This window comes from Coffea eugenioides, chromosome 5 (genome assembly GCF_003713205.1).
Source record: "Coffea eugenioides isolate CCC68of chromosome 5, Ceug_1.0, whole genome shotgun sequence".
Taxonomy (NCBI): Eukaryota; Viridiplantae; Streptophyta; class Magnoliopsida; order Gentianales; family Rubiaceae; genus Coffea; species Coffea eugenioides.
This window is the reverse complement of record NC_040039.1, coordinates 2,525,686-2,588,906: the sequence shown is the minus strand read 5'-3', so window position 1 is coordinate 2,588,906 and position 63,221 is coordinate 2,525,686. Positions and strand designations below refer to the sequence as shown.

At 34.5% G+C, this 63,221-nt stretch overlaps 6 protein-coding genes across 7 annotated transcripts; 3 read left to right on the top strand and 3 right to left on the bottom strand.

Moving 5' to 3' along the window:
- Positions 1-2,923: 2,923 nt before the first annotated feature.
- Positions 2,924-4,250, bottom strand: LOC113770335. Its single transcript, XM_027314756.1, has 3 exons — positions 4,173-4,250; positions 3,962-4,054; positions 2,924-3,877 (listed from the first exon to the last, which is right to left on the bottom strand). The coding sequence occupies exons 1-3, from the start codon at positions 4,248-4,250 to the stop codon at positions 2,924-2,926; spliced, it is 1,125 nt and encodes a 374-aa protein (XP_027170557.1).
- Positions 4,251-14,928: 10,678 nt separating this feature from the next.
- LOC113770334 (glucuronoxylan 4-O-methyltransferase 3) lies at positions 14,929-15,873 on the top strand. The gene has a single exon (XM_027314755.1). The coding sequence runs from the start codon at positions 14,929-14,931 to the stop codon at positions 15,871-15,873; it is 945 nt and encodes a 314-aa protein (XP_027170556.1).
- A 3,602-nt stretch (positions 15,874-19,475) lies between these two features.
- On the top strand, positions 19,476-22,226 carry LOC113770494 (DNA-directed RNA polymerases I, II, and III subunit RPABC5). Its single transcript, XM_027314964.1, has 4 exons — positions 19,476-19,561; positions 19,676-19,734; positions 21,508-21,602; positions 21,912-22,226. Exons 1-4 carry the CDS (start codon positions 19,526-19,528, stop codon positions 21,935-21,937), a joined length of 216 nt encoding a protein of 71 aa, XP_027170765.1. The 5' UTR covers positions 19,476-19,525; the 3' UTR covers positions 21,938-22,226.
- A 785-nt stretch (positions 22,227-23,011) lies between these two features.
- On the bottom strand, positions 23,012-26,336 carry LOC113770492 (protein ROOT PRIMORDIUM DEFECTIVE 1). Of its 2 annotated transcripts, XM_027314961.1 has the most exons (3): positions 24,653-26,336; positions 24,032-24,138; positions 23,012-23,810 (listed from the first exon to the last, which is right to left on the bottom strand). In XM_027314961.1, exon 1 carries the CDS (start codon positions 26,261-26,263, stop codon positions 24,860-24,862), a length of 1,404 nt encoding a protein of 467 aa, XP_027170762.1. In that variant the 5' UTR covers positions 26,264-26,336; the 3' UTR covers positions 23,012-23,810; positions 24,032-24,138; positions 24,653-24,859. The 2 variants fall into 2 exon arrangements, with proteins under 2 accessions (XP_027170762.1, XP_027170763.1); XM_027314962.1 differs by lacking the exon at positions 24,032-24,138.
- Positions 26,337-27,361: 1,025 nt separating this feature from the next.
- LOC113770493 (membrane-associated progesterone-binding protein 4) lies at positions 27,362-34,926 on the bottom strand. The gene is made up of 8 exons (XM_027314963.1): positions 34,695-34,926; positions 34,514-34,590; positions 34,338-34,409; positions 34,046-34,083; positions 32,899-32,942; positions 32,437-32,483; positions 28,150-28,324; positions 27,362-27,740 (listed from the first exon to the last, which is right to left on the bottom strand). Exons 1-8 carry the CDS (start codon positions 34,806-34,808, stop codon positions 27,573-27,575), a joined length of 735 nt encoding a protein of 244 aa, XP_027170764.1. The 5' UTR covers positions 34,809-34,926; the 3' UTR covers positions 27,362-27,572.
- A 12,909-nt stretch (positions 34,927-47,835) lies between these two features.
- Positions 47,836-49,179, top strand: LOC113770333 (acylsugar acyltransferase 3-like). Its single transcript, XM_027314754.1, has one exon. It carries the CDS (start codon positions 47,836-47,838, stop codon positions 49,177-49,179), a length of 1,344 nt encoding a protein of 447 aa, XP_027170555.1.
- Positions 49,180-63,221: the final 14,042 nt, after the last annotated feature.

Here is a 63,221-nt window from a genome sequence, read left to right as displayed (position 1 = left end):
TTGACTTCCAAAATAACATCTTGATCAAAGTGTTGCTGTTAGTGTGCTGATGACTTCATATATAAGCATTTTCTCCTCATTTGGAAGAGACATTGTGTGTTTGATAAAACTGAAGTCTGAAAACTGAAATATGAAGTCTATATCTATTAATTTATTGAATTGTTAAGTATTAAATCTAATACATTTGAATACATATCATATTCAATGATAAATAAACAGCTTATCACTTAATTTTGAGAGCAAGTTTTGTCTAGGAAATTCAATGCCAGTTAATTAATTCAGATGCTCAATTTTTTATTATCAAATGGTCTGAATATATTAAGAAATCCATTAAATTTAAGTGCTGAATTAGGTTATCAAACAGGTACGGCATAGGTAAGGAAATTTCTCCCTGTTCTTCATTTGCGTTTAGCCCTCTACAGACAAGAGAAACGATCATGTGGAATCCAAGAATTATCATCTTTTTTTATTTTAGACATTGTTTTTGACTATCTACATATTTACCTGTTCTAAGGTGTCCTATTTCATCAAACATACAGCATGGCTGATGTGGAACTATTCAGATGGTCCTTTGCTAGCATGTTTTCTTTTTCTTTTATGGATCAACATAGTATTGTCTTTTTTTATTTTAGACATTGTTTTTGACTATCTACATATTTACCTGTTCTAAGGTGTCCTATTTCATCAAACATACAGCATGGCTGATGTGGAACTATTCAGATGGTCCTTTGCTAGCATGCTTTCTTTTTCTTTTATGGATCAACATAGTATTGTACAACCATATATATAAGCTTGTAATTTTCTGTACTCTGGAGCTCTCTTTTCTTCTTGTCAATAGCGTGTTAAATACGGTCCTGTTCTTATATGATTGCCTTGAGCCTTGACAAGTAAGTATGAAACAAGGTATCCTTGTGCTGTTTTATACAAATATTATACTTCGGAATCCAGTAAGATGCATCTTAGGCTAATCAGTGTTCACCCTTCAATAACCATTCCTCCTAATTTTCTTCAGTCAATGATCATTTGGCTTAGCCCTCAACTAACAAGGGAAACAATCTTGAAGGATGCAACAAGCAAGATAGATGAAGGAATTGGTTTTAGACGAGGATTTCCTAGACTCCAACAGTTTGATCAGTCAGGATGGTAATCTGCGACAATACCTTGTAGTTACAAAGCTTTGCACCTTAACTCTGCACTGTTCCTTAACGTATTCTCATGTGCTCAGATCAGCATGTCCATATTCACCACCCCTCTTTCTGACAATAAAAGAGAACTACAGTATGAATACGAGAAACATCAAAAAAGGGAATAGTCATGCTCTGACAAAGAATTCCTTACCTTTTATATCGAGAAAAGAAAAGAATACTCTACAGAAAGTAAGAAGCCAAAATGAAATTCCTAGATCTTGGAAGGTTGAAAAAAATTAATCTCATTTCTTAGCTGCTTTTATCTTTCTAATTCTTAATTGCTATAATGGGAAATTTAGTTGAACTCTAATCTAACAAATGAGACAAAGACATCGTTTTTGAATATATATATCTTACATGTTTAAAGATATGGCTTTCAACATTGTGAAATCACTGCATGCCTGATGTAGATCTATCCAGATGGTCATTTGCTAGCAATAGTTGTCTGCTGTGGCCTCAGGTTCTGACGTGAATTCTTTTTCTGTTACGGCTTGACATATAATTGAAGAACAGAACAAAGTTATTATTTACTCTATTCTGGAGCTTTCTTTTCTTCTCATGATCTTGTCCTTTTTCTGCTTGTAGGTTTGTAGTTTTAGCATTTTAGCAGTCATAAACTTCTAATAGCTGGTATGTCAGAATTTACATTCTTTAACTTCCGCAGTAGCCTGTTGGTAGCATGTTGAATGAGAGTGCTTGTCTTACTTACATGACTGCCTTCATAGAGGAGCATGGAAAAAAAATATTGTGGTCATGAATTTATAGAATCAATTATGCTTTAGAATTCAGCATGATGCATCTAGATAAATGTGTTCGTCGTTCAATAACCTTTCCTGTTTATTATCACTCAACCGCAGTCAATCCTCAGTTGGCTTATCCCACAACAAACAAGAGAAGCGTTCATGAAGGATTCAAGAAACTTGATTAGCATTTCCCCCAGGCGAAGGATTTGTTTTTACCAAAAGGGATTGAATTCCTATTTTTCAACAATTTGAGAAGGTTTCTTGATCTGTGAGGTTGGAAATGTGCAGCAATACTCTTGTAGTTAAGTAACTCTCTAACAACTGCAGACTGTTCCTAAATACTTTACTGTTAATTGAGAATTTCCATCTTCACCACCTCTTGTTCTTAGAATGAAAAAGAACTACTACATAAAAATAAGAAACATAAAAAATGAAATATTGTTCCACTGGTCAAGCACTCCTCACCTTTTATTTGAAGTAAAATAGTATATATGTATAGAAGGTAAGAAGCCAAAATGAAAATCCTAGTTTTGAAACTAATTAAACTTATGTAGCTTAAGCTTGAATAAAACTTTATTTATAAGTTGTTAGCAATAATTGACGAAAATTATTGAAAAGTACTCCAAATTTCATCTTAACTAGCTTTAGTTGCGACATTGGGAAATTCAGTTGATCCCTGATCAAACAATAGAGGCAAACAAAGGGGTTAGCAGAACAGAAAAGTCAGTCATTGTAAAATTCTTCTGCATTTCTCCCTTTTCCATCTTGTGGTTTCCTTGACAATTACACGAGAAATTTCATAACATTTAGTCATGAAAATAAGCCAACAATTTCTGGTAACTGTTGTGTACCATGGATGCTGAATTTGAAGATTTTTCTTGTAAGCTCGACAAATTAGTTAAGCATATATAAACAGGAAAAGTTTGTCTTGAAGTAAATATGTTACAGCATTGCGCAACTTTTTTAACGGTTCTTCTGTTCTAGCAAATACTATTATTTGAATGCTTGAGCTGGAGCTATGGACACATCAAACGATTTTCTCCTGACAAGCAGGCAGATGATTTTTGAAGGGTTGGCATGACCATTCTCAAGGCTGCAAAGAACAAAATCAGGCCTGTGAAGTGCAAGATTTAGCTTGTCTTGTCCTACCACGAGGGCTGTCGCATCAAGCAGAACATGCCATGAGTTCCGGTGAGCTTCAGAAACCCAGTGCATTGAGTATCGCATCCCATTGACCTCAGCTGGATAAGAAAACAGCCCCTTCGGGCTGTGCTTGCATTTTCTTCTGAAATACTGGCTGAGTTGTGATCCCTTAATCCTCAAATCCAGCCAGGACTCTGGTGCTAGGATGACTTTTGATTCCTTAAACATTGCAAATTCCCTTACATAATCTGATTCTTCGCCAATAATGCTTAAATAGAAGTTTCCCCTGAAAAATGGATAGCTCTCTCCAACCAACATCATGGCATCTTTGTACTGTTGGGTGAAAAGAACCAGATAGTCCTCTTCAGGTAATCCACAGTGGTTTAGAACTTTATTCCGCGCTTGAATTTCAGGGATTGAGATGAAGCTCCCTAAGAAAGATGATTTCTTGGTTAAGATATCAAGTAATCTTGATGGCTCCAATTGGATTTTGTCCATATCAGGAAGATTGCTGCCAAAAGAGGGTGTAGATGGTTCTCTGGATCCCACACTTGTCCTAGGTGACTTTCTCTTGTCATCAGGTGAGAGCTCTGAGAACTCTCCCTTGATGCAAAGATCATATAAATCCGTCTTGTCTCCACCTTCCACCAGCGCACTCGAATACTCGGGATACTTGGCTAGGACATATTGCTCAACATATTGCATTTCAGCCGGTGTAATTGGCCCTGACCATCGTAGATCGAGACCATGAAGTGTAGATATTGCTTCTGCTACTATATGAGCCGGAATGACTGTGTTCTTTTTCTGTATAATGCCAAATGTGCATCAGAAACTCAATTTTAGCTAAAATTACTGATTCATAAAGCATCAACTATTTTTCCAGCTTACCCTAATAATCATACTTCTTGGTCTTCCATCTTCAACAGGTGATCTCGCGACAGATTTGAATAAAGATTTTCTCAGATCATCTTCCTTTGTCCCCTGACCATTTTGTTGAAGTCAAAATATCAGACATTTGAGCATTTTCCGAGAAACAGTTATACATATGTGTTATGACTTACAACATAAATCATTAGCTTTTGAGTTAAGTTGATCATACCTTTCTTCCCACTGGTACAGCTCTTTTGTCATCATTGGTCCTCCCCATGATTGTTTCCTCAGTTGATGATAACTTCATATCTACCGTAAACAGATGGAAAAGTTCGTATTTCTTTGAACAGAAACCATCAGCTATAGCTAGAGTTCAATGTGGAAATAGTCTGAGATCAAGTAACTGAAAACTGAAGCCAACAAAGTCAATGTGTCTGATGACCTGATCTAAGCCTAGGCCAAAATCGGAAGATGAGTGAAACAATAAGGATATTGTAATGGTTTGGTGACTGTTGTCCTGCTCCATGTTATAAGCCTGATTGAGGGCGAAATCAAATATTCAATTATATAGGAAGTTTCCCAGAAGAAACAGAGGTAGAAACTAGCTTGGACTTGGCCAAACTTCACTAAAATACTAGTTATTCTTGATGGTCTCCAAACAATCTAAAAATGAAACAAACCTTGGCAGCTTTGGGGGTGAAGTGGGAATATAAATAAGGGTTTTTTTCTTTACATTTATTTTTTTAAAATTTAACAAAGTTTTTAGTATTTGGCTTCTGTGAATTAGAATACTACCTGAAATTGACTTGCAGGGACTTTCAATAGAAGGACTGGTTTTGTTTGAGCACTCATATTGTAGCTCACCATGACAGTTTTTGCAAGTGACTTAAAAAAGTAGTATTAGAGACTTGTAATAGAATGAAGAGCATTTCTGTTGAAGAATAAATAAGGCAGCTCACCAAAACTTGATTATTCCACAGTTCCATCCATTTGAATTATTCTAAACTAAGCAACAGATTAATCTTTATGTCCATTTAGCATATTACTTGGCTGAAAAGTTGAAAATTGAAAATTTTTGCACATTATTAAAAATGCTTCATCATGTCTGAAAAGGCTAAGCTGAGAAATTTGGCTCCCCAATCCTCTCCTAATAACAAAAAAGAAAGGAAAAAAGTCGTTATTTTCGTTATAATTAGTGAAATATAAGGGTAAACTACCTAGAGAACCGTTAAACTATTCCAATGGTCAAGATTTGGCACCTCATCTATTTCAAATCTCAAATTAACTCCTCAACAATAAAAACTATTAACTTTTGATCCTTCAGTCAATTTTCACACTTAGATTCATGAAATTTTGTATTAGAATATAGATCCATTAGCTTTAACGATGTAGATAGATTGAAAGATCAAAATTGACGCTTTCACTTGTTGAGGAGCCAATTTGATATAGATGAAAGGCCAAAAGTTAAATATTGAGAAAATCCTAAGTAGTAATTATAATCCTACTCACCATTATTTATAGTATGGTCTATATTGTTGCCTCGACCAATCAGATTAGATGGATTAACGGAATAACATAATCATGACCCTGTCGGTTGCTTGGTGGCAAATTATTTAATATGTATATTTGAGTGGACAAATATACATAAAAAACCTCGAATGGAAAGCGACTAAAGGGGAAATCGTTGTTGGATGAAGTTGAGATGGGTAACCTCTTGATTAGTTCTTCTAATGAAGTCATAGCCAACTAACTAGCAGCTAGCTGTTTCAAACATCTGTAGAACTCTTCTACATTAGTAATTACTTAGCTATTTAATTATTAATTAATTAGCAGCAGTGGTTTCTGATGATTAGGCAGTGACGCACAGTTTGATATCTGTGGTAATCTGAATACTTGTTTATTTATTTATTTACTTTTTTGTTCAATTGGAGAGTAGAGATGCAAATGAGTCGAACTCAGTCGAGTAGCTCACGAGTTTACTCAATCAAAACTCGAATTTGGACTCGTATTGACCAAATTTGAGTTTGAGTTCGAGCTGCTTAATGAATTCCAACCCGAATCTAATGTGTGAAGTTCAAAAGTCATTGACTTTAATCGAACTCAATCGAGTTTCACTTATATTTTTTAAAAAAAAATTATTTATTAGTATGAAATGTCTATTTTGTCCCTTGTTTAAAATTATACAAAATATAAATATAGATTTTTTAAACTCAATTAGGCCCGATTAAACTTGATTGAGTTCGAATTAAGCTTGATTGGGTTTGATTTGCACTAGCATGAGCTCAAGCTTGAGTAAGGTAAAACAAAATCGAGTTCAAACTCGAATTCAAACTTGACTTTCAAGAGCCCAACGACCGCAAGGTTGAGTTTGAGCAGAAGTTTTTTAACTTGAGTCAAGCTCGAGTAATATATTGTTTGACCTCAACTCGACTCGATTGCACCCTAATAGAGACTCCATGTGCATAAGATTATGAAGAAAAAGAAATGTTTTGGAAGCATATTTAGTGAAATGATTAAAGTGCATAGAGTCAATCAGTAAGAACTTGCAGATGCTTGACCTCGTCTATATTTAGGGGAAGTATCTAAAATTGAGGAAATTATGAATATAATCAACCATCTGGTGGTTCGTCAGAGTTAGGGGTGCGTTCAAATTAACTACTCGAGGTAAAATAACTAAGCTCGAGATCGAGCTCGAGCTCGTCGAACTTTTAGAATTTGAGCTCGAGTGCACTACTCGAATTCGACTCGAGGTAAAATAACTAAATTCAAGATCGAGCTCGAGCTCGTCGAACTTTTAGAATTTGAGCTCAAGCTCGAACTCGACGTCAATTTACGTTGCTCAAGATCGAGTTTAATTAAATATAATCAATTCAAATCAAGTTCAATCAAGCCTATTCGAGCTCAATCAAGCCTAATCAATCTCACGTAATAAAAATTAATATTTTACATATAATTTTGAATAAAGGATATTATTGAGATTTCACAATAATAAAAATTAAAATACATATTATAAAAAACTTGATTAGACTCGTCGAGCCTTCGAGTGCCAAATATTGAAGCTCGAGCTCGACTCGCTACTTCTATCAAGCAGCTCGAGCTCGGTCAAAACGAGCTCGAGCCAAGCTGCGGACCGAGTAGCTTGTGAGCTCGAATCAAGCTACTTGGTCCAGCATTAGCCCTAGTCAGAGTTGATTCCTTGCAGTAATTAATGTGGTGAAGGTGCAGCTGTTGCACATAATAAATTTCAAGTAAATAAAGAAATTGGCTTTCTCATTTAAGTTATTTTATAGAATTAATCTTCTATATATTGATAGTTTATACACTGTTGATGTTTGATGCTTGTCATATATGCAAAATTTAGATGTTAAACTCAAATTAAAATTAATTGTCACGCATTTAGTCCAACATATAATGACTATGTGTATCAAATGGGCTATCAAATCATTATACTTAAAATTAACATGTAATGACCATACTTAGTAAAAATCAGGACATGTATAATATGAAATATAATATTTACTTAGATCATATAGAACTTTTTTCAAAAGTACAATTTAAATTTTGGCTCAAAAATACGAGTTTGACAAAATTATACATATAAATTTATAAGTGAATAGTATGAATATATTTGAAAGTTACAGAATTGGAAATAAGAGTAAATTTATTATAATTTTCAAAGGTAATGCTACATGAATACCATTTTTAACGTTTATTCTTGTGTATCAAACATCACATTGATTAAAACTTTATCACATTAATACGTTTACATCTATAATTCTACTGAAATTAGGATATAAATAGATGCTATCTTATATATAAGTATCAAGATATGTCATTATTAAAATACAAATTTTAAATTTTCTCCAAAATGTAAAGCGTAATTCAGGAAGTAGGATAGCCAAAAATATATTATGTGTTTTATAAATTTACGTGAAGAGTACAAGTATTTTTCAAAATATTTTTGAAATATATAAAATACAGAAGTTTTTTAAATTATACATATGAATGTACATTAGACGGATATAATACAAGTACTTACTAACTAGGATAATGACTTATGAAATTCAGAAGATTTGATATTGTTTTGATAGTCTCTACGATGTTTGATTGACAAACTGGAATCCGAGAAAAAATTGTTGCAAGGTGAATATATGCATATCAAGATGAATCTTTTGGGATTCTAGAAAATATATAAGAATCCTGCATTAAACAATACAGTAAAATGTAAACAATTCATATATCTAGAAAATATATGCATATGTTTTGATAGTCTCTACGATGTTTGATTGACAAACTGGAATCCGAGAAGAAATTGTTGCAAGGTGAATATATGCATATCTAGATGAATCATTTGGAATTCTAGAAAATATATAAGAATCCTGCATTAAACAATACAGTAAAATGTAAATAATTCATAAGAATAAATTTTATATACACTGACATTGTGTACACTATCACCGACAAATCTATGATATATATGCAAAAGTTGAATTTTAAATTCAAATTTTACATAATTATCATTCATCCAACGCTAATACTATACACTACTATTAATGTAAAAAAGATTAATCTAATTCATAATGTTAGCTTATTAAACAAGGTTTGTTTTAAAAAAAAATCACAAAGTACAGCTGAATTGAATTCTTCTTGTCCATTATATGTCATTGATTTGCAGCATTAGCTTATTTGGCTTCATACTGGTTCAATCACAGAGTTTCCCGCGTCATTTTAGTCAGAAGATAACTGATGAAACTATATTAGAGAATATAGTTGCTATTTATTAACACTATATTCACAATCATATAACCCTTTAGATATTTTGCTGTTATTGGATCCCCTTCATTTTTAATTAGTATCGATATAATCAATGAATTTGTGTTTAAGTAGTGAGAATGAGATAGGGAAGAGAATATGCTCCTCACATATGCCCACAAGAAGAACTAACTTGAGTATAAAATTCTTGTAACAGCTGATTAAGGTCTTCGCAGACAGAAAATGACCCATGGATTTTAATATTGTCATTATAGCCACAAAAAATGTTAACAACACTTGAATATAACTCCCATGATTCTAGACTATATATAACATGGTTATATACCAAAGCCTAACCAATTTCGTCCCAGCTTCCTTTGAACTTGATATGGAAAAAATGCACTTTTCATCCTCAAAAGTTGGGTTGATAACCAATTTCGTCCTCAAAGTTTCACCAAAAATACTTTTCATCCTCAAAGTTCTTGAATTTTGGCCAATTAGGAACAATTGACAGAATAACACTCCATTTGGACGGAAAGCTGCACGTAAGAAGCATGACCCGTTAGTTCCAACTTTGCACCCAACAAAAAAAGGGGTAAAACCTGTTCTTGCTTCATTTCTGTCCTCTCCGCTCCTCTACTTGTTGTAGTCGTAAAAAAATTTCTAGCCACCCTCACCATTCTAAATCTAGTCATCTGCTGGCAAGAAGGTTGACATAAATGGTCGACATCCACTTATTTATGGGTTATAGATGACTTGGATTTGAGTATCTATCCAAATGCATTAAATTAGCCCAACCCATTTAATTTAATTTAATTTTTATTTTTTACCTATCAAAAAAATATATAATAGAGGAAACCCTATTTGCAAAAATAGAGGAAAGTCATAAAAAGCTGGTAGGTTGTTGTTTCTTTATCTTGTATAGAAACTACCAAATGTTTATAACTTTAATTTTAGGAATAATTTCAGAAACCTCAGAGAAGGTTTTTGACTATTGCAGGTAGGTCCCCTCTAATTTAAAAGATTACACCTACCTTCTCTACCATTAGCATTTCAGTAACAATATAAACCCACTATGCTAAATTTGTCCTAAAAACCCTAAACTACCCCTTTGCTAGTTAGAAAGGGGGAAAACTCACTCATGAATTTCTTCCACATTGTAACTATTGCAATCGGCATAACTACCACCCTAACGAAGTCAATAAGCCACTTACACTTAATCCTCATATTTTGATAATTTCGAAAGCCCAACTTTGCAGCTCTAAAGTTTCTTGTGCAAATCAATTATGACAATTAACATTTGCATTCAACCTAATCTTTATCTTCAATTTTTTTTTTGCCTGAATTTTGCATCTAAATTGACCAATGTCATTATTCAAATAATCAAAATGGATGCAACCTTGTTGATGCTAAAATAATCTAACCCACCAAGAATACCAACATGGAGCAACCAAAAGCAACATTAGAGACCACATTCTATGTTTTTAGGCAAATTTGATTATAGTTCTTATATACCAAAATTCTTTTTTTTTTTTTTTGCACAATTGGTATAATAGTGTAATCTTCCTCAATCTATGTTTCTTTTTTAGTTATCATTTTTATTTTCTTGTTTATACTCTGTATCACCACCATTCTTTTCATCTTCATTTAGTTTGACAATAAATATGCTTTGACAACTTGTCGTTTAGCAATTTCAATTCAATAATACTTACAAAAAAGGAAAGCAAAAAAAAGAGAGAGGATCTATTTCCATGATAATGAGGATTCGGGATATATTAGATTGTGTAGATGGCGACTATAGAAAAAAATTGGACTATGAAATACAGGAGAGAAAAGATAAGAGAAAGGATCGAAGAGAGAATAAGAGTTTGTTTTGTGTGGTAGCCGTTGTTTTAAAATGAAAGATTAGTCTTAGTTGTAGGCTTTTTAGAAATTATCTATAAGTGAAGGATATTATAGCCATTTTACTGCATGAATGGAGAATAGTGTAATTATTCAAAACTAAGGGAGGTGAGTGAAATTGTCAGAAACCTCAGGGGGAGGTTCCTGAAATTATCCCTTTCATTTATCTTGTCCAAAAATTATCACCTCTTTATAACTTCTTTTTTTACTTTTTCTAGAAATGAAAAAAATACTAGCTATGCATGGGATTCTTTATGGCCTTCTTTTATTTCCCATAAACTATCAGCTGTTTGTTGCTTTCGTCCATTTGAAAAAACTACCAGTTATTTATGGGTATGATTTTCAGTTCCAACCTAAAATAGGCATTATATAAAAAAACCACCAGCGATTTTTATCTTCATGTTGATTTACATGTCAATAAGGTAAGAAGGAAAATGTTGGTAGAGTTTTGCCTTAAATTTTAACAATCCGAAGTAGCAACCAAATTGGATATTGTAAACAAATTAATATAACCAACTAAAACGATCAAAAAAGAAGAGGCATAGGCTTGTCAAAAGTGCATTCGAAGTGGTCCTTAACATGGCTCCTACTGAATATGGACCATAAACAAAATAAAGCAATGGTACAAAATTTAGAATCCAAAAGTTATAACACTAGTGTCTGCACTTCTGAACGGGTTTTATCCCTTTTTTGTTGGTTCTAACATAGCATACTTCTCACATGCAACTTTCCGTCCAAATTGAGTGTTATTCTGTCAATTGTCCCTAATTGGCCAAAATTCAGGAACTTTGAGGATGAAATGTATTCTTGGTGAAACTTTGAGGACGAAATTGATCATCAACCCAACCTTTGAGGATGAAAAGTGCATTTTTCCCTAACCATTAGCATCTAACAACGTCCAAGACAAATAGATTGGCTTGATAGGGCTAGGCTGATCAGGGCTTTCAACAATTAAGTCGAAAATAAAATCAAGCAAATCAAAATAAAATGGTTTTCCTTTTTTTTTCCCCAAAATTGCCACGAGTTGAGCTCCTAATTTATAAGTGTATTAATAGTTTTCTACTTTTCTAGTCAGGAATTCACAATATCAATGGGTGACATCCTGCCTGGTAAAAAACTATCAATGTTTTTGGACAGAATTAAGTTACCTTTAACAATTTAGCTAATTCATAAATGTTATTTTTATTTTTTATTTTTATTTTTTTTTACCCTCCCTATGCCCTTTCTATCCCTAACTATCAAGTACAGAATTCAAATCTTGAATTTAGCAGTGAGGAGAACTCTAAGAATCCTTCTCTAAACACTAAGACCCTAGAAATAAGTCTATGTATATATGATATATCCCTTTCCTTTCAGGTCTTCCATAAGTAAATTTTCATTTGAGAGTAAATACTGTAGTATAAATGATCTAAGGAGCCCATCGTTTCAATTACACCGTTGGAGATTGTGAGTTATGATGAATGGGCTAGGGACAATTTTCAAGGAGCTAAAAAAACGTAATATAGATTAATGCAATGGGAGAAGAGGCTAAATTGACTTGGTCAAACGGAAAATTTTCGGCTAGAACAAGTAAAAAAACAGCAGGATGACATTATTGATTTGCAGGAAAATGGGATTAGTATGTTGTGACTAGTTTATGGTCTATACTATTTAATTGACAAAATTCAATGTTCATAGAGCCATTTGAGATTATTACAGTTTGATACAGGACTGGTATGTGACAAGTTTAGGGTCTATACTCATTGTTAATTGTCATAAATTACGCTACTTCCTGCCTTGTAACTGTCAAATTGCGAGAGCAAAACTAGGCCTGTCAACGGGTCGGGTCTAGACCCGGATCCGGACCGGATCCGTGAAATTATTACGGGTATGGGTAGGGATTTAATTCCGTTTTCCGGATCCGGATCCGGATCCGTTTTGTCAAACAAAAAAACGGGTCGGATACGGAATATAGTATTCCGGCCCGTATTAGACCCGGATCCGGATATAAATGAATTAATAATTTAAAAAATATATATTTATCAATATAATTTGATTAGGGTGATGTATTTGAATAAAGTCAATTTGATTTCTTTTCTTATTTGGTTTTTTCTTTGCATTAGTTAGAAATTAGTTTACAAATATATTTTTTTCTCATTTTTATTAGAAATTATAAATTTTACTAAATTTGTTCGGGTAGACCCGACCCGGATCCGGGACCCGTCGGATCCGGATCCGGAACATAGAATAAAAGACCCGTCGGATAAACGGGTCGGATCCGGGTCCGGTATAGTAATTCGGGTCCGGGTCCGGAATAATGAATTCCGGCCCGGACCCGGCCCGTTGACAGCCCTAAGCAAAACTATAATATTCCGTTGACAGATAGTAAGATTTTAGGAAGTAAAGGGTTATAAATTTTAGTTTAAGAATTAAAGTGAGAATTAGGGTATAATTGAAGAATACAAAAGAGAATATACCCTTAATAAATTGCCCTAAAGTTGACAGAGTAAGAGGAAGGGAGAGAAGAGTTCAAACAGAAATTTATTTAATCATGATTAGTTGTTTCCCTTGCAAATAGTAGTTCATTTTATAATGACTAGTAATATTGTGTAAACATGCACGTTTTGTACGTAAAACTATATTTTGAGATTGTCCCAAAATTGTAAATATCTTCCTTTTTACATGTTTTCAACATCATTTTTAAAAAATCTTGATTTTGATTTAATTATTGGGCAAATTCCACTTTACCCCCTGTGGTTTAACGTTTTTTTACATAACGCCCTTATGATTTCAAAAACTATACATAACCCTCTCATGATTTAAATTAAAGTGTCAAAGTGACGGAAATGATCATTCTTAACGGAGTCACCTAAAATATCAAAAATACCCTTTATGTAAAGTTGAAAATTATTTATTAACCAAGGGGGGTTATGTGTATATTTTGAAAATCATAAGGGGGTTATATGGTAAAGTATTAAATCATAAGGGACTTATATAGTAAAATATAAAAATTATACGGGGTTAATGTGTCATGTATTTATAAGGGTAATTTCGACATTTTTAGAAATTCCGTTACGAATGACTATTTCCGTTACTTTGACACTTTAATCCAAACCATGAGGGGGTTATATATAACTTTTGAAACCATAAGAGAGTTATGTAAAAAAAAAAGCTAAATCACAGGGGGTAAAATGTAATTTGCCCTTAATTATTCTGAAAATTTCTCAAATCTAAAAGTTTCTTTTGATTTACGTCATTTCAATATCGGTTTTAACATCTTGATTTTCATCTATTTCACATCAAGATGTATTATTATACATGATTTTTTAAGAAAAAATTTGAAAAGTGTAGCTTTTAGTTAATCCTTTATTAGGCATTAATCAAGTGTAGCTTTTAGTTACCTTTTACAGTGAGTATAACATGTTCAAGTTATAGATTAAGCAATAGTATAAATAAGTAATAGAATTGGCAAGGTTAATTGAGATGGAGATTTTTCTTTTTTTAAAAAAACATTAATATTTGTCAAACAAATATATTTTTGACTCCAATTTTTCCTATCAAATTCATTGACCTTATACTTAACTCCTCACCTCGGCCGAGTCACTATCGACCCAAATTTCAAAACACTGGCTTAAAAGGTTGTTTCCCTCTCCAACAAGAAGAATAAGAGAATAAGAAGGAAGAAAAAGAAAAAAGTCGAGCCCATGCCAGTTTGATGCATGTTCTTAATAAAGCAATGAACGTAATCACTAGAGGGTGACATGCAATTAGACCTTAACTAAAGTGCTTAATTCTTCAATGATCATACAATGGAAAAGAAGATGAATTGTTAGTTAAAAGCACTGAGAATAACAATAATACTTAATTATTCTGCTGTCCTCTTCCAAGAAATTATTCAGTCAGTTGAAAACTAAATCTGATCGAATCACTCTAGAATTCAATCATCCTTTGAATTTACAGCTGAAAAAGACACTTTTTTTGTCACTTCCCCTACCTCAGAATTCATGACAATGCACCAAGAAAGGCACACTGCATCTAACTCCTAAGCCTTCTTCATTTTCACTTCTCCACCAAATCAAGATTGCATGAGAATCCATTGATGCATCAAACAATGATTTACGCACCAAACGTTCACTTTTTCTTCATTGAAAGCATGCAACTATTTGAGCAGATCATTGCTTCATGAGTCGAAAAGTCAGCAAAATAAAGCAATGCTTCAACCATAAGCAAATCCACCTCCCTTTCTCATCACTCAAGATATTTTCACACTATCTAGAAAAACAATCCTCTACCATACTTCAAATATGAAGTGATAGCAAGTAGCTTTGGCAACATTTTCATGAAAGAGCAAAATGCCCCCGGAGGTATCTCCTTACTCTCCTCAAACTCCATTACTTTCTCCCATCTCTACGAAATCGCGGCAGCTCAGAAAATCTCAGCTGCACCACAAATTTTATAAAGGAGAGGGGAAAATGAGTCTTCTTAACAAAAAGAAACTCATCCCTCTTCTTGTTTGTATCTTGTTATGTGCCTCAGTGTTCAGACTTCTCAAGATAACCATAGTTACTTCATCAACAACCCGGCTGCCTCTTTCGTTATCTCCTGTACACCTGAACAATGTTTCGTACAATGCACGAGGTCAAGAACCCTCAAAAAACCATTCCATTTCACATGCCAATTCAAACAATCTAACCGAAAAGGAAATGGGATTTCTCTTAAATCTCATTTCTCACAAATCCCCCTGCAATCTTCTTGTCTTCGGCCTGGAACATCAATATTCTGTCCTTGCATCTACCAATACAGGTGGGATGACAATCTTTCTTGAGGATGATCCAGAGAAGCTGAGCACAATTACCACTGCCAACAACACTTTAGTGTACAAACTCAAGTATCCGACGCTAGCCAAAGATGCCTACAAACTGCTGAAGCATGCAAGAAAAAGCAAAAAATGTTCTCCTTCATCTGGTCCGCTTAAACAAACAAAGTGCAAATTGGCGCTAAAGAACCTTCCCAAAGCAATATATGAATTGAAGTGGGATGTGGTGTTGGTGGATGGACCATGCGGTCATAGACCTCTGTGTCCTGGTAGAATGGCTTCAATCTACACTGCTAGTTTATTAGCAAGAGAAAATCATGGAAATGTGACAAATGTAGTGGTACATGATATAGATCGGATGATTGAGAAGTGGTTTTCATGGGAATTTCTGTGTGAGAACAACTTGGTTTCATCTAAAGGCAACTTCTGGAATTTTCGAATACAAGGAGAATCTAATGCTACCACATTTTGCTCCAAATAAGAGATGCTAGGAGTCCCTAGAGATTTTTTTTTTTGGGGGGTACTTTTTCTCTTAGTTTTACATGTAGAGGAACATATATATCTATCTAGTGTAGACAATTTTGTGGTTCTCTTATTTATTTTAGGCATTTTTTAGAGCTGTGCTTAGATAAGAGGTGAAATATTTGTCGCGAATTTTGTGAGCGAAACAAAAAATACAAGTATTTGAGAGTTGGTTTTCATAATTTTCATGCTCATTGACATGGTATTTGTAAGCTATGGTATTCAAGGGCATGGGGCAGGCGTGTTTGTGTTAGTTTGATTGTCACAATTGATGTATTATTATAGACTTTGATGTAAAATAACACAATTTATCCTTCTTATATAAGAGTTGGAGAGAAATGCAACTCCATTAGTCATAAATTAACAAAATTTGCTTTAGACTTGTATAAATAATGTGGAAGGGATCCTTTCCTATTTCCGGAAGCAAAAGCAAAGGATGAGTTTTTGAGAAATTTCCAACATTATTATGGATTTTAGAAGCGTTCTGCAAATACGTTAGTTTTAGTGTTGATTTCCTTCAAAGTGGTCTTAACATTTATGAAGTGCGAGCTCGTGAGACATTGCATTTGCTAAATGCGATGTCAACTTCTAATAGGAAAAAAGAAACTAGTCCACCTAGAGGTCCTATATGTAGAGTCCATAGTGCATTCATGTACAATTCTTTATAAAAGCAAAAAATGTGAATGCAGGCTCTTGCCTTTTTTTTCTATTTTATTTTTGTGAAAACATTACGACTTGATTGTTTTTGTTTTTACTTCTTCATTTTATAGAATTATTGAGAAACAAGAGCTAAAAATAGAGAAGGAAATCATCATGATTTACTCCTTGACAACAAGAGAAAGGAAAAAAAGTTTTACGAAGGATGAATATTATCAATAATGAGATAAATATAAACTCTAAGTTGTTGATATGTGTGAACGAATTCTTAAAGAAAAATTCTTAGGCTCGCATCTGCAAAATGCGAAATTTGCATAGATACGGACACCCCCTTATTGGTACAGGACACCAAACCCCTTTTGTGGAACCTTTTTCTTTACTATTGAGCCTGTTTGGAAGATGAGTTTTTTGGGTGTTTGTATAAAATTTTACTGTAGATCACTGTATAAGTTGTAGAAAAACTTTGTAAGATGAAAAAATCTTTTTTAGAAGTTGTAAAAAACCTTTTTGTGTGATGAAAAACTTTTTTCCTTTTCCTTTTCTTTCTTTCTTTTTCTTTTTTCTTTTTTTTCTTTCTTTCTTTTTTCTTTTCCTTCCTCCCTTCCCGCTTCTTCTCCCTTCCTCTTCCCCTTCCCCTATTCCCTCTTCAGATCACTGCCAATGCAGCTTTGGGTTTTTCTGCAACTTTTTTTTTTTTTGCTTTTTTTTTCTCCCCCTCTCCCTCCCCCACCACCTCTCTTCTCCTCTCCCCTTCCCCTTCCTTCCCCCGCCACCCATTTCCTCCCCTCTCCCCGGCACCCCCTCTGCCTCCCCCGCCACCCCCTTCTGCCTCCCCGCCACCCCTCTTCTCCTTCCCCCGGCCAACCCCCCTCTGCTCGCCACCCCCCTTTGCTCCCCGTGCCACCCCTCTGCTCCCGTCACCCTCTTCTCCCTCCACTCCTCGCCATCCCCGGCACCCCACTCTCACGCCTTCCGCCCGCCACCTCTCTTCTCCCTCCCCCGCCATCCCTCTCCTCCCCTCTCCCCATCCCCTTTCCCTCGCCTGCCTCTACAAAAGAAGACCAGCAGTGGGAAATTTTTTTTTATTTTGCAATTTTCCTTCTCCCCCTCTACTCCCCTTCCCCCGCTACCCTCACCCTCCCTCGGTGCGAGCTGGTCTAGACCAGATCGGCCAGAGGGGAAAGGGAAGGGTGGTGGGGAAGGAGTGGGGGAGAGGGAGAGGGAGAAAAAAAAAAGAGAGAGGATCAAAAATCGGGCAAAGGGGAAGGATGGCAGGGGAGGAAGAGGGGGAGAGGGAGAAAGGAAAAAAAAAAAGAAAACAGGCACCGGAAGAGAGTGTGATCGGCGCCGGAACCGGCGGCGGAGGTGGGTGGCCAGTTGGGGTGGGAGGAAGAAGAAAAAAAGGGGAAGGGAATTTTGGGTTTTTTGTGTTTTGGATATTTTAAAGTGTGTAGGTTAAAAACTTTGATAAATTTTTAGGGTTCCTGTAGCAAAAGTTGTTAAAAAACTAATATCATACAAACTTGGCAAAAAACCAAGGTTCCAAACAGGCCCATTATTTTTCATAATAATCTTAGAATGGTCTCTGAGTTTTTTCTATTATTGGCACAGGTTTAGCACACAAAAACAAAAACAGAAACAAAACAAAGAGATTGAGAGAAAGAGTGTGTGTCCACTTTAGCATTATCATGAACCCTGAATCTCTGTTTTGAAACTCGGACCGGACCGGCCGGTCGAACCGGTCGAACCGGGAACCGGCCAGGTAGCCGGTCCGAGTCATATTAAAAAACCGGAAATTTAAAACCCGGTCAAAGCCGGTCAAAAACTGGGTTTGACCGGGTTTGACCTGACAAAAACCGGTTTTTCCGGTTCAACAGTAATTTTTTTTAAAAAAAATTCAAACTTTTTAATATTATGTTTTGACCCCCTAAATTGTTAAAACTTATTGATATACCTCAAATATTTGATACTTTATAAATATTGTCCTAAAATTTGATGTTATTTTTCAATTAAATTCATAATTTTAATTATAAACTTGTTAATATTTATTAAATAATATAAATTGCTACTTGATTGTTCTAATTTCTTTGTATTTTCTTGTTAAATATATTTGAAACATCAAATATATATGGATATACCTTTATTAATATCAATATATTATTAGATATTATATATATAATATTTTAATTTTTAAATAATTTTTATTTATGACGTCATCCGGTTCGACCCCTATCGACCCCGGTCGAACCCATTGACCCCTGACCTCGGCCTAGTCGCTATCCGGTCCGGTTCTGAAAACATAGCCCTGAATTGCATACATTATATTAAGTTTTAAACTATCAAGTTAACCTTGACAAACACAAAATAGACGAAACCTTATTAATTATCTCACAGACACATTTACCAAGAAGCTATTACACTAAAATTTTCCCGAAAACACACACCAAAAAGAAAACAAAAAACAACCACCCAATAATGGAAGCCGAACAAAATACTATCACACTTTTGAAAAGAAAACAAAAAATTGAAAACTTTGACTAATAAGGGTTTATTTGGATAGTGAAATTATCCCAAATAATATTTCGCTTGCATCATAAACACATTTTCTAACCCACCTTTTTATATTTCCAATCACCTTTTTATTTCACATATATCACATCACAAAAAGTGCTACAGTAATTATTGCAAATAATATATCAAATAATACACTATCCAAACAAACCCAATTATACTAGTGTTGAAATGGAGCCAACGAGCCCAATAGGCAATAAGAATCTACCAGTATAGTTTGCTAAGCCTAGAGTTGTTATTAAATGTGGGCTTAATAATTTTGTAGCATAGCCCAACAAGGGTTTCAAGCCCACGTTGATGTCCAAAGATAAATATACCATCAACCCCACAGATTTTCCTCTTCCAAAACTCCTTCCATCCCTTTCCCTTGAGGACTAGAAAAGATGATCATTCCAGTGCGTTGCTTCACCTGTGGAAAGGTAATTTATTTCTTCAAATGCCAAAGATGCTTGATTGTTGTTTATTATCGAAAGCCCTTGAATCTTGAATTTGGATTAATTTTTTTGTGGGTTTTTCTTTTGGGTCTAATTAAGGTGATAGGGAATAAATGGGACACGTATCTTGACCTTCTTCAGGCTGACTACACCGAAGGGTAAGCAAAAATTTTCTTTCCCTGGCTTTTTTTTTTTTTTTTGTTAAAGATGGTATCTTGGAAGCTTTTCTGCTTCTGGGTTATCATTTTAATTCTGTTTAGCTGGTTGGATTACACTGTTAACGTTCTTAGTGATTTTGTGATGTATGTTTTTGGAGATGTTGCGTTATTCTGTAAGATATTGCTTAAAAAGAAGCTTTCATCCACCTGAATTTGAAGAAGAATTTTTATTTTTGCTATCTTTGTTATTGTTGTTTAGGTGCCTAAGCTTTGAATTTGATTCCAAGCGGGTTGAACACAAAAAATATTTTATTTTTATTTTTATGGGAGAGCTACTTCGGTCAAAAAGCTAGTGGAGTTTAAGTATTTATTGGTGTAGTTTATGGATGGGAATTGTTTATTCTTCATTCTTCATTCTGTTGTTGAGCAATCTCTAGCGTTTGTTTGATGGCATTACTGAATTTCAGTCCCAATATATCTGCAAAACAAGAAGAGTGGTGCATTAATTTACCATTGTTTTCCTTGTCTACATCCGTCTGGAGGAAAACCTGCTGACCGAGTAGCTCTTGACGTCTGCTGGCATTGTTGCAGTATGCCATAGATGCTTAAGATTGAGGATCATATTGTGTCATACTGCAGCCTTTTCATCTCCAATATTAGCTTGTGCAGTTGAGCTTCTATGCCCCATCTGTAAATCTTCTACTTCTTGTCTCAATTTAGGATTTTGTTAGAGCAAAAAAGAACAAGTGAATTAGTTTTCTGCTTCTTGATGAGTGTAGTTTTAGAGGTAAAAGAAGACTTCTACACAAAAGCAAGGAATGTTTGAGTACTATTGGCCTTTCAAGTCCATCTATCTCCTTTTATATTTCCCATCTCTTTCTATGCTTTACACTCATCTCTCCACTTCCATGGCTTCTCATTACAAGCCGCCATATTCATACACAAGTGGAACACATAATTGTTGGTCAAAGCATTAATTTCTTAGTGACCCGGGATGGAGTTGCCTGTTTGTGGCAACTGTGAATATTCCTCCTAGATGTGGATCAACAGGCCTTTCCTCATCCATTAACATAATGTCTCTCATCTTTCATGTAGAGTTGCCACTTGATGGCCTTTTTGAAGTAATCCTAAGATTTGAAGTCGCTCAATACACCCAGGGTTATCCAAACTTGCGTGCTTAACATTGTCTTGTACACCATCATTGTCAATTCGAACATTTAAAATGACAACAAACTGATTTATGAATCACTTGGAACTGTACAATGAATTGTCCCACTTCACCTGCACACTCAGCAACTGCTTCACTCAACTCAAAGCTATCCAAACTTGCCACCTTCCAAGTTCAAATTTTTCAAGCCTTCTGCCTCCCTGGGATTAACTTTTCTGTTATCATCTGTTGCAAATACAGAGTCTTTTGTTGCAGAAGATTTCGTGGGATTACATGTTAGTAGATAGCCTTTGGTATGCTTCATTGTTTGTTAGCATTGTATTTTTGACGTTGCTTTGTCACAAGAAATCACAAGTTCCATGTGCTGGACAACTAAGATTTGTTTCCCTAGGGTCTTCAGTTTCTTAAAATTCAAAAAATAATATCATCCATTGCATCCCTGAGAAGGGGAAATAAGCTTGAAATGGTATTGCTTAATCCTTGATCACGGACATTGCGAGGATTCTTTCATTTTGCTTCACAACTTCATTTTGTTTGAGCTTTTTAATTATCCAATTTTGGAGTTCTCAATTGTGAATTTCATGGGTGATATTTGCTGCTTTCAGAGATGCTCTTGATGCACTAGGTTTGGTTCGGTACTGCTGTCGGAGGATGTTGATGACTCATGTTGATCTTATTGAGAAGCTTCTTAACTACAACAGTAATCTCTCTCTCTCTCTCTGTACAACAAAGCACACATGCTTGTCTGTCTTTTTATTTTAATACAAGGTTCTGGGTAAAAGATAGGGAGCACTAAAGATGTAAATTTGTAATCAGCTCGTATGAGTTGATCGGCTACATTCTCTGTGCAAAACATGCTGTTGAGCTGGCAAAATTGAGCATTTCTGATCACATCTGTTCAAATTAAAACCCATTTGCGTGATGATTTCTTTATGGTGTTATCTGTTCTATGGGGAATTAAAAGGAAAATAATTCGAATTCTTAACCAAAATTACTTTGTTGTTGGCAGCTTTGGAGAAATCTGAGGGCAGTTGATCAGGGTTCTGGAGGATTCTTCTTAGGAGACAGTGTGGCATTTGTATGAAGTAAAAGAATTTACATGTAGCACAATCTATGTAATGTGTACTTGTCGTCCTTGCAGCTTACCATGTGATGAGTTGGTAATTTTGACTACTGCTGCCTAGCTTATGATTCTGATTTTGCTACTTGTGTCCCATCTTATAATGTTTTCTGTTACAGTTTGGTAAAAGATTTGGTATCTCGTAAGGGCTTAACATTCGTAATTATTCTCTCTCTCTCTTGCCCGTATAGGGATTTACATCAACAGAATTCATGTATGAAATGATGCTTGAGGGCAAACATGTTTAGGGAAGTTTCCTTAGCTAGCATTTGATATACATCATAATGAATGATAAACCACCTAATTCTGAAAGGTCCCTCCAACATAAGGATGGCAATGGGGGCAGGAGCCCGTGGGGGAGTAATGGGACGGGGGCGGAGATGGGGGGAATTTTTCTCTCCCCATTTTAATTTGATTGTCTCTTGTCCCATCCCTCGCTCTGTCCTCTGCTTCAATTTATTAATATAAATAAATATAATATATTATATTATATAATCTAATAATAATAAATTTAGAATATTTGGCAACTAAACATAACTTTTATTCCATTTCTATTTAAATTCTTAGTTGATATTCGGCACAAACATGTTATGCATTCTATGAGTATTCCCAAATGGTATCCATACAATCTAATTGAGTTTCTTAATTTTTTTTAGTGTTTTATGTCAACACTTTTCTTGTTTCATTTTTCTTTTTTCATTTTTTTCAACTCTGTATTTTATTTTATTTTTTGAATTCAATTTTGATATATTGAATAAAAACTTCTAGAAAAAAAAATCAAATTACCACCCACGGGGGAAGTGGGGTGGGGGCGGGGGGAAATTTTTGGCAAGAGGACGGAGGCGGGGGATGCAAGGGAACGGGGGAGGGATAATCCCCCCAAACCCGCCCCGTTGCCATTCCCACTCCAGCAAGGTAATATAATTTTGTAAAAATCAATTACGTAAATTGTAGAAGTGCAACAGCAGTTACCAAAAACGGTAGTGCAAGGTAGATATGTTTTTCACTGAAAAGTGATTGTATCTGCAGTTCATATGGGAAAAAAGATTTAGAAAACTAATCACACAGATAGTGACAGTTTCCAAAGTGGCTTGTGCTACTTCTAATAGAATAATGGACCTTGATGTTCTTAGCACCATCGAAGCACCCAAATGTGGTAATTGTACGGTGCATCCTCATCTGTGATGGTTGAACTTGCACTAATACAGCATGCGTTTAGCTTCCTGGCACCTCAAGGCACATTCTTTGAAGGTAAACCCTTTTATAGTCAGGAATTTGAGAACCACAGTTGAGAGCAATCAGCAATCACCAAAGCCGTAGACAAAACAGCATTCGTCACTCCCTTCTCTCACTGTCAAATCCTTAAAAACTTGTTGTGCCAAAAGGTCAAGTAATTTACCACTTCCAATATGCACTTCTTTGCAAAATTAACATATCCTCCTCAAACGGTTGACCTTTGATCCCGCCTGCTTAAGTTCTTTCTAGCATACGCGCAGCCCATACTCAAATTTTCCTAACCGTCCTGAAATTAGCCTTCAGTAGCCATATCAAGCTCGACCAATCTGAACAAATTCAGGATGCGATCTAGCCAACCAAATAAGTTTCAGAAAGCCAACACGACAGCCCCCATCAATGCCCTTAGCTTTCCAGTGACGTTAGTATAGGCAATAGTTTGACTCAACCTTCGGTAAAGCTTTTCCAGTGACACTACGATAGGCAATAGTTGATTTAACCTTCTGTAAAGTTAAAAACTAGCTCGTTCGCTGACAGCAACCCTGCCATTTTGTCCTGCAAAAATGATAATAAAAAGGTATACAAGCATGTCAAGTATTTACTTGCTAATGTTAAAGGAAAATGGACAAATAGATCAGACAATAGACAGAATACTTGGCACATACTAACATCTAAAATAAGAAAGGAAAGAGCAAGCAGAGTTAAAAATTATGAAACAGACAGGAATGGAGGGGAAATATGAAAGAGAAATGAGGACACAGAGAAAAAAGACTTACCTCGAGGCCTAAACACATGGAAAGTGACACAGAGTATAGAAAGAAAAGGAAGGACCATCCATCCAAAAGATTTTCAGCCACCAGAATGACCACCATCTTAGACATTTCTGGATAAATGAGTAAATGTTTCTGAATTAAGAACCATCAAATGCATTTAACCACAGTGATTCAGATGAATGGGATGGTAAAAACTTGAAGCTATCATTGGTCAAATATTTGAAAAGAGCAATTTCTAATCTTGAATATTCAACCCACTCTTCAATGCTCAATAGGAAGGAGGTGAAATTTTTATTTCATCTAGCAAGTGGATAACAATCATTAAATAGGAAGAAGGTCATCCAAATGGCAGAAGGTGTAAAGCTAAATACTGTGAAAAAATTTGTTTGCCATTCAGGAACCACGAACAAGAAGATTATATTCTGTGCACTGCTATTATTTTGTTCCCTTTCCAGGATTAAACACTGGAATTATGTCACTCTCACAAAAGCATGGGATCTTACAAAGTGAAAAATTACAAAGATCAAGACATGCTCAAGGAAAAAAAATGCATATAAAGTAGGATGCTAAAACATAAAAAGAGGTGTGGAATAAGCAAGGAAGGTCAAGTATAATGGCACCCACCACTGTCAGATAGATTCTTAGCAGCCGTCACGACATATGGCAAAGGGCAATTACCCTCACGTAAAATTATGGAGGAGAAGCCCCACTTGGCAATTGATTAGGTACAAACTCACATACTACATCCGACTTGCCTGTCAGTACCTGTCTTTCCAATTCATTTCCTTCTCTTGCTGCCTAATTAGCTCTTTGTTGACTACATCAGTGAAATCATTGGTGTCCGTTCTGATGACTGCAGTCTGCAAAATCTTCCAAAATTGGAATGACAAAATCACCATCTTTTGCCTCTCCTTGTCTCTCAATGCAACTTATGTCCTGTTCCTCATCACTGACTTTCCTTCTGCTCTCAGTGCAAATTACGTCCTGTCCCTGATTACTGACTTCCCATTCAGTCCTGAGTCGTCGGGTACAACGAGGTCCTAACAGAATAAGATCCAACATCTTCCTCCTCACATCGTATATTGGATTTGGCTCAACCAAGCATCCTTTACTATAAGCTTCCCTAAGGAAAACCATTTGAGTATCTCCTTTAGTAGACATGTAAAATATCCCCGGGTGCTTCAAAACAAGCTCACGTAAATTGACCTCAATCCCAAGATCCTTCCTAAAATGTACCAAATGTTGAACATCCACCATTTTCTCCACGGTCAAACACAATAACTCATGAATAATTGCCACAGCCCGCTTCTCATACCGCTCAACCCCACCACAAGTCCGCACCCGAACCACCTCCTTTTTCTCATATGGCTTCACATAATTAAGCCTTTGCCAGTTCCTTAGCTTATCCTTAAACCCAGCTTCTTTCTTAAACCCTGTAGGAAAATTCATCGGAAATGCATACTTAACCTCAAATTCACTCAACCACTTCTCCCTATACTCTTTCTCCCTCCACTTTTCAACCTCAGCCACACCTATGAACCTCTCATTTTCGTCACTATCATCAGGACCAGAATTGTAACTAATTCCCCTTACCAATTCAACAACCTCTAAATTTACCATCCTAAAAACATGATCATACTTCTGAATTATCGATTCACGAAAATCTTCAGGTAATCCCAATTCTTTCCTAGCCAATCTAAGAGCATGCAAATGAATACTGCCATTAACAGACATCATCAAAATCTTCTTTATTCTCATCACACTCTCAAATTCAAGTCCACGTATAACATCGTTCTCTTCCTTCAACAATTCCACAAATTCCTGCCTAAATTTAAAACACACATTTCTCAGAATCGGGTGAGTAAATACATCGAACACATGGGGGTATTTCCGGAGAAACGCTCCAACAGGGATTGTATCGAGGCCAACGTGCGGAGCCCACCTGGAGAGGAGCTGAAGGGAGACAAAGGGTCCCCGTTTTCGGGCTGAAACGAGACGGTGAAGGTTGAGGATGCGGCTGAGCCTGACAAAATGGGCTGTGAGAGGGTCCAATTTGGGGTCCCGAGTACGGGCATGGAGGCGGGTTTGGGCAGTGTTGGCGGGTTTTTTCTTCCACCGGGTCTGGATGATGGTGCGAGCAGAGGATGGAGAGTTGAATAGGGTGAAAGAAAGTGGGAAATGGTGATATCGGATTATGGTTGGGTTGTTGCAGGTCAAGTCTTGAAGGATTCTCATTGTGAGGGAGAGCTGTGGAATCCTGAAAGAGATGGGAAGTTGGCGGGAAGGTGGAGTTAGTTTTATCCGTTTGTCTAGCGTAGCAACTGACTCGGCAAAGAATCTTGTGTTTTTTTTTTTTTTAGCATTTCCTGTACTAACATTTATTAAATTGCTATTTATCCTTCATAAATATCTCATTTTAATTTCTTTTCTTATCGGTTTAAGTTCTAACACTACTAACGGAGTAAAATATAAAAGATTACAACCAACTACTCCTAAAGTAGTTGGCCACCAAGAGAGTTTTAAAACTTTACTTGGGTGTAGATTAAGGGATTAAATCTCCTTACCTACATTCTAAAAAAATCCAAGCTTTTCTGGAAATGTCGTCAACGGGTGTCCGTTGAGATTAATGGTGGTTCAGTCCCTTTCGAGTTGTCCTTGAACCTCTTTAGGTCCCCGTTTGAGTTGGTGGTGGTTCAGTCCCTTTCGGGTTGTTCTTGAACCTCTTCAGGTCCCTCCTCTCCTTAGTATAGAGTTGTGTAGATCTATCGTATCCGGCCAAAAAAAGAGCAAAATTTAACTAAAAAATGGGCTTTGAATGAATTTTCTGTTATTTTTTATTTTTCTATTATATATTGTTATTTAGTCTTTTATTTTTTGTATTCTACCTTGAAAGTAATTGTCGGAACTTAAAAGGATGAGAAAAAGATTTAAAATAGAATGTTTTATGAAAAATACATGACAATTTAATAGATATCAGGATAAGAAAAAGTGGGACAGAAGATCCTTTGTGCTAAATCAATCAAAGGAATCTTCAAAATAGAATGCTAGTCCATTTGAGAGCCTAGAATCCAAGAGCTGGAGAAACTGTTTTATTCTGTTTCTGGATTTCATTTTAGTAACTCCAGACAATGATGTTGAAACCCCAGCAAACAAAAGAGCAAATTGGCGACCCTATTACTACTGATAAATGTGAAACAAGCAACTCAGAATCTACTACTACTAGAGCTCAAATCTTCAAGATTTTTTTAAATATTGACGAAAACGAAATGACAATTTACACTTAAAAACTTGACGACAAGTATAAAAAATGTCAAGCCACCAGAACTCAGTTCGTTTACAACTTAGTCAAGAGCAGCAATTTCAACTCATTAATAAACCAAACCAATATGACAATGCCAAAAGCATCAACTGTAAAACAGGTACAAGAATATCCAGCAGAACAGCTCTCTCTCTCTCTCTCTCTCTTTGTTATGGGGACGTATTCCCCTTCTAAAACTACATTAAAGTACATGGCAAACATTTAAGGAATAGTAATTTACAGTTTCTATATCCTACACTTCTTTGCAAAAAAATCGCATCCTTCATAAACTTCTAATCCAGCCTGTTCAAGTTCATCTTCTTTGTAGCATGCGCAGCGCTTGCTCATTTTCCCAGTCAAAGCTATTTCTATTGGTCGCTGAACTAGCCTCGGGTAGCCATCATCACACCAAACCTGACAGGAATGATTGAAGCTAAGAATTAGCCGACAACATTAACCGTAGATGCCTGCATGACAGTTCAATACTCTTGCACTTAGTTTCATATCACACTACGCGTGAAATGAATATGCAACCTTTATTAGTACATAGTAGACACGTTAATCTGTTGAACTACAAAGCAAAGACCAACATTTCACTCTTGCCTTGATTTCTCATTTTATAATATTCCTATTTCCTTCATCAAAGATGGAAAGTTGTATCTCTATATGCTGGGTAAGATCTTATACTTGGTAACAGTACCCGCACTATCCATCACAGAAATGTAATCTATTTGGACATGAGATAAACTGACATATTCTTCTCTTTACCACTTTTTTCTTTAATTTGTAAACATATTACAAAACAAAAGAATGCAAAGCTCACCTCTGAACCCTCATCCTGACTCCACCGTGAATTGCAACTAGGCACTTTAGCTTCTTCATCCTTTTGTTTTTCCAATAACTGTGCTCCTCTAGCTGCCTTTGCTTCTACCCCTTTTAAGTACTTAGTAGGGTTGCCCTTGGAATCATAGTAGCGACCGTCCAACTTACCAACATATCTGGCAATGGTAAAGCAAAGGCTGATGAAATATGACGTAACAAGCTTCAAAGAAAAATACTGGATATCAAAAAGCTAGTGTGTGTCTTTAAGCCAAAAACCCAGAGATGGCAATAAGCTGGAAATGTCTAGCATTGCAGAACTCCACAATTACGAATGTTATCAAATACAAGGATCTGAACATTTTGAACCATATGATCCTATGCTTCTTGAAATTTCATTAACAGGAAGAAACTTGGGTAGATTGGGCAACTGAACATAGCATTACTTACCAATACCTGCTGGAACAAGTCCAGAACTAACAAATGTTGTCTCTTTCTCAAAACCCATAACCAGAAGATGGACCATCAAACTATTCTGATTCAGAAGACAAATTGATTTGAAAAGTTTTACCACATTGAAGACCAGGTAACTACATAGATGCTAAATGCTTCATGTTTGCATATATGGCAGAATTGAGCCCACCCCGTTTGGCAAATGAGTTTTTTGGGTGTTTGTCTAAAACTGTATTGTAGCCTACTGTAGAAGTTGTAGGAAAATTTTTGAAGCGTGTAAATTTTTGGATATTTTGAAATGTATAGTTTAAAAACTTTAAGAATTATTTTGAGGTTACTGTAGCTAAAGTTGTTAAAAAACTTGTAGCACAAGAACTTGGCCAAAAACTTGTTTGCCAAACTTGTTTACTGTAGGAGTTGGTTACTGATTTTGTTCTTCCACTTCTGAAGTCCATAATTTTCTTGAATTCACATTTCTATCAAACACTTTTTAACTATTCAATTTTATGTTATTGTTGTTTACCTTTCTCTCAGGCTTTGGCTAGACATCTAATCCTACTCTTTTACTTTTTAACAGTAATCCTTACTCCTTGTAGTAACTAAAGTATTGAACGGTATTCTTTCATCCTATCTAATTGTTTAGTTACTTTTATGTAGTTACCTTAGCACAAAAATGCCATACTTGTTATAGCACACATCCACCTTAACATCCTGATAAACAATCATCTTTAAGTTGTTATTGAGGTAACAGACTACCCTTTACAGCATGCAAAAATGGTCTTACTGCTATACAATAGAAACTTCAATTTTATGAACACATGAATGATGCCTGAGATACTAAATCCTTTGAAGCACCTACCAGCTGGATTAACATGCTTCCCTGAATCATAGTTTACATAACAGTCCCAATCCAATCTAACCATTATATTTTTACTAAAGGTGCATTGCAGCATTCAGTCCAACTTTGATGAATACCATGCTTTTAGCACTTCTCTCCAAAGGTTTCATCTAAAATCAAGAGTTACCTTAGCTTTATATATAAAGGAAACTAAAAGGATGCATACCATTATCAAAAATATCTTACTCTAAATGCAACAAGTCAATTTAAAGATCCTGATGAGGGAATGACTAATTTCACCTTAAACATCATCACTATGATGGTGCATTCATCAAGCATTTTTTTTAGTATTATCTGGAATGATAGTACTCTCTAAATGCTTTTCTCTGAAAAAGAACTCTCCTTAGTCTACCTTGAAGAAAGAGCAACAATATTCTCTTTCAGATGAATTAACAGAACAAACAGCATAGGTAGGAACACAGACCACTACATCTTTTTGTGCATGAGATAAGATGTTTAAATGGACTGAATATTTTAAATAACAAATTTTCTGTCCAAGGAAATTGGAAACAATTCTTGGAAAGACATCCAAATTTTTTACAAAGGGAGAAGGGAGAGCAAAGTTTCTAATATCAGTCATGGATTCTCAATATTGTTCACTTCCTGTCTATTCTGATTCCTCTAGATGGTCCTCATAAATGATGCATGGACTATAAACTATATATTCCTGCACTCGGCTTGACTTTTAAGCTCCCAGCCATTGAGTAGGCTCTCATAGTTATTAGAGGAAAAAACCTGGGGAGCCCTTAAACTATTATCGTTGTCAACTTTTGACCCCTCATCTAAAATTTGTTTCCGATTGATCCTTAAACAATTAAAAATGCATACTTTGAAGACTTCCGATGACTTTGAGCACAAATCTGACCGGAATCAAAGGGCATTTTTGTCTGTTCATGTTTTGCAGATTTGTGCTTAAATTCATCGGAAATTGCAGAAGAATCAGGGATGGAAGACAGCTTCCTTTTGGAAGGATAAATGGCTCGAAGATGCTCCTTTGGCTTCCTGTGTGGTCCGTTCTTTGGATCAAGCGGAACTGGGGAAAAGCATTCACGACTACTGGCTTCAGACCAATGACTGGGACTGGGGGTGCTACGGCAATATTTGCCAGACGCAATCCTGTCGAAGCCTAGCGGCATTTTGGCCTTAGGCCACAGCGAAACTCAAGACAAACTTCTGTGGAAGCACTCGTCTAAAGGGGAGTTTTCCATTAACTCAGTCTACTCTCAGCTTCTGCAAGGAGCGGGGTTTGCTGTGGACAAAGGTTGGAAAGCATTTTGGAGATTCAAAGGACCAACACGTGCCTCCTTTACCCTGTGGCTGGTGCGGCATAACCGCCTCAAGACGGATGGTTTGCTGTTCACGCGCAATGTGCATAAGGATGGGGTTTGTGTAGTGATAAGTTTGATAGTGTGCTCATCATCTTGCCGGTCAGACTCATCAACCCACATCTTCCCTTTGCTTTGGCTTCCTCCTCCTGCAGAGCTGCAACTCGCCATGGTGCTGTAATAGCTGCCACTTCCCGTTGAACTTCCACCCCCACCTGAATAGCTACTTTCCTGGACTTGCACTCGTGCTGCTGCTGCTGATGGCTGCTGTAGTTTTGGATGGTTTCTTTTCATCTTCAGTTCTCCTTTAATTCCGGTCAGATTTGTGCTTAAAGTCATCGGAAGTCCTCAAAGTATGCATTTTTAATTGTTTAAGGATCAATCGGAAACAAATTTTAGATGAGGGGCCAAAAGTTGACAATGACAATAGTTTAAGGGCTCTCCAGATTTTTTCCTCTAGTTATTATATCCCAAGCAGAATAAACACCAAATTTTGACAATAAGCTGCCATCTTAGAGTTACGTGGTACTATGTGCTTCCCCTGTCTTATTACACATAATAAAATATCAAAAAGTTATATTTTATTCCACTATCTATTTTAGTAATCTGGCTATCCCTCGCTGCATTCCATGTAAAATGATCAATTCCTCTGGGAGTTTTGGTGGTCCATATAGGTTTCTGACAGAAATTCCTCATATCTAGTAAGAGGACATCTTAGTTACCAACTATCTCTAATGTCCTTAGTCCTATGAACCTAAACTTTTCAAATAGGAGTTATCAACAATCCTAGTGAGACAGCCAATTTTTTTCTAAATCCATATTCACAATCTTCGAGTCCTTAATTCTTACTTTTTTAACTCAGAATCATTTTTCACTCCTCAGGATATAGAAAAAGCGTGCTGTCAGGGCAAACATGTTGAAATAAGTATTTTCTATCATTTCAAACCTTTTTCCGAATTTGGTTTTTTTTTTTTGGGTGGGGGGAGCGGGGGGGATCATGACTGGCAGTACACAGACAGATTAGGTATGTATGACTGGAAATAGTTGGCTGAACTGATTTTGCAAACAATGCTAGGGACCCTCCAAGAAATTGCAGGTGAACTTTTCTAGTACACTTGGCTCAATCAAGTAACAAGCTTGAAAAGATTTACAGAAAGGCTAATACTTTTAGAATATCTTATCTTATTCGAACACGAAAGGGAAAAAGAATCTTGGTTTGCAGATGGGAGAGATTCATGGTTGATTAGGGGATGAGAAGAATCATACAAAATATGTTGCACGCACGACCACAGTATGAGAAGCAGCGTTAGATGTCTGGTACTAATGTACGAAAAGACAGTAGATTATTGCAGTTGCAATGAACTTTCGCTTAAAGCAGAATTCAGATCTTTTTTACCAGATGTTTTACTATATAACTGTGTCATTTTTATGGAGCCCCAAATCCTATATCTACTGAGAACATCTCTTCCCTGAAGCCCTCGTCAAGTTTAGACAAGGGAAAGCTATACCAAATTATGAAAGGAAAGGCTCATTGAAGGGAGGGAGATGCACCAAGGGGAGATAGTATTTCCTGCCAAAATGTAAATTTAAAAGTGCATTGATATGCATTACTTACATGTAAGTTTTGAAATAGAAATCACGCCAGTCAACAACACTTTTAACCTACAAAAATGAAAATGCAAGATAACCATCAAGCTCATCTACAGTGATTAGTAGAGGAAACTCCATTATATTCATAGATGTCATCAGATCAAGCTGTGCAGACAACTGCAACTAGTACAAGTATAGCGACTTCATTGTTATGCAAAATAGTTGTTAAAAGGTCAGCAGATGGACTGCATAGGAGATAAGTTCATAAAGATTAACACAACCAAAAGAAAACCAACTCACAAGACCAATAGCCAACTTCATTGAAATTATAACCAATTAAGAAAGATATAACTTAATCAATGACTCTTGGTTTTGAAAAAGATATAGTTCTGTAAAGCTATTGACACACAAATAGATAATATGTAGACATAGCAATCACAATAACAGCACAAAAAGAGAAAAGTGCAAAAAAAGTACACTGGATTACCTCAGGACTGGATAGACCCTGCAGTGAATCAGTAAGTCCATCCCCTGAGCATAAATAATAGGTAATTCACATAAAGGAAAAGAAGCGCACAAGTAACTCAAGCAATAATCAACAAGAAATAAAAACTGGAATTGAGCATAGGAAAGATAAGAATTTCACACCCAAAATTCAGTGGTAGTGATGCAATGGAAAATGGATGCCATTGCAGACCACCCAAATTCCTGCAATTTTGGTGGCAACAGGTGTGCACTAATTTTGCCTAAAGAAACATCACATCAATTTTTTTGGCCAAAATAAGTTGGAAAGTTATAGCATATGCATGCAACCATGCTGGATATATACAAAATGAACTTTGGAATACAGTGTTCTACAGGTGTCACACACATTAGTAACTTCAATAAATACCCATCCTGGTTACTCCTCCAGTACTATTCAAGAATCTATATTCAAATATTTGATGAGAAAAAGATGATGTATAGGAAAGAAATAGGACTAATTTGCCATAATGACAGCCTTGGACTAACGTAGCAATTCTGTTAATGTGGTCAGATCATTGTAATCAACAAATTCCTTTTCATAATTATTAAACACACTTACATATAGACAGAATGAACTAAAACTTTTTCAAGACTATCGAGGATGATTGAAACAAAATGTGTAACCATCCTCTAGAGTATAAACAACAAACATAACAACAAAAGCATTTTGCTTTTGAAGTTTTATGGACACGAAAGAACAACATCACTACTCCAAACTGATCTCTGCAATGAGAATTTAATCATAAGAATTTGACTTATGTCTCCGAAAAGTAAAATAATATGAGAAAAGTCAAGCTCAATTGAAAACAATGCCCTTTGTAAATGCCTTATGTGCAACTCCAACCTCCATTCCCTAAGTCATTTACATTTCTGGGTTAAATTCTAACTCATACAGATTGTAAATTTAGACTCAGAATTCATTGCAGAACTCCAGTATCTTACCAAGTAGCAGATCAAATGAATGCCAAAATTTGTTTCGCCTAACTCACCACATCAATAACCTAGCGGCTAAATTTCCACGACCACTGTTCAAATCAAAGGCCTTCTCAACTTACAAACGTGTACACCTCAGAGCAACAAAGTTATTAAATTGTTACTTAACTATATACCTGTAAAATTTCCCGAAACAAATGCCCTAGAAGCATCCCTACATAAAAGAATTTTCAGAGCGAAAGGTCTTAGTACACAGACCAAGAACAGTAGCAAAGCGAATTCAAACATATTAAAAATGTCATATGCATCAATCTCATACAGCTTCTACACTTGAATATTTTGAACAGATTGACTACTGGAGCCAAAATATGCAATTGGATAATACAGTAACAATTTGAAAAACTACTAATTCAACATAGAAAATTATAAAATCAAGAATATGAAACACAAAATGTAAAATAAATATACCTTCCAGCAAAATGATTGTAACCCCCTCCAGCACCGTAATGACTCTTTCCTTTTGTCACATCGAACACTGACCTGATTTTGATTAATTCACAACAAAACCAACCATAAAAAACTCAACAAAACACAAGAACTAATAGAAATTTGATCAACCGGAAAAAAGGAGATTAATTAATTACCCAACAATGGCAAGGTATATGGGCAGCTGAGGATCAGAGCCATTGTAAAAAGACAGCTCTTCTGCACTGAATAGTCTCTGCACAAGAAATCAACATCAAGACAGCATTTTTATGCATCTTTTTGAACAAAAAACTGATCAAACCCAAAACAAAAAGTAACAAAAACCCAGAAATTCTTTACAGGTTGTAATGGTGGTGGGCTGCCAATCAATGAGCTAAGCGGAAAAATCTTGAAGAAGAGAAAAGATATGAGAGCAATGACAAGTGGGATCCCCAGAAAAGGGGACCAACGCATTTTGCTATATATATAATCTTTTGGGTTCAAGGGAAATTGAAGATTCTGGCGGAGCAAAATCAGTAGGAATAGGTGGTACTCAATCTGGTGGTCTTCGCCGATAGCCGGCAGCAGCTGAGGTTCCCCAACTAAAATAAGGGAAACTTTTGTACAAGGAAAAATTTGTCAATACAGCAACTAAACTATTTAATTTAATTTAATTTAATCCCACTTGATTTTCACGTCACAGAAGTGGTGTAATAGTCATTTTGTTAAAATCTGCCCACGGTTAATGTGCCAATTCATGGAAACTTCATTGCATAACTTACAAATGGTATAAAATTAGGAAATGTATTGTAGTAGTAGGAGAAAGAAAAAGAAAAGAGAAATGCAAAATAGCAACAAGAGAAATGTTATTGACACTCCCTTATTTATTTGTTTGTGACTTTTTACTATCTTATTTTGTCCATAAAATACATCTTATCACGTGAAAAATACAAACGATAGTTTTGAAATTTAATAGTGATGGTCTAAATCTTTTGTTATTTCGACCTTTTAGATGTACATATTCCTTCAAGAGATGATTGGGACGTGGAGTAGAGGGTCTTTGTGATACAATTAATAATTCACTTCATTTTTAATTAAGTTTTGCTCTAACTTCTTTTGGTATTATTACTTCCTCGATAACTCAATACATGTACTCCTTACCTGTATACTCATTCATAGCACAAAAAATTTTACTATTCAAACTGCATTATATACTCATCGCCAATATATTACAAGATGCGTCGTAACAGGTGATTTTGTCCATGGAATATATTTTTCATTAGAGATTACAATCGAGAACAAAATGAAAAGAATGTATTGGCAAGAATGTTTGACCATAAAGAAACTATTATATCTCATTAATGATGTTATGCTTGCCTTTGGCACCTTGGAGAGAAGCAAATCCTAATCGAACTCATGGTAAAATTTCATATGGGTTCAATGCATTTTTATCTTCAATGAGCTGACCGGCATTCAATGCGGGGTCGAAATCTTTGGTTGCCAGGTTGGTTAAATGCTGTTAATGAAATACTCCATCTGTCCCACTTTGATAGTTCCATTTCTTTTTTCACACCGTTTAAGAAAAAGTAGTTAACTTTGTTGGAAAAATAAATTTAGATTGTTATTTTACTAAAATAACCTCACATTAAATAGAGTACAATTTTATGGGAACTTGAATTGATGGTAAAAAAAGAATCAACTCTTATTAAATGGGGTAGGTTTATAGTAACAACAACTTACATTGAATAAGGGCATTTTAGAAAAATTAAAATACAACTACATTCTTCAATTGGAAAGTGGACTACAATTTGGGACAGACGAAAAAGGAAAACGGGACTATCAAAGTGGGACGGAGGGAGTAGTAATTCATTGTTCTTAACAATAGCTCCTGCAAACGTTTTGATTCATCTTGCTATTGTTTTGGGTTTACATACAACTATATTGATCCTAATAAAACTTACTTTATGGGATGGAGGGAGCACAAGATTAGATACCTCTTGAGTCATAAACAAAGTAAATTAAAATTTGATTTAGAGGATGTAAACTTCTTAAAGAGAGAGAAATAATTACTTTAGAAAGAAAGAGATTATGATTCTAACATGAGATCGATTAGTTAGACCATAAGATTGGTAAGTCCAAGTACCCAATCTACCCATTAAGAGAAAGTAGAATGAGAAAATTACTTGAACTTTGATATTGAAAATTATTGATAATTCCTAAATATCAATTCTTTCTAACCTTTTTTTAAAAAAAAAAAAAAAATTTCCCGTGTCCCTTTGTTTTAGACACACATACCTCATATGTTTTGGATACATAGTTAGTTTGTTAAACCTTTAAGGGATAAAGAGTATAAATTTAGATATTTATTGCATTTATAACTCTCAAAATTACAAATTTCTCTCAGATGCTACCAGAATTCTATACTCAAATAATTAATTGCATGGCTAACTTATTAAAAGAATTACTACTAATGAAACTGTGGATATGAATTCATCATCACTTATAATTGTATTAACTTTTCATATCAACCATCCTCTGACATAGATCTGACTTGTCTTTGCTACTTAATTGGAACCTATTTTTCTTCTAATTTATCAAGTAAAATCTACATATCATAACATCTAACAAAGCAGAATCACAGAAGATTTTGTAGATGTAAACTTCAAAACCTTTTAGCAAATAGTTCTTGCAATAGTTGCACCTCTATTGAAATTCACCAAGTTTTAGTGGATTATTTTCCTTTTCTCTTATATAAACTTTTGCTTTATTCTATGGTTGTGGTTACTGTTGTAGTAACTTGGTTAACCAGAAAAGTTCTATACACGTTTAAATTTAAACTTAAAAATTAAATATTGTTAATTACTAACGTCGAATAATAATATTCTTCCCTAATTTTTGGGGTATTGCTCAATGCAGCCCTTGTTCTTTTACCACTTACTCATATAATTCCCTATTGTGGTAAGAAGTAATAGGTATAAGACATATATTTAAAGGAAAATAAGAAAAACTTATGGAATAGCCACGTAAATTCTTGAACTGTTTTTAAGAAAAACTTTTATCATTGATACTATCCTTAGCACTGTTTTTAATTCTTGAACATCAATATAAATTTGAAAAATGCTAAACATAAGCAATCAAAGGTTAAGTGTAGGTTTATTGATTTTGAAATGGATTTCAGTGAATTGAGTACGAAAAATTAAAGAAATGTATGACTTTAGGTCTATGTTGAATCTCAGGAAGGATTATAATGGATGCCTTAATGGACTTTCATTAATCAATTCCAAAAGAATTATTGCTAATTCTCAATTGAGAGTTCTCCACAAATTTGAAAATATTTTCTTATCCTAACAATTTTTATCATTGTTCAAGATTTTTCAGTTTAATAACTTTATTCTTATGATACTGTTAATTAAAAAATTTTATAGGTAATTTCTTGTTGCATTTTGCACACGTAAGGGAGTTGGTGCCTGTGGGTAGAGATTTATTTCTACAAGTTGTTTATGAGAATGTATATTATGCAACTGGTGACATTGATAACTAGTGTTTGTTGTAGAATGATTTTTGTTCATGCTAACTCATCTTTAATTATTTTTGTAACCAACCACCAATGGGATTAGGGCCTCTTATTTTTTTTTGCTGATTCATTGGGAGTTAGCTGGGAAAGACCCAATTAACCAGAAAATGTAAATATACTATTATAGTTCTTATTTCTACCCAAAAAAAATAGATTACCCAAATATGATTGGATAATCAAGTAGCACACAATGCACTAAACAAGTAAAACCGTTATTTTTAAATGACTAATTGGGGTCTGTTTGATAACATAAAAAAGTGCTGAAGCTAAACATTTTCAGACATTCAGATGTTTTGAATGTTTGACAAGTGAAAATCCATCTGCTGAACTTATGTATATTTTTTTCAGCATAAGAATCCTAACTGAATACTTAATTCTGATAAGAATCAATAGAATTGCTTTAACTATGTTATTTTATCTACCAAATCTACCCTTGTTTGTTAATTATATTCAAAATTGTTATCTAATTAAACAACCTGATATTTTCTATTTAACGATTTTCTGTTTCTCTTTTCTCCCTTTTTAATGACTTTTACTTCTTCTCCATACTCCTCATATAATATATTTCATCTTTTATATTAGTTTGATTTAAAAATAAATATTGTCATTTTCATACCTAACAATTTTAAGCTAATTAAATTGTAGGTTCTATTTCTTTTTTGAATGAAAAGATATAAAGGCAAAATTACCAAATTAAAATTATTAAGCATTCAATTATAAATATTTATCAAACAGTATAAATAGGTCTAGCATTAAAATTCAGATATTCATATATTTATTTTCAGTGCTTAAAATTCAACAATTAATTGTTTCAGTATTTAGATTTCAGAATTCAGATTCAATTTTATCAAACGAAACCTAAGGACTTCTGAATCTAGCAGTTGAAAACCGCATGAATTGTGCAAGGCAAAGTAATTCTAAATTTGTATAAGTAAATCACAATTAATTTAGAGGATGTAAAGTTGTTAAAACAGAGAGAAATTAATAACTAATAACAATTTTATTGTAAAGAGGGAGACTGTGATTCTGACATTTGATCAATTAGTTAGTTGACAAGATTGGTAAAAGCCCAGTACCCAATCTACTCATTAAGAGAAAGGACAATGGCAACACATACATTTTGATTTTGAAGATTACATATAATTCTCAACTATCAATTCATCTTTATTGATCATTATTCCATTTCCTATATCCTTAAAATTTTAGGTATATCCACATCCTATTTCTTATATAATTATGTGGTTTTCCTAAAATCTCAGGAGATAAAAAGAAAATCAATTTAGATATTTGTTTATTTATGTAGCCTCAAAGTCACAATATCCGTGATGCTACCAAATTTTTATGAGAAAATAATTATTTGCATGTTCTACTTTTACGCACAAATATATCATATGCACAAGCAGCGGACATGCATAATCTTTGGGTAGATAATTTTTATTTTAGTTTTAAAAGGCAAGGATAACACATGCGCACATACTAGCACGTTCGCACGCGCACGCACACGCACACATACACATATATGCGTGTGCATGTGTGTATATAGGGTATATATATGCATATATAACATATATGTATATATCTCTATTTGTATAAAATATATGTATATATACCGATATACACACACACACACATACATACATACATACATATATATATATATGCTAGTTTTTTTTTAGTTTTTTCAATTAAAATTTTGTTTTTATTAAAAAAATCACAAGCAAATTCATATGGACGGGGAATATCCTACTCGCAGCTAATGCAAATTTTAAAAGTAAGCGAAAAGTACTTACTCGCTTACATATAGAAAACAGCTCTTTTAGACTATTAATGTAATCAATTAAATTCAACGTCTGTTCTTCTTCTTCATGCCAACATGAAAAATCACAGGACATTTCTTCCGACTTCCACCACCTGATTGCACTGATTTATTCTCTGTAACCACTTACTTTTCCCTCGCCTTACTCCTAGTGTTATAACGTGATTACCCCGAAATATACTGTGCAACTTAACAAATCTACCTGATATATATATATATATATATATATGCTACTTAAATCTTTCCAAATTCCAATGTTTAAATTCGTTTAGAAATTTGGAGAAATTAAAATCAAAACTATAGAATTGCGTACCTTATCGAGCAAACTTGTATTAAAACTCTCTCCGTAAGAAGAGCTCAATCTATTTGACAGATATACTGACTCAAGTGACAATTTTTTTATTTATAAATTCAAATCTCTATTTTGCCTTGGCCAAAATCCTTCAATTTACTGTAGAAATTCAGCAAGTGCAGCATAATCAAATTTCTAAACATTTTAATGCAAGAAACTTTAGTAACAAAAAAAAAGACTTAGAAAACCCACCTGAAGTAGAACCAACCCAATAGGTTCGAAGAAACATACTGAACTGCTGACTAGTTCAATTAAAATACCACGACACAGAGGCAGGAAATGAAGAGAAACCAAAGGACGAAGGAAGAAAGTTAATGATTCGGATAGGATTAGTAATGGTAGGGAGAAAAATCTCGAGAGAACCCATCAAAGAGACTCGATGTATAAGTTAGGAATCCAACTTGATCCAAAAGTTTAAACTATTAGGTTTCCTCTTCTTACTTATATTTTAACTGCTCTTTCTCCATCTCTTACTCATGGACATAACAATCTCCTCCTTCATAAGTAACTCCTCATATTGAACCCAAGTTTACAACCTCTTCTTTAAATTCATTTTAATACTCAACGCAAACTCACCTTAATACCTAAGGTCACAATCATAGACCCACTTTTCTACTTGATTTCGGACCCCTGTCAATCCTTAACTCCTTTGTCTAACACCAATCGAATCCCCTACCAAACTCATAGTGCACCTGATCGAATACCAACCACTCTCTATGGTATTTCAGTCTACCACCAAAAAGAGAATTTTCATCGATCCAACTCTAAAAAAAATCAACGTGCCAATGCATGTGTAGCCCAGACTTGTAATTAGAATTTCAGTCCACCACCAAAAAGAGAATTTTCATCGGTCCAACTCTAAGAAGAATCCACGTGCCAATAGTCCACCACCAATGAGAGAATTTTCACCGATGCCAACGAGTAGTCTAGACTCGTAATCAAAAGCTCTGATACCACCTGTTAAGGAGAAAAATCTTGAGAGAGTCTATCAAAGAAACCCAATATGTAAGTTGGGAACTCAACATTGACCGAAAAATTTAAGTTGTTAGATCTCGGGTCCTTATTTATATATTAACCGTTTTTTCTCTATCTTTCAAACCAATGCAGGACCTAATTCCTTGTTCAAGAACTTAACAATTTCATTTAGGAAGGTTTTTTTTTTTTATGGAAGTAACTAGCTTTCTAATTATTTAGTTACTTGATATAGTAACCAAATAATTTTCTATTTGTATGAATTCAGAAATTATGAGTTATTTCCTATTCTGTAGGTTAGGACTTAGCAATTTTTCCCATTATTATTTGGGTGTTGACCAACTAATTTAGCTTATTAATAGGTGTGAATTGGCATACTATAAAGTAGCGCAAAAGGGGTGACACTAGCTTTATACATGGAGTGAGAGAAATTATACAAAGGTTGGATTTGAATTTAAGTTATATTCTTGTATTTCTCTCATAATAAAGAATGAACGTAGACTTGATGATGAAGTCGAATCATATTAAATCTTGTGTGTCATCTATATTTCGTGCTAATGACTTATTTGTCATTAAATTATTGTATATTTGATATTTCAATAGTCATTTATTTCACGTCTAGACCAAACAAGAAACAGCAGTAAATGTTCAAGTAGGAGATGATAGTAGTAGTTTTTGGCAACGTGTTTAAGTAAGAAAAGTGGCTAGGGTTCTGTACATTCTGCAATAAAATTGGTTATGTGGAAACCGATTTTTTTTTTTCCGTAAGAATCCAAATTTAAAGTTAATTAAGGATAAAAAGGATTCATTGATAAATCATAAATTGAAGCAGGTTTACATTCCTAAACTTTCATCCTGATCCTATTGGGAAAGGGTCTTGCAGCTACGGGCTCTTTTTTTTTTTTTTTTTTTATTTCATGAGGATCAATAGTGATGACTCGCACCTGTAATTTATTAGTTACATGTGAAGTGTTTTATCAACTAGATTACACTTCGTTGTCACTGTAGATTAGGATTTGAGTCAGTGTGATTGTTTGAATTCTTTGATTCATCATGTTTCTCCTAATTCTACACTGTTGCGGTAACAACAAGGATGATAGTACTACATTTGATCCAAAGTTTTGATTTTACTTTCATGTTCGATTCTTTTATACCTGGATCTTCTACTATTCATTCTGATTTGGTTCAGCATCGTCTTGATCCTTTTTTGCTGGCTGATGTTAGGCCAGGTCTGATGATGATGGAAAGCATTCATGGTAGCAAAATCCTGTTTTTCTGGGTTTTGGTGTGGGTACTATTTTATCTATGGGCACCAATTTTGTTGTTCATTCAGGTAAGGATTGTAAAGATCTTTTTTTTTGTTGACAAATGTGGTTGAAGCTCCTTTTGCTGTCCATGATTGGTGATGTCCGTTGGTGCAAGTCCACAATACAGGGTGCCTCAAATGGCTCATCAGAATATTATTTATCTAGCTCCATCTTCTCATCAAACTTGAACTTTGTCTCTGGTAGATGATGGCTTATCCCAAGAAGGTGTTTCGGCTAGATCAAGTTTGTACTTGGGATTGGAAAGTCGACAGATGCTGAATGCATGATTTCTAAAACTTATCCCAATTTTTATTTGTGAGGAGTTTCTTGTCATTTTCCATGGTCGTGTACTGGAGGTTAAATTCAGTTCTCCTCCTAATTTTTATTTTATTTTTTCGTATTAATAAAATGAAATAAATTATTTGCTTAGAAAATAGAGATAATTGGAACTAAGAATGAAATGAAAAATTTGCTTGAAAAGTAACTCTAGAACAATGAGGCAGTAGATGGGGGAAGCTAGGGATGAAAGAGATGGGAAATGAAAGGGATTTGAATTTGAAGCAATCAACGAGTGTTTATATATCTCCCGTTTTATATATCTCATTCAGCAAAGGAAAGTTCAGGATATGCGCATGGTCACTCTGTTGGAGGATATCGACAGCCTTCCGTCCTTGTTCCACATGTGCTCCTTTTGTTTAGTAAATTGGAATAGTAACCATATTAGTCACTGGTTTAGCGTGCAAGCGCTTGAATTGATAGAGGATCAGGAATTTTGGATTCCTCAGTGTTAGGATATACTGATTGTAATGTTCTTTCAAGTCTTTACTTGAATCTGTATAGATTCACTCAGTGTTAGGATATACTGATTGTAATGTTCTTTCAAGTCTTTACTTGAATCTGTATAGATTCACTATCTATAAAATCATCTAACGTTTCGGAAAAAAAAAATGAAGGATGACAGGAGAGACGAGTGATGGAGTTAGCGGGGTATTGACGCTGTGGTTATCGGGGAACAGGGCGGGTACAAGATAAGACAGGCCACAGATGTGAAATTTGGATTAATTGAAGGACTCTCCAAAAGTTGGCAGATGTTAGCATCGTAGCAGCTGGAAGTGACCCTACGTTGCCAAAGTGGTCTGCAAATCTGGAACTAGCAGCATGTGTGATGCTACATTTTTCCGTGTTCACAAATCTAAATGTTAAAAACTACTGATATTAATTTCCCACCGTCCCATAAAAATAGGTTTATTTTTTTCATATAAATTAAGAAATTTAGTTAATATAATTACAACAATTATTCTTTGTTCGTACTTTACTCAAATATTCCTTGTTAATATTAGATCATTCATTCAAAGTAAGAGGTACATATTACTATATTGCTCTTGAAACTTAGGGTACTTCAGTTTCTCAATGCAAAAGTCAATTTAGTTAATGTCACATATTTGACTAAAATGAACAACAAAATTAAAATTGCTAAACAAATCAAACTTTTCAATTTGGAGTCAATAGAAGGTAACTAACATATTCAAAAATTTATAATAATTATGTACATTAAATATGGACATGTACGTAAAATAGCAAACTAACTACTCTTTAAAAAAAGAAATAAATCTATAATTTGGGACAGACACAGAAAGAAAATAAACCTATCTTCATGGAATGGAGGGAGTATGTAATTTGCAATGAAAGTCCCTTAGCTTGGTGGGCTGGTTCAGCTACTAGTTTTCAAGTGCCATTTCACATTACCCCGTGCCACCACCTCCGGTGAGGTTATTTGTCCACAAAATATCTGTGATGCTCGTATGAATTAGATGTTGTTGGAGACATTTTTTAAAATTTTACTATAATCGTGTATGTGAGAAACTTGACATTGTAAATGTATTTGAGGATGTTTTTAAAATTTAAAATTTATTAAAGAACCACCCATCACCCTCTGCCACTGCCACCACCTCTCTCTCCTCCACCGCTGCCGCTACCCCTCCACCTCTTTCTCCTCTTCCCTCCCCTTCTCCCTCCTTCTCCCTTCTCACCTCCCTTCCCCCTCCCGCGCATCTTCCTCCTCTCCCCTCCCCCCGGTAATTGGTTGCAACCGGCGATCTAGTTGCCGGTTGGGCCAGGGGGGAGGGGAGGGGAGGGTAAGAGGGAGGAGGGAAATGGGAGAGGAGAAAGGACGGGGAGGAGGGGGGAGGGTGGTGGCGGCAGTGGAGAATGGAGGTGTGGTGGCAGTGGCAGAGGGTGATGAGTAGTGGTGGTAGATAGTGTGTGGAAGAATAAAGATGGGAGTTTTTTAAATTTAATTTTTTGTGTTATTTTTAGGTGTATTTTTATAGTTATTTTTAGAGTTTTATTTTTAATGTAGACTCCACGAATAAATATAGTTTTTGAGAAAAAAAAGAAAATCCCCACAAAAAAAAAAAAGACAAAGAGATGATGGTCTAAGATCGGACCTATCTGAAAGTGGAAGATTAAAGAGTAAAGAACTCATGGTCATTTGTCACGTGCTTGTGAATGAAATGGAATAATGCAAAGCTCAGCCAAGTCTGGGAGCAGTGAAGGAGAAAAGCAAAGGAAGCTGATAGATCTCAACCAACTTTCCGGCAAATGAAATCAAACAATTGATAAAATGAGAAGGACGAAAGAGTGGATCGGCTAACCAAAGGCAGTTGACAAGAAGATGTTTTTCTCAACATAAAATGGGTATCAAGCCAGACTTAAATTCATGCAATGAATACAAAGAGGAGCCAGTTAGGATAACGCACATCAACTCTACAAAAAAAAAAATTGCAAGTTTAGTTGCACTCTTAAATTCAAATCAATCTCATCAAGTTTGCTTCGGATTCTTTTAGTTCTAGTCAATCAAACTTCAACCCAATTTCCATTAGTCAATTTTATTTAGATCATATTTACATATATACCAGGTATTTCTAGATTATGAAACCCTTTATTGTTATTTTGTCTTGTTTCTTTTGGAATTTGTATTGATCTCCATTCTTTTTCTTCGCCATCGGGCCAATGAACTCACTTCATCTTTAACAACAGGAGGACCAAGGGTTCGAGTCCCGTTGTTCACGTGCTCGGAGCGGAGTGGAGCCTCCTCTCTCGAGTTGCAGGGGATTAATCGGGTCCCGTAAGGATTGATCTGAACACCCCAGCATTGACAAAAAAAAAAAAAAAAAAAACCTAAATCATTGAAAGAAAAGATCGTACAGGCCCAGTGGTAATCGGGGAACAGGGTGGGTATGAGAGATGCCACAGATGTGGTGGAAAAGTAACCATGTTGCCTAAGAACAAGTGGTCTGCAAGTCTGGAACTTGCAGCATCTGTGATGCTACATTTTTCCACGATCACAAATCTACATGTTAAAAACTAATATATGTAATTTGCAACAAAAGTCCCTTAACTTGGTGGCCTGGTTCAGCTACTAATTTTCTACTGCCGCTTCACATTACCATCCGCCACCGCCACCGCCACCGCCTCCGGTGAGGTTATTTGTCCGCAAAATATCTCTGATGCTCGATATGAATTAGATGTTTTTGGAAATATTTTTTAAAAAAATTTTATTATAACAGTGCATGTGAAAAACTTGACAATGCAAATGTATTTGGCAGTATTTTTAAATTTTTAAATTTTATTGGAATTTTTTTAAAAAAAATTGTTGAAAAAACTTACCACAACCATCCACCACCACCACCCATCACCCTCCGCCACCACCGCCACCCTTCCCTCCTCCAACTCTGCCACTACCCTTCCCCTCCTCCCTCCACCGCTGCCACCCTTTTACTATAATATTTTGAGAGTAACTTAAACGTTATTCTAAAGCAACAAATTGGTGTTACAATCACTGCAATAAAATGTGATACAGAAGATCCGCGGTATTAGTCAAATAAACAAAGCAATGTGGATAAATAAAGAATAAATTTTATATACACTGACGGTATATACATTATCACGGTTGAATATACGACACATATGCAAAATTTGAGTTTTAAATTCAAATTCCGGTTATGTGTCATGCATCTAATGGTGGAAGAGTATGCACTGTCAGTGTACAGAAGATTAATCTATAAATAAAAGTTAGCCAACAATGTTACAACTAAACCATAGCAAGAGCAACCTTGGAAGGACATTCTGAACAATCGTTGTTGGAGGTTGTTCTAAAGATTTTCTTTAAGGTCCATGTTTCACGTTTAGGATCTGGTTGTTGGGAGTAGGACCAAAGAATCAAATGTTTTAGAAGCCACTATACTAGGATTCTGGTGCATGAGGCTTATAAAATATAACACTAGGGTAAACATAATGGCAGTTGCATCCAGGACAGACTAGATAAGTAAATCTGCTCAATATCTTGATAAACAAACTATAAACTTTGCCTTATATTAAACATAATGTGCAGTTCAATATCGATTTGTGTCAACAATTTGCTGTCATAATGTTTGCTTTGAGCGGTGTAAAGGGAATTATGACAGTTTAAACAAATACAAACTATTACAATTGTTATGTCAATGAAAAACTAAATAGTAGTAGCTGTACAATCTCTGGTTTCTTCTCTACCGCGCTGCAACATGCATTCCAGCATTTAAGAAAAAAAGGTTTCAATCAAGGGTCAAGTTTTATTATGGAAGTGGTAATTTTTTCTGATAAACTCTTAAGTTCTACTAGTGAAGTGCTATCTTTGCTGAAAGAGAAGTAAAATCTTTGATTCACGTGTACAATCAAGTGGTAAATTAAGTACGTTTTTTCCTTAACATCAAAATCACCAAAATGTTTTTGCATAGCAGTGAAAGGAGTAAGTATTGCAAAAAAGAGTGATTTCAACTAGATCAACGTTTCCTACTCTTGGATATTGATTATATAAGGTTTAGTTTTGACGATATGTGAATAAACAAAAAAAAAAAAAATTCTTACTAGGGTTAGGTCAGTTGATTATCAAGAATTTAATTCCTTTGCCAGAATACCAGTAAAGAAAATATCTGAAAGATATTTTAATATATTAAATATGGTGGAAAAATAATAAGTTTAACTAAGAGAGAAGGTTCTATATGTGAAATGGTAAGTTTGAGTAGTGAAAACATAAATTTTGTATAAAGTTAAAACTTACCACTATGCTTGCTAATCAAGAACTTTACACTGATTATTATCATGGCAGTTAGTTGTCAGAATAATCCTATGGTGCAATTCATGGTTCAGATGTACTGATCAATTCGAATATGGATGGATAGGTTTGATTGCGAGACAAAACTATCAAAGAATGATAAAATTTGTTGTCTCTTTGAACGTTGTTGACTCGGCGATTACATTTGTTTGGTTGGAGTGTACAATAATTATGCTAGTGCATATATGTATACCCTACAAGTGAAACTGGCAATTACCGGTACAAAAGCTCCTTGTCCAAATTTGATGCTCCCATTTTCCTTCTATATATATCTGAAACCACCAAGAACAATTAAGAAGTATTAGGCATCAGAAACACAATAAGCATCATGAGCCTCAAGGATTCTTCTCTGCTAGAGATACTTTCTGAAAGATTGATTAAACCATTTTCTCCCACCCCTCCTTCATTAAGATCCTACAAGCTGTCTCGCAAAGACCAGATGATGCATACTAGATATGTTCCCCGGGCTTTCTTTTATCCTGCGGACAATAATCCTGAGGGAAAGGACAGATCTTCATTAACTGAAACTGAAACATTTGAGCTGCTTCAAACTTCGCTATCTAAGACTCTGGCATACTATTATCCCTTTGCTGGAAGGCTAAAAAATAATAGTTTTGTTGATTGCAATGACATGGGAGTTCAGCTTACTGAAGCTCGAATCAAGTGTTCAATGTTTGAAATTCTCAAACAAGAGAACTCTCATTTGAAAGATCTTGTTTTTCCTAGACTTTTCTTCACTGATGTCATTCCTGCTGAATGTAGTCTATTGATCGTTCAGGTTAGCTTTTTCAACTGTGGAGGCGTGGCAGTAGCCCTGTGCGCGTCCCACAAGGTCATGGATGCATCAACCACATGCAATTTCATGAATGATTGGTCTTCCATGGCTCGTACACTGAATGATCATGTTCCAACTCCTTTGTTCAATGGTGCTTCTCTATTCCCACCTATTGAGGATAGTAAGTGCTCGTCCAACTATCAGCTGAAATCTCCAAAACCACCAGAAAGCTGCATCACAAGGAGATTCTTGTTCCAGTCAGCCAAAATAGATGAACTCAAGAATATCGCAGTCAATTCATCAGGGGTTTGTAATCCTACTCGATATGAAGTTGTGACTGCACTACTTTTCAGGTGTGCTGTGGCTGCAGCAAAAGCAAATTCGGGTTCTTTCCAGCCATCCATGCTGTCTAACACTGTCAACTTGCGACGCTTAACTGTTCCTCCATTACCAAAAGATTCAGTCGGCAACTTTTTAACATCTTTTCCAGTCTCAGCCACAATAGAAAGCCACATGAAACTCTCAGACTTGGTTCATCAGATAAGAAACAAAAAACTGAAGCTCCACGAGGAGTACAACAAAGGAAATGATGGGGCAAAGGATGATATCCCCTCTTCTCAATGTGCTAAGGCGGATCATGAAGTTGCAAGTGAGAGATTTGATCAATTTTACCACTGCAGCAGCTCGTGTGGATTTCCATTCTACGATGTTGATTTTGGATCTGGGAAGCCTGTGATGGTGTGTGATACCAATCAAACTGGTGCCAAGAATCGTTTCTTTTTGAGGGATATAAGAGATGGGGATGCAGTTGAAGCCGTTGTTACTCTAGATCCAACAGACATGTACTTCTTCCAAGGCAATGAAGAGCTGCTTGCATTTGCTTCTTTAAATTCATAACATGCTATTGCTGGTACGGGGCCTGAATTCTGTGTCCTACAATTATTCCCATTCCAGACTACTTGTTATTCCTGTTTTATGGGCTTTTGTAATTTCTTTATCTTTTTCCTGTGTACTTTGCTTTGTTTTCGCATCCCATTCCCAGTAATGTAATGCAACAAGGGTTGATGCAAGCCTACACCCTGCAAGTATTAGGTGTCAACCATTTGCATCTTAATCTTCTATTGGTAACAATTTAGTACCTAGTCTTTGATATTCTCACTTTGATCCGATTAATATTTGACTTGCACCATTAGCTGTGATCTAAATTTGCACCATTAAACTTCATTTCTTGATCATCATTGAGAGGGAGATGTACGCCCTCGCGCCGGTGCCCGCCCCATTAACACCTTGCAAAACAGATTAGGGATGCCGGTACGGCAGCAAACCAGTCAGATTTCTAAGCACTTCTTTTGGCTTTCACTGTTTCAAGGTTGAAATATACAAATGAGACCTAAAGGCATGCATGCCATTTTCTGGGTCTTAACCTGGCTCAAATTTTATGAGGTCAAAATTTTTAGAAGGTCAAATTTTGATTTCTATGTCGTGGCTGTTGTCTTTTTGTTTGGTTTATAGATGTCTATTGTGGTAAATATTCCTCCAGAAATTTGATTAGTATGCCAGCAGGTTTCTTACTCCAAATTCGTTGGCAAAATAACAAAACACGTAGCTCGTACCGTATGCGATCCTTAGTAAATACAACACTATATTTGAATATTATTATACTACCGATCAAGTTTTGGTCTAGTAGTTAGCATTGAAATCACAAAATGAAGTTTTTGTCTAATGGTTAATATTGAAACCTTGAGCTTTAAAGATTTTGAATTCAAATCCCCTTCTCTCTCTCCGTTTCTTATATCTCACCACTTTCCTACTAGAAAAAAATAAAAAATAAATAAGTATAGTATAGAATGTTGTAAATTCGCATGTTACGTTCAAATTTTCCTCAAAAGTATGATTATGAATTTGGCCAAAAAGTATAACTTTGGCAAAATTACAAACAAAGATCGAATCGTATGTGGATAATGTAAACACGTTTGATATTATAGAACTTTAGGTATGGGGTTGTTTACTAGAGTTCGGAGATTTTAAGTTATATTAAGATTAGTTTTAACTCCTATCTTGTGTTGAAGATATTAGATTAATTATAATTTCATCAGAATATTGACATTTTATGTGTAAGATGAAAAAGTAAGATGTGAATTTTTTTAATTTTATACATAACTAAGATCCATGTTTATTTTGAGAGAAATTTTAAAATTTTGTCCCCAAAATTGAAATAATTCTCAAGGAAATGTTAATTGTACTCGTTATTCACACTCTATGGCATCTATCTTATGAAAAGATTATAAACCCTTATCCTATTTTCTTTTCATGCCCATAGATTGAATTCATAATACAAGCAAAAGGCCAAAATAGTTCCTAAATTGTTTAATTTGACAGAATGATAAAGATTTTTCCTTCAGGACTCTATTTTTCTGTCGTTCACTTCTATCTACTAGAAAAGTGCACGTGTTTGATCGTACCAAAATTCATCTTACTTTTATTTGTGTACTAGAAGGAACCAAGCTGTGCAAACACAGTTTAGGTCTATCTATAAAATTCTAGCTAAAATTCATCACACTATAATTTGCTTTCAAATAAAGAGCAATTATAATTGTCCAACAATGAGACTAAAAATTAAAGTTTATCTTTAGTGGAATGCTTCAAAAGTTTGCTCCAACTTGCTTATTGTGATGCAATAGAGATATATCTTATTGTATTGTATGGACAAACGACAGCAAAGAATTCAAAAATCAAGCACATGAGAAATACAAAAGTAGTTCAATGTTAACATAAATGATAAATGCCTCATAAAGCTCAAATATCATGCTATGATAATTACAAATGCATAAAATTTCACTACTATTTCTTTTTTAAACAAGACACCATCATGTAAAAACTTCCATCCTATAAATTCACAATAAAGCTTGCAAGAAATTTGAATGGAAGGCTTTTCAATGCACAAAAAGGGTACAAAAATTCACTACCAAAGAATTATTAAAAGAAGTGCAAGATTCAATTATGCATTGAAAAGGAACTAAAACATCAGAATTGCAAAATACAAATTTTGCATTTAGATTTAAAACAAACCTCACAAAAAGAGAATTGACTTGCAAAACCAAAATAATGAAAGGCTTAATGAATATCAAGGAGATCAAGCCAAAATAAATAAATACACCCTGATAACAGGATAAAGAGGCAAAAAAAGAAAAATGATAAAGGCTAAATAAAATATAGTTAATGAAAAAAATTTAAGTCCATATTTGGCAGCATGAAACGAGGGGAAAATAGGAATAAAAAGAAAATGAAACATACCAAACAATAGGAGTAGCGACGTAAAAGGTTTATCAAAGCTAAATACTCCTAAAAAAAGGGATGATCATGAATCATGATTTTTGAACGAAGGAAGAAAAGAAATATCCATTCTCATGCAAGAAAAACATACATTCAGTTAATTGTAGAGGAAAAAGGAAAGGATGCATTGACTGAGCGGAGGGAGAAAAGGCAGAGAAAAATTAGGATGAAGTAAAAGAAGAAGGAAAAAAGCAAAATACTGGATTAAAGAGTTAAAATTAATGAAGGAGGAAATGACAATATAAATCAGTTGATTGTTGTGATACCTCTCCATAATCACCTAAAAAATAGTAAAAAAATAATCATAGTATAATTAATTATAAAGAAAAAATTTGAAGAGGAAAAAAGAAAGATTAAAAAAAAAAAGAAAAAACTGTACACATAACCTCTCTTTCTTTTTATATACAAGGTAGATAGATGTAGGCACAAGATATGGTAACAGCCACACAGACGGTGCCAAATTGTTGATGTTAAAAGAAGGGGTCAATGGTCCACAAAAGTTAATAGTCAATAAAGCTGGAATGCTTAACTATAACAAGGCGAGGGGCTTTATCCTCAAGACACGCTCTAATGTTTATTTAAGAATTTACGTACATAGATAAAATCTCGAGAGAGAACGCTCTAAATATAGAATTCTAATGAAAAAATAGAACTCACTAACATGAGTCGAGGAGACTTTAGTTTAGTAATAAAAGTTGAGGTGCTTAAAACTTAGAAGTCTTGGATCACATCCTTCCTTTCCTTCCTTCCTTCTTAAATTCCATCATTTTTCTATTAAAATTTTTTTTTTAAAAAAAAACGTTACTAAAATGAAAATTTACCTCCTTTTTTATGGAGATTCTCTTAATGGGCCTAAGTGGGTCGTGGTAACATTCTGGATGAGTTGCACTTCTTTGGAGCTAGTGATTTATTTCCTTAATTGGAAGATGATTATTCTTGGACTTGAATATTATACGCAGACCCAATTTCCTTATGTGATAAATCTGGTGAAGTAAATATTGGGTCTGTTTTTTATTCCATGGACATCACAAGAATGAACTGACGTCTGAGAACATTTTGCTTCAAAAAAAAGTTTGAGAACATTTCGGCACCTGTGAAGATTAACATTATACATTAACAAAGAGTGAATAAGACAATTATTGGGATAGGTTTAGGGATGGCAATAGGGGCGGGTGCTCGCGGGCAACCGCCCCGCGGGGGGCTCTCGGGGCGGGGGCGGGGGGGAATTTTTTCCCTCCGTTTAGAAACGGGGCGGGGGTATACTCCCCCGCCCCGCCACCCGCAAAAAAAAAGTATATATATATAAATAAATATATATAATATGTAATTTAATTAGTTATAAACTTATGATAATGATATTATTAGTTAGATGTATTATATAATGTATATTAGTGTATGTAATATAATTGATATTATCAATTATATGAATAATTAGACATGTCTACTAATAGAATTTATTAATTAGTTATACTAAATTTACTAATACATTTATACTAAATTTCTAATTACACTTAATAGAATAACATTTTTTTTTTAAAAAAAAGCACAAACACAATAATGAATTAGTGATTGTATTTGTACCAAAAGTGAAAACTTGACTATTTTAGTTGTATTTATTTCATCATGTTGGATTGTATTCAAATAACTTTTGTTTGATTGTTTTTATGAGTTTCAATTGTAAAATTACAATGAATAATAACTTGATGATGTGTTGATATTTTAGTACTTGATTATTTATTAAAATTTAACAATAATAAAATTTTATTAACCCCGCGAGGACAATTTTTAAAGGGGCGGGGGCGGTGGGAGGCGAGGGACGGGGGGAATTAATAGGCAACGGGGCGGGGGGTGGGAGAGGGGTCCCCCGCCCCAACCCCGCCCCGTTGCCATCCCTAGATAGGTTGAGTGACTATAGGAGGACTTTTAAAGTTCTTTCCTTCGTCAAGTTCAAAATTCAAATCTTAAGTTTGACAATTGGAGCGAAAAGAGTTCAGTGCGGGGAGGGATGGAAGAAGAAAAAGAGCTTTTTTTTTTAATGCTACATAATGTAGACAATTCAATTAACTTGTTACCAAGTTCTGCTTGGGTGGTAAAATGGTAATACAGAAAAGTTAAATCCAAAGTACTAATGGACATTCCGCGTGCTGTTTTAGTCAAATTCTGGTATATAGAGAGACAAATTTGTAATCCATATGGATTACGGTAGACTTGCCAAAAGAAAAAGATGCCATTACGGGTACAAAGGGCATGGGGAGCAAATTGTGGACACGATCTTGTTTTCTTTGAACTCAAAATTTCCAGAACCTTCTTTCTTTTGATAAAATTATTATACAATGACCATGAAACTTTTTAAGATTTTTAAGTTTGCACCATATTTTTACCTTTGAATTTTATAAAATTCTATCCTTTAGCTGTATTGATCCACTCAGATTTAAGAAAATTCCTTCCTATACATAGATTATCCTCTTAACATTTATATATTCCCTTCTCATTCTACATTTACCCTAAAAAGGTAAGATTTTTTATTGAAAAATTTTGGACCTATTCCAAATTAAACATTGACGACACATTAAGGGAAAATAGGATTTGGCCTTTCAAATCAAAGTACATAGTATATTTCTTATATAAATTTAAAAGCATGATTTATGTTGAAATTGACCATTGTACTCCTTCACCATGAGGTCCTGATTCTGCCACTAACTACTATCGATGGGTTTTGGCCCCCTTTACAATGGAATTAAACTTAGAAACTTTTGAAACTTCTAATTCTATGTAATAAAAATGGCGTTTAACTTTAGTTAGGTGAGATTATGCGTGAGGTCATGATTTACAGGAAAACATGCCCAATAAGTACATCCTACTATTGTTCGTCAATTAAATCCTTGAAGACCTTCTGGTCAAAATAACCAAAACCAAAAGAATAGGATATAAAACCCTAAAAAGGTATGCAAAATTGCAAATTTTTTCGCTCTACTTGTGAAGAAATTTTCTCTTCTTTGTAAGCCCTCTAGTTGAATAACTTCTGAATCAAATTTAGATTTCTCGTTTGTTTCTTGAAACTTGTATTGATCAACTTTCGTTTCTCCTAGAAACCAAAAAGAAAAGAAATATCATATTATCCATTGCAATTGTTGGACATAAGTACATCTCCTCTGGTCTGAAATTTCAGATATGCTAGGCAGTCCAAAACTCCATATCACAAATGAGAATTTGCTTTGGCTTTGTACCAGAAAAATAAATTAAAAAAAATACCTTCTACTAATGTGCGATTTTAAACATATTTTGTTGTGTGGATTTTTATTAAATTTTTCCTATTAGGCTAAAAACCGAGTTTGGTATGTAGGAATTTCCTAAATTATATTCCTCTATGACATACGTTACTCAGGCTAAAGGGGCAGAATCTTTTACCATCTTATTGATTTATTTCAAATCATGCACACAGATTGAATTTATAATACAAGCAAAAGGCCAAAATAGTCCCTAAATTGTTTATCAAAGGGAAATACGGGAAAAATCCACTTTTCATCTCTAAACTTTGAATTAGGGATAAAGTTCATCCCCAAACTTTTAAGCACACCATATTTAGTACATGAATTAATTATTTTTTGCCACATTTAGTCCAAAAAGATAAATTGCTTCATTTGGATAAAGAAAGTCACGTGTTTGGCACGTGACCGTCAAGTAAAAACAATTTCTCATTCAAAATCAATGGCCACGTCAGCCTTCTTCATTCAAATTGAATACTTTATTGTTTTTGGACTAAATGTGGCCCAAAATAATTAATTCATGCATTAAATGTTATACGTCTAAAAGTTTGGAGGTGAGATGTGTCTCTAACTCAAAGTTTAATGACGAAAAGTGGATTTTTCCCTCCAAAATACTCCCTAAACTTTAATTGTGACCAATTTAGTTCTTCAACTATATATGCCTAGCCAATCTAGTCCTTTTCGGCCTGAGTCATCAATGACATAAAACTCAGTCAGTGAACAAAGAAACAAAAAATGAAGCCCACATTCTAGCCCTAATTAAAATCATAAAGAAAAAGGTTTGGCGGACAGTAGAATATCAATTGGAATCAAAGACAAAGACAGCCTGATGGAACCCTACCCCAAATTCATTATACAATTTTCATCTTATAACGCATCTAAAAAGACATTAATTAATCTAATCCAGGAACTTCATCTTTGGTGTAAAGAGGAGACCGGACAACAAAATACATGTAGGAGGCAGCATTGGTGAGCTTTTGAACAATAAGTTTTCTCTCTCTTATACTAATAAGTGTGTATTTTGAGTGATTTAAGTGTGTTTTACTATTTAATTTTAGTGTGCTTTATTCATTTTTATAGCTAATTAACTAAGATTCAAGTGAAGATTGACATTTTATGGTTCAAAGTGTAAAAATTGCATTTCTATAGATTAAAGTGATGAAAACTTCATGTGTTTTGTAGGTTTGAATGATTCAATCATCAAATAGAATGAATTGAGAAGATAATTGGATGATTGTTGATGATTTGAAATGATTTAAAGAGGATATGAAATGCAAAGATGAAATGCAATCAAGAATAAAAGAAAGGGAGTTTGACAACTTTGAAACCTGTTGGTATTTCGACTATATCTTGAGGTACAAGTATCGCATTGAGGTGATTCTTGAGTTAGTTTGAAGTTAATACATAGCTCTACATTTCTTATGAGACATCAAAATCTATTTCATGAGTTTTCCTAGTCAAAATATTGAAATATAGTTGGTCATTTTTGTTGTTAAAAGTTGAAACATAGTTTTGACGAGTTAAGGGTATTTTGGTTATTTTTCGGTCTACAGAGCTCTAAATTGCATAATTCTTGAGGCATCGGAAAGTTAACTCAAAGAAATATAATTTCATGCTTTGAATAAGAGTTATTTTAGCCTCCATCATCAAGAAAATATCAGTGAAAAATAGTGCAAAAATAGAGCAAAGTTGAAGATTGACCAGAAATGAGAAAACCTGCAAAAAAAAAGGAAAATGTAAGGTAAATATGCGACATGAACCTGCATTTTCAGAGGTCATTTTTTCTTCAATTGCAACTACAACTTGCACATCAACTTGTTCTGCATTTACACAGCTTTTCCAACTATTCCCCAACTCAGAATTTTGGCTGTAGCTGTAAAGAAAAGTGTGGAAATTTGGAGAAGCAACTTTTGAGAGTTTCAAGAGCCAAATTTGCCAACTAGAAAAAACTCGTTTATGCCTTATATTCTCTATAAATAGAGACCTTTGTTGAACTTGTTTCATAACTTTAAAAGGCTAGAAACATTACCAAAAATATAGGCTTTGTTTGGCAGACAAGTTTTTTGCCAAGTTTGTCTGCTACAAGTTTTTTTAAAAACTTTAGTTACAGTAATATTAAAAAAATTTTCAAAGTTTTTAAACTATACACTTCAAAATATTTAAAAAAATGCACTTCAAAAAATTTTTAAAAAGCTTCTACAGTAAGTTACAATAACATTTTAAACAAACACCCAAAAAACTCACTTGCCAAATGGGGCCATAATCTTCACTAGTTTCCTTAGTTCATTAGTTGAGGTAGGTTATAGTTTTATTCTATCTTGTATCATATTAAGTAAGGATGATGATTGAGGTTTAAAAATGGAGAAGATGTTGCTCACATGTAACAAGGGATTCCATCTCTTCAACTCTTTAACTTTTGTATTTAAATCTTATGTTTAGTTATAATACAAGCATGGTCTTTTCTTTCACTCTCTTCATGTTTAGCTAAAGTTTATATCTTGGGTTTTGGTTGAACTTTTTATGATTGTATTATGTTGATTTCTTGGCTAATTGATGCTATTATTTTTGAACAAGTTATTTAGTACTTTTGCTCTTTAAATCATGATTAACTTGGTACCATTAATTATGATTATTTAAAAGTATTGTTTCTTCAATGAAAATTGAGGGTTAGCACAAGTTCAAGAAGTGCTAAATCTAAAGTGTTTACTCACGAAAGTAGAGGAGCATTTTTGTGGTTTTAGTAATTTGTTTCATGTAATTTCATAGAAGAAATAAACTTGTAGTTAATTTCATAACCATAAAAGTAGGTATGGCTTAGGTACAAGTATAGTTGATTCACTACGAGAGTTGGTTTCACTTACATTAGAAAATTACACCATAACTAACTAAGATAATAATATTCAATTAATCGGTAATTTCACTTGCAAGAATAGTTAGGAATTCCACAGCTCTAAGAGCTTTCTATTGTTTTTTATATTAATTTTATTTCATATTTATAGTGTAGATTTAATTTCTTGCACTAAATAATAAAGGAATTTGAAAACCGCCAATAATTGACAATCTTTTTCATGGGGTTGACATTTAATATCCCTATACTTGACAAATGATCTATATACTTGTAGAAAATAGGGTGTTTAGTTTTATTAAAATTTGATGCATGCTAGAACCTCATCATATACCTCTAAAATCTAAATAGCCTTCTGATAATAATTTGTTAGGCTGATATGAACTCATCTAGTAAGGTTTGAACTCGTATTCGACAAGATCCTGGATCTAGACAAAGAAATCAAGTTGATGTGCGGAAGAACTCTTGACCCTTCTAAACCCCGAGTTTACGAGCTAAAATGAATTCTCAACCCACAAACTAATGATTTAGTGAACCAAGGTGTTTGGTAGATGATGCCATAACCAACTGTAGTTTATTGGTTGATAAGTTGTGAATACTCAAGAAGAATTCTCAAGTATTCAGTGAAGATCTCTTGGACAAGAGAGTTGCAAAAACATAAGATTTTTTGGCTGAAAAATTTGTTCTTATTAAGCTCCAAATAACATGTCTAAAGGCTATATTTATAGCCTTTTAGAAGACTTAAGAAACCTACTCAAATTTGAAAACGACTTACTACTTTCCTAAAACCCTAATCGGCTTTATCATTGGCCAACATGACTTAGGCTGTTTATCCTTCAACTTATGACTCAACTCAACTACCAACTAACACTAATTAACAACTAACAACGTTGGAAATTAAATAAATCAAACGACATGAAGAATTAACCATAAAACAAGCTCGGATTATTCCTCCTCCTTGCACCCAATTGCATGTTCATCACTTTGACTTGCATCAACAACTTGAATGAGCGTATAAAGTGTTGATTCATCATACTCAAGACCTTGAAAGTTACTTGTATCACCCACTTGAGTTTGTATTTCACGATCTAAGTTTCTTAGCATGCGCTCTTGTTATTAGACCTCTTGGGATAAGTTGAATGTCACTACTTGAACTTGGAACATCCCACCCTTGAGGAGCACGATCAGCCATGGATCCATCATCATTCCCCTCCTTTTGAAGGCAAATTTTTTTCAAATCAAACTCATCATCTGCAAGATTTGGACTCAAGTCAGTGACATTAAATGTAACATGCACCATACTCACCTGGCAGGTCAAGTTTATATGCATTATCATTGATCCGCTCTACAACTTGAAATGGTCCATCTCCCCTTGACAAAAGCTTGTTACGCCTATAAACTAGATACCTTTCTTTCCTCATGTGAATCACACCTAATCACTAGACTCAAAAATTATCATACGGCGTCCTTTATTAGCTTGTTGCATAAATTGGAGTGTAGGTTTTTTTTAATGTTTGCTTGAACCTTAGTATGAAGGTCTCGCACAAATTCAGCTCTTTTCTTTCCATCTAAATTAACTCTTTCAGACATAGGCAAAGGAGATAAATTTAGTGGAGTAAGAGGATTAAAACCACATACAACTTCGAAAGGTGAACATTGTGTAGTGCTGTGAATCGTGCGATTATATGCAAACTCAATATGTGGGAGACAATCTTTCCATGTTTTCAAATTTTTTTTAATGATTACATGTAATAGAGTAGAAAGAGTCCTATTAACTACCTCAGTTTACCCATCAGTTTGTAGATGACTAGAAGTAGAAAATAGAAGTTTAGTTCCAAATTTACTCCATAGAATTTTCTAGAAGTAACTTAAGAACTTAACATCTCTATCAAACACTAATGCGTGGCATACCATGTAAGCAAACAATGTCTCTAAAGAATAACTCAGCCATATGCTTTGCATTATCAATTTTAAGACATGGAATGAAATATACCATCTTAGAAAATCTATCAACTACAACATACACAGAATCATGACTATATCTAGTTCTAGGCAGATCAAGCACAAAATTCATAGAAAAATCAACCCATGGTAAGTTAGGAATTGGCAATGGAGTGTATAGACCATAAGGGTTTATCTTTGATTTTACATGATGACAAGTAACACACTTTTGAACTACCTTTTCAACATTGTGTTTCATTTTAAACCAATAGATGTGCTCTTGTAGAATGACCAAACTTTTAGCAACTCCAAAATGACCCATTAAATCTCCACTATGAGTCTCACGGGTTAGACGACTTCGAATTGAGCAATTGGGCATGCACAACTTGTCTTTGAAGAACTAGTAATCCTGTGAAATATAGTAGTACTTACGGGACTGCCGTAATAGAGATTCAAAATTTTCTCCAAAATCTGGATCATTAGCGTAACATTCCTTAAGGAGTTCAAAACCAAGAAACTTACAATCAAGTGTAGTGATAAGAGTGTACTTTATAAAAAATGCATTAGCAACAATGTTACTCTTACCAACCTTATACTTAATCACGAATAGAAAGCTATCTATGAAAGCAATTCATTTTGCATGTCGCTTGCTCAATTTAGTTTGAAACTTAATGTGCTTAAACGACTCGTAATCAGTGTGCAAGACAAACTCCTTTGGTAGCAAATAATGTTGCCACATTTGAAGAGTTTGAACCAATGCCAAGAACTCTTTGTCATAACTTGAATAGTTTAATGGAACTCCATTTTTCGCTAAAGTATGAAACAGGGCGACTTTCTTGGAGTAGAATAACTCCAATACTTATACCAGAAACATCACATTTAACTTCAAAAGTTTTGTTAAAATTAGGTAAATGAAATACGAGTGCATGTGTGAGTTTGTATTTAAGCAATTGGAAGGACTTAACTTGTTCTTCTCCCCAATGGAATGGCACATTCTTCTTGATGATAGAAGTAAGCGGTGCAACAATTGTGCTAAAATCCTTAGCAAGGCGTCGATAGAAACTAGGCAAACCATGGAAGTTTCTAATTTCACTAATGTTTGTAGGTGTCAACCAAGTCTCTATTGCTTTCATCTTGTCTTGATCAACATGTATACCTTGCGACTTCACAATATATCATAGGAAGACAATTTGATTAGTGCAAAAAGTACACTTTTTAAAATTAGCATAAAGCCTTTCCTTCCTAAGTACGTCCAGAACAGCTTGTAAATATTGAACATGTTCATCAAGATTGTTGCTATAGGCCAAAATATCATCAAAGTACACTACAATAAATTTACCAAAAAACTGGCATAAAACTTGGTTCCTTAATCTCATGAATGTATTCGGTGTATTAGTTAAGTTAAAGGGTATCACTAATCACTCATACAATCCATGCTTAATTTTGAAAGCAATTTTCCACTCATCTCCCTCTCTTATGCGAATTTGATGATACCCACTCTTTAAGTGACAGCGCCATAACGTTCATAACTATTGGTCTAGGTGTGAACAATTTTATGATGTTTTAGTGGATGTTTATTAATATGGGTCAAAGTTGAATTAAATATATGTCAATCAATTACTTTTTATCATCAACAGCATTTGATTGTTTGTTTGGTGTTGTTGCTTTCATGTCCCCATTTGGTAAGACAAAATGGCCCTAAGCTCTAACAAAGTATATCTCTAATTTTTGTAATGGGTGAAAATGGCAATGATTTTTAGCTTACTGGTAATGAGTCATGTGTTTTGTACGTGATTATAATATTATAAAATATTATATTTTTTATGCGTTAAAATTTATTTGTGAAAATTTTTTAAAATTTAGCATTTGCATATTTGCAATTTTCTATTTTTATTTAATTTTTCATCTTCTTTCATTAATTGTTCTTAAAATCGTTATTTTAAAAGCAAGAACAAAGGTTCACAAAATGTTATATCTATAAATTCATATAAAACTACCAGAAAATTTTTAACAAATATGGATGCATTTAGTGTCTTTCAATTCACAATAATGGTTCTAAGGGCAATTAATTAAAGAAGATAAAAAATTAACATTAAAAAAATAAAGATTTGACCAAATATGGAAGATTAACGTTAACGAGAAAGTTTTTTTTCCCAGTATTACGGAAATAAATCATTTATATCCATTGCAACCAAATATATATATATCCATTTTATTATCAACAATTAAAGCATAATGAAAAATTTGCCAAATTGGTCCCTAACATTTACAAAAAAAAAAAAAAACTTTTTTAGTCCGTAACATTTAAAATCAACCATAATAGTCCCTCACATATAAATTATAAGCCATTTTGGTCCTAATGCTTGTATTTGCTTATTTCTCCGACTGAAAATACCACGTCTCTCTCACGTGGCCATATTTTCAAGGATAAAACCGAAAAACACACTTCTTTTCCCTCCTAAAGCAAAAGTGCATGGGACCACCACCCCCTTTTTCACATTTTCCCCTCAAATTATAGCCACAAGTAACCCTAATTCCCTGCATCCCCTAATTAACAAGCATAACCTGAAGAATTATTGTGATGATGACAACAACAAGAAAGATGTAGGCATGTGATTGAGGAACGATTGAAGCTTTGGCTAGAAAAATCATGAAATGCACGAGTGACCTAAAATGCATGAAGAAGATCATATATCAAGACCAAAGTTTAACCCCACACCCCAAATCCAAACCTACTTGAAATGTTTAGAAAGCTTACTCCATAATTTGGGCAGTCATAGAATCTTGTCCCCGAATTTGCAGGTTTCCAAGAAGTTACAATGATGGGTTCTTTTCCACAAAAACATCACTTCTTGTTTGGATCCATTGTACTCTTCAATAGGTCAGCTTCTTCTTTGCATTTTCTTGCTATTCTTCCTCCATTGCCTAGCCATCCTGTTGCAACTATGTTTTTCCTCTTCAATTTTGGTTTTGATGTGAGGCAATGAGGGTTTAAATGGGAAAATATGAAGGAAAGATGGAAAACTCAACTAGAAATGAAAGGTGTTTTTCGATTTTGCTCTTGAAAATATGCCCATGTGAGAGAGGCGTGATATTTTCAATTGGAGAAATGAATAAATATGAGCATTAGAACCAAAATGGCTCATAATTTATACATCAGGGACTATTATGGTTGATTTTAAATGTTAGGGACTAAAAAAGTTTTTTTTTGTAATTGTTACGGACCAATTTGGCAAATTTTTCAAACATAATTTAATTAAGCTGAAATCTAAGATAATTGGTGTTCAGGCAAAATTCCCCAAAAGCTAATTTGGTATGTCAAACCACCCACTATGTATACTTTGGCTTGTTTTATCAATTAAATTAATTGAAAAGGACTAGGTTAATATAAGAGTCAAACCATCTAGAATTTTGATATCCAATAGAATATGTTTTCCTTCTATGTTTCATTTGTTAATGTTCATCTTAGAAGTTCAAGTTTAACATTGTATTCGTAACCCTATTCTATAGTTGGATGGACAACAAAGTTGATTATAAGAATTACATTAACGAAG

Excerpts from the sequence above, each read along its gene's own strand:
- LOC113770334 (XM_027314755.1), top strand. The coding sequence starts at position 14,929 with ATGCCCCCGGAGGTATCTCCTTACTCTCCTCAAACTCCATTACTTTCT.
- LOC113770493 (XM_027314963.1), bottom strand. The coding sequence starts at position 34,808 with ATGCGTTGGTCCCCTTTTCTGGGGATCCCACTTGTCATTGCTCTCATA. Across the intron at positions 34,591-34,694 it reads GCCCACCACCATTACAACCT|AGACTATTCAGTGCAGAAGA; the intron begins GTAAAGAATTTC and ends TTTCTTGTGCAG. Across the intron at positions 28,325-32,436 it reads TTCTATTTCAAAACTTACAT|ATATGTTGGTAAGTTGGACG; the intron begins GTAAGTAATGCA and ends TACCATTGCCAG.
- LOC113770335 (XM_027314756.1), bottom strand. The coding sequence starts at position 4,250 with ATGAAGTTATCATCAACTGAGGAAACAATCATGGGGAGGACCAATGAT. Across the intron at positions 4,055-4,172 it reads CTGTACCAGTGGGAAGAAAG|GGGACAAAGGAAGATGATCT; the intron begins GTATGATCAACT and ends CAAAATGGTCAG. Across the intron at positions 3,878-3,961 it reads CAAGAAGTATGATTATTAGG|AAAAAGAACACAGTCATTCC; the intron begins GTAAGCTGGAAA and ends GGCATTATACAG.
- LOC113770494 (XM_027314964.1), top strand. The coding sequence starts at position 19,526 with ATGATCATTCCAGTGCGTTGCTTCACCTGTGGAAAG. Across the intron at positions 19,562-19,675 it reads GTTGCTTCACCTGTGGAAAG|GTGATAGGGAATAAATGGGA; the intron begins GTAATTTATTTC and ends GGTCTAATTAAG. Across the intron at positions 19,735-21,507 it reads CAGGCTGACTACACCGAAGG|AGATGCTCTTGATGCACTAG; the intron begins GTAAGCAAAAAT and ends TGCTGCTTTCAG.
- LOC113770492 (XM_027314961.1), bottom strand. The coding sequence starts at position 26,263 with ATGAGAATCCTTCAAGACTTGACCTGCAACAACCCAACCATAATCCGA.
- LOC113770333 (XM_027314754.1), top strand. The coding sequence starts at position 47,836 with ATGAGCCTCAAGGATTCTTCTCTGCTAGAGATACTTTCTGAAAGATTG.